Source organism: Nylanderia fulva, unplaced genomic scaffold, assembly GCF_048542155.1.
Source record: "Nylanderia fulva isolate GAGA-0341 unplaced genomic scaffold, ASM4854215v1 Scaffold218, whole genome shotgun sequence".
In the NCBI taxonomy this organism is placed as follows: Eukaryota; Metazoa; Arthropoda; class Insecta; order Hymenoptera; family Formicidae; genus Nylanderia; species Nylanderia fulva.
This window is the reverse complement of record NW_028190283.1, coordinates 1-52,083: the sequence shown is the minus strand read 5'-3', so window position 1 is coordinate 52,083 and position 52,083 is coordinate 1. Positions and strand designations below refer to the sequence as shown.

The 52,083-nt window shown below is 38.9% G+C and overlaps 3 protein-coding genes across 3 annotated transcripts; 1 reads left to right on the top strand and 2 right to left on the bottom strand.

The window, feature by feature from the left end:
- Positions 1 to 10,596: 10,596 nt before the first annotated feature.
- On the bottom strand, positions 10,597 to 13,029 carry LOC114935482 (uncharacterized). The gene has a single exon (XM_029308332.2). It carries the CDS (start codon positions 13,027 to 13,029, stop codon positions 10,597 to 10,599), a length of 2,433 nt encoding a protein of 810 aa, XP_029164165.2.
- Positions 13,030 to 36,383: 23,354 nt separating this feature from the next.
- LOC114944912 (uncharacterized) lies at positions 36,384 to 37,698 on the bottom strand. The gene is made up of 2 exons (XM_029320967.2): positions 37,112 to 37,698; positions 36,384 to 37,026 (listed from the first exon to the last, which is right to left on the bottom strand). The coding sequence occupies exons 1-2, from the start codon at positions 37,173 to 37,175 to the stop codon at positions 36,656 to 36,658; spliced, it is 435 nt and encodes a 144-aa protein (XP_029176800.1). The 5' UTR covers positions 37,176 to 37,698; the 3' UTR covers positions 36,384 to 36,655.
- A 363-nt stretch (positions 37,699 to 38,061) lies between these two features.
- Positions 38,062 to 38,808, top strand: LOC114944910 (uncharacterized). Its single transcript, XM_029320966.2, has one exon. The coding sequence runs from the start codon at positions 38,062 to 38,064 to the stop codon at positions 38,806 to 38,808; it is 747 nt and encodes a 248-aa protein (XP_029176799.2).
- Positions 38,809 to 52,083: the final 13,275 nt, after the last annotated feature.

Here is a 52,083-nt window from a genome sequence, read left to right as displayed (position 1 = left end):
GTAATGGAGAAGAAAAAGAAGCTAAGAGGTAGAAAAAAGAGGATCAATGCGGATCTAACGTGGAAATCATAAAACACATTATGAGTTGACAGTTTATTTGCAATTCGAAACGCCATACTAAGATATAAATAGATAAGAAAAACTGTAATTTCGTATTCATTTCTCGTTTTTCATATAAAATTGGAGTTTCTTGGGATCGTTGATATGTATTGCAATCTTGAAGAAAGATTTTTAATTTTGTCAAATTAATGCAACAAAAGACTAGAAATATGAAAATCGTAATTTTGTTACTAATATAGACAGTCGAGGGATCCTTTAATTTCGCACGATTAGTTAGTAACTCTTATTTTCATTGCTTTGAAGAGAACGTTTTTTTATCATGTCGGCGGATGCAGTTTTTAAATCGTAAGCTAAACCTAAATAAACAAAGAAGTCGATAAATGCTGTGGTAAAATTTAACCCATAATTTCCAAATTCCGCTGTTTTGTAATTCCAAGGGAAAATGTGATGATAATTGTGCCAGCCTTCGCCAAGAGCCATGATAGAAACTGCAATATTGTCGGTAGAGCTGATTGATCTATATAATATAATAATAACATTGTTACACAAAAAAACAAAAGTGGTATGTCCGAGAGACCCCCCTACTCCTTGGTTTGTTGGTGCTCTGAATCAAAATCCGAGGTCCGTTTAACTCCATCAGATCCCAATTTTTTATAACCTCAAAATATATGAAATTTCGGGGTAAATTCGACTTTATATGGAAAAATCATTCAACTCTCAGCTGAAATTTAATGGAAACGTTATGCCGATGATATATATTGGTGTATTGAACTATCATACCTATTTATACTGTAACGGCGTGGCCGTTACTAACGCCTCGCGGGCCGATCACCCGCCCGCCACTTGAGGCTATGGCGCCTAAGGCGCCCCTAAACACAAAAACATAAGCGATACACGGGTCACCCTACCCTAGGGGCGCCCCACTACAACCCCCAGAGGCGCCCCACTACGACGCCGGCGTTACCCCCACCACAGCCTCGATGTAGAGTGGGGGAACCGCCGGCAGGGTATATAAGCCGGCTCGACGGATGAGCCGGCACCAGTCCTGTTCCGGACCTCCTAGCCAGGCAACGGGCTTCTCGTTGTTACGCCGGGTTTCTCGGTTTCTGGCCTCCTACCTTTAGTATCGGGCAACGGGTTTCTCGTTGTTACGCCGGGTTTCCCGGTTTCCGGTCTCTTCCTGCTATACACCGGGTGACGGGTTTCTCGTCATTACGCCGGGTTTCCCGGTTTCCGGTCTCTTCCTGCTACACGCCGGGCAACGGGTTTCTCGTTGTTACGCCGGGTTTCCCGGTTTCCGGTCTCTTCCTGCTACACGCCGGGCAACGGGTTTCTCGTTGTTACGCCGGGTTTCCCGGTTTCCGGTCTCTTCCTGCTACACGCCGGGCAACGGGTTTCTCGTTGTTACGCCGGGTTTCCCGGTTTCCGGTCTCTTCCTGCTATACACCGGGTGACGGGTTTCTCGTCATTACGCCGGGTTTCCCGGTTTCTGGTTTCTTCCTGCTATAGGCTATACGCCTCCGTACACCGTATCTCTACGTTATACCGGGTAATTTGTAAATCTTTTCCGGACACCGCTACAGGCTATACGCCTCCGCATTTTTGTTTATACCGAGTAGTCAATAAGTTTCTCCATTTAAGGCTTTATGCCAACAAACATTTTTGTTTATACCGAGTAGTCAATAAGTTTCTCTATTTAGGCCTTATGCCAACAAATATTTTGTTTACTTGTTTCTTTTTGAATAAACAAAGCATTGTTAATAAGGAATAAGCGAGTCTGAATCTCCTCTTTCCTCCCGAATCCTGGAACCGGCATTCCGATCCGCGGCGTCGGGAAAGGTGAACCGTTACAATACTATGAGATACTTTGCATACCTTCTTGAAATACGAGATCACAGCAAGAAGGAAGCTATATTTACTGTAAATAGTGCACTCTTTATTTGGATGCGATGAATAAAAAATGGACCATCGATTGTCTTCGTGCCGTAAAAAACACAATGATCTTGTGTTTATGTTTACTTTTTTTCCAATCTATAAGAAGTTGAATACTTCTTGCATCCATTACATGATGAAGTCATGTTCGGATAGAAACTACCCAGGTAGCAAAATGACATCATTTTGACGTTTTTTTGGTGACATTAGTTTGCTACTTGGGTACTGAATCTGCTGACATGATGAACAGTACGGGCGATGACAACTGCTCTAAAAGAGAATAAAAATATGGCCAGAAAGGAACACAATGAAACCTGGATCCATGAAGATAATCAAGAAATCGTTGATTGACAAATCAAAAGTTTTACTTCCGCCTCTCCATATAAAACTTGGTTTAATGAAGCAATACGTAAATGCTTTAAACAAAGAAGGTGATTGTTTTCGCTACATAGGACAAACGTTTCCTAACATCTCTGACGCTAAATTGAAGAAAGGAATATTCAACGGCCCTCAGATTCATACATTGTTAAAAGATGGGATCTTTGCTACAAAAATGAATGATGTCAAAAAAAAGCATGGCTTAATTTCAAAAACGTTGTCGGAAATTTTTTAAGAAATCACAGAAATCCAGATTATAAGAACTTGGTGGGAAAAATGATTGAAAACTTTAAGGAATTAGGATGTCTGATGAATTTGAAGATACATTTCTTGGATTTGCATCTCGATTGGTTCTCAGAAAATCTCGGTGATTATAGTGAAGAGCAAGAAGAACGATTCCATCAAGATATCAGAAAAATGGAATGTCGATATCAAGGAAGGTGGAATGTAAATATGATGGCTGACTATTACTGGACAGTGAAAAGAGATATACTACAAAGAGCGAGAAAGCGAAAAAAACGAATGCCTTTACACAGAACGTTTGAGAGCAAGAGAGAGCGCTACTCACGGTAAATATAGCTTCCTTCTTGCTGTGATCTCGTATTTCTAAAAGGTATGCAAAATATCTTTAGTATAAATAGGCATGATAGTTCAGTACACCGACATACTATATATCATCGGTATAACGTTTCCATTAAATTTCAGCCAAGAGTTAAATGATTTCTTCATATAAAGTCGAATTTACCCCGAAATTTCATATTTTTTGAGATTATAAAAAACTGGGACTTGATGAAGTTAAACGGATTTAGATTCAGTGGACCAAAAAACCAAGGCGTAGGGAATCTAGTTTTTCGGACATACCACTTTTGTTTTTTTGTGTGCCTATGTAATTTTTAAGCACCGATATGATGTGAATTATTATAAATACTGTAACGGTTCACCTTTCCCGACGCCGCGGATCGGCTCGCCGGTTCCAGGATTCGGGAGGAAGGGGGAGATTCAGACTCGCTTATTCCTTATTAACAATGCTTTGGTTTATTCAAAAAGAAACAAGTAAACAAAATGATTGTTGGCATAAAGCCTAAATAGAGAAACTTATTGACTACTCGGTATAAACGAAATGTTTGTTGGCATAAAGCCCTAAATAGAAAAACTTATTGACTACTCGGTATAAACGAAATGTTTGTTGGCATAAAGCCCTAAATAGAGAAACTTATTGACTACTCGGTATAAACAAAATAAGGAGGCGTATAGCCTGTAGCGGTGTCCGGAAAAGATTTACAAATTACCCGGTATAACTTAGAGATACGGTGTACGGAGGCGTATAGCCTATAGCAGGAAGAAACCGGAAACCGGGAAACCCGGCGTAATGACGAGAAACCCGTCACCCGGTGTATAGCAGGAAGAGACCGGAAACCGGGAAACCCGGCGTAACAACGAGAAACCCGTTGCCCGGCGTGTAGCAGGAAGAGACCGGAAACCGGGAAACCCGGCGTAACAACGAGAAACCCGTTGCCCGGCGTGTAGCAGGAAGAGACCGGAAACCGGGAAACCCGGCGTAACAACGAGAAACCCGTTGCCCGGCGTATAGCAGGAAGAGACCGGAAACCGGGAAACCCGGCGTAACAACGAGAAACCCGTTGCCCGGCGTGTAGCAGGAAGAGACCGGAAACCGGGAAACCCGGCGTAACAACGAGAAACCCGTTGCCCGGCGTGTAGCAGGAAGAGACCGGAAACCGGGAAACCCGGCGTAACAACGAGAAACCCGTTGCCCGGCGTGTAGCAGGAAGAGACCGGAAACCGGGAAACCTGGCGTAACAACGAGAAACCCGTTGCCCGATACTAAAGGTAGGAGGCCAGAAACCGGGAAACCCGGCGTAACAACGAGAAGCCCGTTGCCTGGCTAGGAGGTCCGGAACAGGACTGGTGCCGGCTCATCCGTCGAGCCGGCTTATATACCCTGCCGGCGGTTCCCCCACTCTACATCGAGGCTGTGGTGGGGGTAACGCCGGCGTCGTAGTGGGGCGCCTCTGGGGGTTGTAGTGGGGCGCCCCTGGGGTAGGGTGACCCGTGTATCGCTTATGTTTTGTGTTTAGGGGCGCCTTAGGCGCTATAGCCTCAAGTGGCGGGCGGGTGATCGGCCCGCGAGGCGTTAGTAACGGCCACGCCGTTACACTACCCCCTCTCTAGACGGCGGATCGTACGTGGTCGGCCGAAACGGTCGAACCGTATTATCCACCGTCCAGTAGGGAAGGTGGCTCGGAACTTCCGAGTGGCGTGGGCGGTATGGCGCTGGAGGAATCACGGCGGCTGGCCCTGTCCTACGCCCCGATGGTTTCCTCGTCCTCTTCCTCGGATGCCGCCTTGAGGTCCTGCACATGGATTTGGCGGTGCCATCGTCCTCGGGCGTCCTTGAGGTCAACGATTACGGGGGATACGATCCTCCGGACAGTCATCGGTCCGCTGTACTTCGGGGCCAGCTTGGCGTTGAACGCGTTGGCCTTGCTGGACAGGGGGCGGTCGCGTTTCCAGACGCGTTCGCCCAGCTGCGGTCGCCAGTCTCGTCGCCGCAGGTTGTACGGCTTCTCTTGCTGCTGGAAGGCCCGGGCGAGGTGGATTCGGACCACCTTGTAGGCGTCCTCCAACTGGGTCTGGCGGGTGCTTGGTCCTGGTGCTGGTGCGGTTCCTGGTCGATCCTCTGGATGTGGGCGGGCGAGCTCTCGGCCGTGCAGGATGTAGGCCGGAGTGTATCCGGTGGCCTCATGTCGGGCGGTGTTGATGGCGAACTGTAAGGCGGGGATTCGCTCGTCCCAGTCTTTGTGCCGCCGGCCTACGTACTGGCTGATCATTGTTTTAACCGTACGGTTTGCTCGCTCTACCGGATTGCATTGCGGAGTGTACACGGGGGATGTCCGACGTTGTATCCCGTAGGAAGCTAGCAAGGCCTTAATGCGTTGCGCGACGAACTGAGTCCCGTTATCGGACACCAGGGCGACCGGACACCCGTGCCGGTATATCAGGCGGTCGGTGAGTGCTCGGGCTACGGCTACGGCGGTGGCTTTTCTAAGCGGGACCATCTCGATCCACTTACTGAACCGGTCTTGTATGGTTAATAGCCAGGTATGGCCGCTAGTGGATCGAGGCAGGGGACCGATCAGGTCTACGGCGGCTTGTTCCCATGGTGCGCGGACGGAGGTGGCCATCATCCGACCAGCCGGTCGTTGTTGACTGGCCTTGTGCCGCGCACAATTAGCGCACCCTCGGACGTACCGGGCAATTTCCCGAAACATGCCGGGCCAGTAATATAGCTGGGCTACCCGAGCCAATGTTTTGGAAATGCCTAGGTGCCCGGCGGCCGGGTCGTCGTGCATTCGCTGAAGCAGGGCGGGTCGTTGGTCTGTAGGCACGCACTGCTTCCATTGCTATTCGGCTGGTGTTTCCCGGAAATCCAGATCGTGGAGTATATGCCTGTACAATCGTTGATCCTGGATTTTATAGTCCGGGTGATCGGTCGGATGTCTCTGTACTTCGGCTAGTTTACGGTGGTACCACCGGCATTTCGGCCGGGTCACCGCCAAAGCTTCCGGGAGGCGGGAGAGGGCATCTGCCACCTGGTTAAGTGTCCCGCGCCGGTACTGGATGTCGAAATTATGTTGTTGTAATTCAAACATCCAGCGGGCTAGTCGTCCGGTAGGGGCCTCGATGTGTTGTAACCACTTTAAAGCTTGGTGGTTGGTCACGACGGTGAATCGGTAGCCCTCGAGGTAATCCCGCATCCGGCGTATACCCCACACGACAGCCAAGCACTCTAGTTCGGTAGCGCTATAATTCTTCTCGGCTGCGTTGAGGGTCCGGCTGGCGTACGCGATAACCCGCTCTCCTTCGCCAAGGTGTTGGGTTAATACGGCCCCTAACCCGTGGGCGCTGGCGTCGGTTTGTAGTAGAAATGGTCGCGCAAAATCTGGACAGGCGAGGACAGGTGCGGTGGTTAAGGCCTGTTTTAGTTTCCGGAACGCGGTTTCTTCTTCTTTTGCCCAGGTCCAGCGCGCTCTCTTTTTAGTGAGTCGAGTGAGAGGGGCGGCGATAGTGGAGAAGTCAGCGATGAATCGGCGGTACCATGACGCTACCCCCAGAAATTGCCGAACCCTGCGGAGGGTCGTGGGGGCAGGCCAATCGGTAATGGCTCGCACTTTCTCTGGGTCCGTCCGGATTCCGTGCCGATCAATAACGTGTCCGAGGTACCGAAGACTTGGCCGGCAGAAGTGACACTTTTCTGGGTTGAGGCGGAGTCGGGCGTCACGGAGGCGGCGAAAGACTTCGGCCAAGTGGCCTAGGTGCTTCTCAAAGTACGGGATGCGACAACTATGTCGTCCAAGTAGACGAGGACGTGTGGTTCTAACTCGGGTCCTAGCACGGTGTCGAGCAGCCGTTGGAAGGTGGCCGGTGCTGAATGCAGTCCAAATGGCATGACGCGGAACTGCATCAGCCCTCTCTCTGGCACCGTAAAGGCGGTTGCGGGGCGGCTCTCCGGAGTTAGTGGCACTTGCCAATACCCGCTGCGTAGGTCCAACGTGGACAAGTAGTGTGCGCCTCGTAGCTTATCCAAGGTGGCGGCAATGTGAGGCAGCGGGTATGCATCTTTCTCGGAGGTATTAATATATGAGAGTACTAATGTTATTGACCAATGATTCTTTTTTTCTCTACTTTTTTAATTATAAACAAATTTAATAGAAAAGTTCGATTATATAACTGTGCAATATTCCGTGATACGCGGAGTGTTTAGGTAGTGCGCGGACGCGCAGGGTCAAGTTTAGGACGGCACAGAAAAAAAAGAAAAAAAATAAAGAAAGTTTACGGCACACATATATTTTACAAATAATTCACACAGCGAAAAAGAAAACGCTCTAATGCAAGTGAACTGCAAGTAGAAGCGTGGCAGATTGCCGGAAGTGCAATCCAACGACAAATCGATCTCCGCGAGAAGTCGACGAAAATCGAGAAGAGCGAAAAGGTGCTGGTCTGTACGCGGCGAACGACGTACGGCAGATAGAACGTCGACAGAGAGAGCGTGGAACCAAAGTGATTGTTTCTACGACCTTCGAGAGAGTTTCGAGGAAGGAAACACCGTGTTGTGGTCCTTCCACATGGACGATAGAATCCTCTCGAATGTCGGAGGACAAAATCACTGTGTCGGCGGTTATATTATGACGAGACGGTTACCTGTCACCGTTCAAAACGACGGTATTGCGAGCGTTAAGACGCGCGCGTCTTGAGATATGGCGGGGCTCGTCGCTCGCATTGCGCACGGGATTTAGCGCTGAATCGTGCCAACATTCGAGCGGATATTTCAGCGCAGTTAGTGCGCTTGTCGCAAGGAGAAGGAATGCACTCGAGATGCATTTCCCCACACACCCACACACACACACTTTCTTCTCTCTCCTCTTTCTCTCTATCTGTCTCTCTCTCTCGCCAATTCGCAAATCCCGCCCCGCTTCGTCGGGAACACGCGACGAAACTATCTAGGGTTGATAGGGATAGTGTGTCGGACTGGTTTTTATCGTCGCGGCCGCGGATCGAGCGCGAACGCGAGTTTGCAGGCTAGGTTAGAGGCCCCAGTGCCACGTGCAGAGCGAGTGGAGCGCGACAGACGACTAAAATGCGAGGCAGGAAGTATGAGAAGAGTGTAACGCAGTCCCATGGACAATAGTGAACGAACGACTAATTGTATAACTATTTTACATTTCACGAATATTTGCCGAGCGCGAGGTTGCACGAGAAACGCGGGTTACGCGGGGTCCCGGAACTCCACGGAGGGCTACCGTCGGCAGTGAACCAGTTGACACTGGCCGGGTCAGTTCACGAGGTGGTCGGACGTCCACCACGCGCACTGGCATCATTCCCCCCCCGCCTGGGCTGTAAGCGCGTAAACTCGGGCGAGCGGCCACGGAACGGCGGGGTGCTCTCTCCTTTGATGAGGCACAGATGACCTTCGCAGAGTTTTCCCGGGAGGTCAAACACTGGGGCCGTGGTGGGAGTCCTGCAGGTATTCGCGGGTCCATCGGTGCCAGAGATGGTCCCGCATTCTGCGCAGAAGGGGGGGGGTTCGACACCGGTTCAGACGGTTGTAGTGGGCGTCAAGAGGGACGGCTGCGGGGCTGAGGGAGGCACTCCCCCAGGAAGTGCCACGGCGTCAGGGGTCAAGGGTCGTCTGGATATCAGACAAGGCCGAGGGGCTTTGAGTTTAGGCAGGCTTCGACCTACGCGAGGCAGCGTGGACAGCTCTCGAAGGTGAGCTTAGCCTTCCGATGGTGCGCCGCAGAGTGATGTTTGACGGCCTTGACAGCCCGCCTACCACAGGACCGCCGAAAATGGGGAGAGACGGTGGATGAAGACCCACCGAACTCCTCGTCTGCTAGGCGGCAACGAGGGAGTGGACTTCGCCGCTCGCCGCACATGAAGAGCTCTCTGAGTTGTCGATCTGCACCCACAACATTGGGCCAGCAGTCGCTATATAGGGCCGGGCCTCTCCCTCGACGCACACGAACCGGCGGAAAGGCAGAGAGGAAGGCTTCGGCGGAGTAGTCGCTGGTCACCGCCAGGTGACGGCGGGGTACTGAAAACATACGAAGATACCAGGAAGCCCTTGTAGTTTGTGTACCGCGGCCTCGTCGTCTCCTGACCAGGACCGGGCACAGCGAGGTTCCACGCCGGTGTGAAGGAAGGGTAGACTGGTGTGACCGCGTCATCGGCAGATCCACCCATCTTCGGTGCGGAAGTGGCCGCCCGCCATCGCCACGAAAAGAGGCAGCGATGTATGTGACTTCTACAGGTCTTTTTTTTTTTGGGGGGGGTGTGACGGGCGAGTGGATCCAAAGCGTTCCTGATGTTCCCAACGGTGCGACTGGGAACTCCTCCATGCAGGGCGTTGTGAGCGGCACGATCACCAGGTAGGGTGAGGCGTGATTCCGGTGGTAGGATGACGGATGTCGCTGGTCGGCATGCCAGACAGCGTGTTTACGCGCCCGCCAACCCGCAGGCCCCCTCATCGTCGAGCATGGGAGCCAAATTCCTAGGGCGCTTCTGGTCGCCAGCGTTTACATCCCCCCGGCCAGGGTCAGATGACCGCTGAGGTAGGTCGGCCCATGCCACCACAACGGATGGCGTAGCAGCTCCCTCGGCGACACCCCCCGGAAGGCGCAGTCAGCTGGATTGTCTCTGCCGGGTACGTGCCGCCATTTTGCGTCTTGGTTTTCTCGGATTTCGGCGACTCGGTGGCTACAAATGTTGTCCATCTTGCAGGGTGTCCTCGGATCCAGCCGAGCGTGACTGTGGAGTCCGTCCAAAGATGCACCGCCGATCCTTCTAGGCCCAAGGAGGACCGGACGTGTTCGGCCAGTTTAGCCAAGAGGGTGGCCCCGCAAAGCTCCAGGCGGGGGAGCGATACACGCTTGACCGGTGCGACCTTGGTCTTAGCGACTACCAGGGTTACGTCGGGCTGCCCGTCGATCACGCCCCTGAGGTAGATCACGGCAGCGTAGGCTCGTTCGGAGGCGTCGCAGAATCCGTGCATTTGTTGCGAGTTGTTTGCAGCGTCACCCTGGAACCAGCGTGGCACCCTGATCTCCTCAAGCAAGGGCAGCTCCTCTTCCAGGCGGGTCCACTCGGCGGCGTCGTCTCTTGTCAGCGGAGCGTCCCAGTCTAGCTGCTGTATCAGGCTGATTGGACGAGCAGCTTGGCACGTACTATGATCGGCGCCAACCAGCCTAGTGGGTCGAAGAGACGTGCTGTCTGCGAGAGCACCGATCTCTTCGTCGGTAGAACCGTTGAGGTTGGTCGTACGGAGAGGAAGAGAACATCCTCCCTTGGATTCCATCGGAGGCCCAGGACGGAGTGACTCTCAGACGGCAGTCGGGCACCTGTCATGACGTCCAAGCGATGTGCGAGCGGGATTTTACCAGGAGGCGATCGTCGTTGGCAGCCCACTTCGTAAGCGGGAAGCCACCCGCCGTACAGAGCGCGGCCACCTGGTCCAGGAGGTCGTTCGCTGCATCTAGGGTGGCGGCTCCGGTGAGTACATCGTCCATGTAGACATCCTGGCGCAGTACATCGGCGCCCAGCGGAAAGCGGCCAACCTCGTCGTTCGCGAGTTGATGGAGCACGCGGATGGCGAGGTACGATGCGCTCGCTAGGCCGTACGTCACGGTATTCAGCTGGAATTCCTTGACCTCATCTCCCTCTGTTCACAGGATCCGCTGCAAGTCCCGGTCGTCGCGGTGCAGCTGTATCTGACGATACATCATCTTGATGTCGGCGACAAAGACATAGCGGTGTCGCCGCCAGCGAGTCAAGGTGTCGGCTAGCGACGGGCAGCAAGTTACGTCCGGTGAGCAGCCAGTTGTTCAGTGACGACCCGCCGCCAGTACGCGCCGAGCCGTTGAACACCACCCGGATCTTGGAGGTCGTGCTTGAGCTCCGTAGCACCCCGTCGTGAGGCAGGAAGCAGATTCTGGAACCTGGCGAGAGCGACGCGGCGGAGACAGGCGACATGTGTCCGAGTGTCAGGTACTCGTTCATGAAGTCGCGATATAGTAGACCGAATTCGCGATCTTGAACGAACCGACGCCTCATGACGTCGAGGAGCCGTGACGCGGCGCGGCGCGTGGAGCTGAGATCCGGCAACCCCGGACGGAACGGGAGTCGCACCTGATAGCGACCGTCTTCAAGTCGCACGTGGGTGCGCACAAAATGGTCCTCGCACTCCCGTTCGTCAGCGGTCAGCGGCAAGGCGGCACGAGGATGCTCTTCGGTCTCCCAGAAGCGGCGCACGAGAGCTACCAGATCGTCCCCCGTGGAGCATTGTAGAGACGACACGGGAGCCGCGACGTGACCGGCTCCAACGACGCCCAGCAGCACCCAGCCAAAGCGAGTCAACAGGGCACCGGGCTCGCGAGGTCCTCCTCGGCGAAAGCCCTCCGGCAGAGCGAGGTCCAGATAGACATCGGCGCCAAGCAGCAACTCCACAGCATCCCGGCGGTGGAACTCCGGGTCTGCAAGCTCGAGACCGTCGAGGTGGGGCCAGGAACGGGCCTCGCCCTCCGAGGTTCCACCGTACACCGTGAGGCGTGGGAAGACAAGCGGCGAGACGGCGAGCGCAAAGTGTCCATCGCGAGAGGAGACGGTGGCGGTGATCCGTCCGTGAGTGACGCCCGTCTGGATGCCTCCCACTCCAAAGATGGCCACTGACGATGGGGTCCGCGGGAACCGAAGTCGCTGCGCCAAGGATTCCGCTATCAGCGAGGTTTCTGAGCCCGGGTCGATCAACGCGCGGACCGCATGCCAAGTACCCACGCGGTCGGCCACGAATACACGGGCAGTTGCCAGAAGCGCCGGTCCACACTCCCGCGGTGGTCGCCTCGCGACGTGGACTGTCGCCGTCGGAGATAAGGATGCAGTCGCAGGTAAGGCCACAGCCGCAAAGGCGTCGTGCAACGTCGTGTGATGCCGGCCTGAGCATGTAGCGCACGTCTTGTGCGACTTACAATCGGCTAGCAGATGACGACCCAGGCAGTTCCAGCACCGCTGGTGAGTGTTGATGGCTTCCCGCTTCTCGCTAACCGTCTTGTACTGCTCACAATAAGCAATAAAGTGATCCTTTTTGCAGAGCGGACAGCTGCGGTGCGGATCAGGCCCCCTGGTACCCACATGGCTGCTGCGAGAGGAGCGGCTGGACTTCTCCGTTGGCTTGGCAGGCGCTACGGTCTTCACTGACTGGAGGACCTCCCAGGTCATCAGTTGTTCCTGGAGGAACTCCCGGAGCTTGTCGTAGGACGGAGGCTCCGACGACCTTCCGAGGGAGCTCTCCCACTCACGTCGAGTTTCAGCGTCCAGTAGTTCGACGACCAGGTGGACGAATAGATCTGTGCAGTCGGAGATCGGGCGCCCAATGCTCTTCAGTGCACCGACTGTCGTGAGCACGCCGTGGAACAGTCGGCGTAGTCCATCGGCTGACGGGGCCTTCAATCGCGGCAGCGAAGTGAAGGCTGTCAGGTAGGATCTGACCAGTAAACGTTTATTTTCGAAATACGTAGTCAATAATTCCCACGCATCCTCCAAGTTTTCTTCAGTAGAAGGCAGGTTGCGAATCAGCTGTTCAGCATCACCCTTTACGCTGGTTTTCAGGTAATGCAGCTGTTCAATCTTTGTCAAGGACGCGTCTCCTAGGACCATGGAGCTGAACAGATCTTGGTAGGCTGGCCAGTCCTCGAACTTGCCGCTAAACTGCGGTAGGTTGATCCGCGGTAAAGTTCGGCGGGACGGAGCCGTCTCTCGGACCCGTTTGCCGAGGGCGGGCCCCACAGGCTCGATGAACTGCTCCTCCAGTCCGGCGAGTTCGGAGCGCTGCCCATAATACGCCGTCTCAACCTTGCTGAGGAGGTCCTCGGTGGTGTACTTCTCCCGCTTGATCTCCTTCCAGAAGTGGGCGCGGAGCTCTTCATGCTGTTCCGTGAATTTGGCCCATTTATCGTCCAGGACGCGGATTGCAGCCTGGACAGTGTGGGCGTTCAATTTGCTCGCCCCGATCTTCTTCAAGTTCTCCACGCTACGCAGTATGCGTAGGTAGAGCTCATGCTGAGCGTCGATTATTTGATCCATGTCCATTTTCTTTGTCACAGGTCACTGGACACTCACACGGTCACGGAGCATGCACTCACCCCGACGGCGAAGTTCAATAGGTGCCGGGCGCGACAAATAATGACCTGTCAATGATCCGGCTCGAAGGACCAGCAAATGTGCAATATTCCGTGCTACGCGGAGTGTTTAGTTAGTGCGCGGACGCGAGTGAAAAGTTGAGGACGGCAAAGAAAAAAAAAGAAAAAAATAAAGAAAGTTCACGGCACACAATATATTTTTACAAATAATTACACAGCGCAAAAGAAACGCTCTAATGCAAGTGAACTGCAATTAGAAGCGTGCAATGATTGCCGGAAGTGCAATCCAACGACAAAATCGATCTCCCGCGAGAAGTGCGACGAAAATCGAGAAGAGCGAAAAGGAATGCTGTCTGTACGCGCGAACGACCGTACGCCGATAGATCCGTTCGACAAGAGAGAGCGTGAACCAACGTGATTGTTTTCTACCGACCTTCGAGAGAGTTCCGAGGTAAGGAACACCGTGTTTGTGTTCCTTCCACATGACGATAGAATCCTCTCGAATGTCGGAGGACAAAATCACTTGTTGTCGTCGGTTATATTTATGACGAGACGGTTACCTGTCACCGTTCAAAACGACAGGTATTGCGAGCGTTAAAGACGCGCGCGGTCTTGCGATATGGCGGGGCGCGTTCGCTCGCGATTGGCGCACGGGGATTTAGCGCGAATCGTCGCCAAATTCGAGCGGCTATTTCAGCGCAGTTAGCTGCGCTTGTCGCAAGGCGAAGAATGCACTCCGAGATGCATTCCCACACACCCACACACACACACTTTCTCTCTCTCTCTTTCTCTCTCTCTCTCTCTCCAATCCGCAACAATAACAGGTATAATAAACCTTAAACCTGATTTATGGCTGTCAATACCTAAAGCCGTAAATTGTAAAAAATAAACTAATCATATAGTTAAATGTCAGAAGAAGAATAATCGAACATAATGGATTAAATTTAAGGCTTACAGCATAAATTATTGTATATGTAGAATATAAAATTATTGTATATGTAGAAATAATCACTTGCCAATGAAAACAATTTTTATTATTTTATTATAAAAATAAGAAGACTGTGAACCTATCAATAATAAAATGTTTAATTCAGAATTAATTAATTATTTTTTATCATAATAATAAGGTAATCACTAAAAATACCTTCTAAAAACCTTTTTAATGATGTAGATCTGTTTCGAGAATTTTTTTTTTATTTATTTGTCTCACACTATCGTAATCAGATTTTGTAAGTATATCTTGAGATTCTGGAGATTGCTCAAAAGTGGAAGCCTTTTCAGATAAATCAAAATTGTAAGAAGAATTTAGAGATCTCAAAGTTGATGACATTCATTGTCAGACAAGTTTTCTTTATTAGTAGATTTTGAAAAATAAAGGTACAAGAACATATAAGGATAGTCTACTACTATTAAATGCTGCAATAAAATTCCAGTAATTAGAAATACAAACCAGATTGTGTAGATTTTTCCTGCAATAATCGACGAACAAGAGTTGTATTTTTCTTTGATGATGTAGATGAAAGATTTGAATTAGCAAAATATTCATTCGTAGACTTAGCTGAATTCTTGGCTTTGCTACTCTCGAATAATTCCTTGAGCTTTGAAGATAGAATTGAACTAGGTTTTGGAATATTGTGTCTTTTCTTAAGTTTCTTTTTTTTTTAATCTTCAACATACTCAAAATCTGATGAAAATGTTAGATGTTCAGGCACCTTTATACCACATTAAACCTCTACCATTACGTTGTAATTCAACTTTGCGTGGAGTTTGCAGTAAAGTTTTGTGAGATTTTGGTAAAAAACTATGGAGGGATCGTAGTCCTACAAGAATTATATCAACTTTTCTATGTGCAACACCTCTCATTGCCCCTATTTCTTCACAAATTTTAATAGATATTTATCAAAATTCTGTGTTAATTGAATATCATTCTGATCCTGGAGATTAATTACAAATTCTTCCTTTGAATCAACATCAGTCTCCACATTTGGCTTAAAACTAACATTGTCTTCATCTAATTCATCATTATTATTGCAAAAGTTGTTTTGATTCTCTTCTGAATGAATTGATAAATTATCACATGAATGTTGATTATGACCTTCTAGTTCAAAAATTTCTAACGCATCATTAACTTGTGTCAAAGTCTGTCTTACTTCTTCGGTCTTAAGACGCTTTCTGACCTCTTTCACAGATGAAGCATGCAGCTTGCGTTTCATATTTTGCTTTACATACAATAAATAAATTTAAGAGAATATATTATATATACCTAAATGTGTATATGTGACAGCATAAAAGTCTGCAAATTTAATAAATAAGATAATATCGCAACAGTACTATATATAATATAAATATGACAGTACAACAAAACACAATATGAAAGTAAAAAAATTTAAAATAAATAGAAATATTATCACAACATGACAATACAACAATACATATACATATATAAAAAGAGAAATATTATTCAGATGAACATAAATATTCACTCCTCAGCTTTATTTTAACCTCTTTGTTGGATTTTTCTCATGTCAAACTATATGATCATTTTCTTCTATCTTTATAAAGAAAGTGCGTCAGCCGACACATATATATTATTCCAACGCAAGGAACTTTATTCCATCAACGATGTTAATATACACAAAAGTATGTAAGATCTAACAAATATTAGTTGTTTGTTAAGTGTCATCCTTAATAACTGTTAATAAGTAGCAAAATTGTCAAGAAGAACGATGATAGGTAAGCATACTACCAATTGTAGGGGATATATATGATAATTTGGACATACGTTGATCGGTAATTTTTTATTAATCGCAGCGCCTACGGTACGGGTTAATTTCTCGCATATTAACGATGAAATCATCCAAGATCTGAACAAAATCAGAGATCATATCGAGGCGAACATTGTTGGACAGGACGGATTGAAACACGCGTTAATTGCTCAAAAACTCTCGATTCTGAATAACTATAATTAAATTTCGATATCATATGAATTGTAAGAATTTATTTTTCAATAATTATACTGAAGAAGACCGCGTGCGGTCGAAACGTTTATAGAATGATTGTAATTTGCGTTAATTTGCGTTAGTTTTAATATAATATAATGACTGTAGTTTATAATTTATACATGTAATAAATGGTAGTTGACTGAACATCTCGAATATTCAGCTCGATAAGTTGGCCTTATATTTATCACGTTGTTTTCAATACACGAGCGACAATTTGTATTAATTTATTTTTAATATACGCTGGCCTTACAATGCGTCAATTTAACACAAAACGGACTGATTACTATTTTAATTTTAATTTTATTCATAGAGTTTTTGGAAGAATAACCGCAGATTATTTTAAACAATGGATTAATGCGAACTACTCGTTAATAAGAGCGAGAGCAAAATTGGAATTTTTAAGAAATTGTAAAAATAGCGATGTTTTTCCTACACATTTGGAAGGTTTTTGCCGCATTAAATTTAACGTTTTTCATCACAGATCAATCAGAAGACTAGATAGTATGTTGTACAAGTTCAAAACAAATGCGATGAGCATTGAAATTTTTGATTTGCATAGACAGGTAGAGTCATTACAAAATAGGATTTTTCATCTCACTAGCGAGTTATTTAATCGTTTGCCTGTACTCGCGTGGAATAGAATTTTCGAACATCATAACATTGCTTTTAAAAATTGCCACAACAGATTGGTTACTGCACACAAAAAGAAATTCAATTGGCTTAAGAGAAAACAATACTACAAGTATATCAACAGCATCAAACCTATAGATATACATTGTTCTTTACATTTTGAAACTTCACAACCGACGAAAATATCACAAAATTCTCTCAGGGCAATCACTAATGATGCCAAGGAGATCAATATACACATTGAAGCCAATAAATTTCTCAATGATACAATTAACCCTTTGGAAAATACTAATAAAAAATGGTTTGTTAATCTATCCAACACAGACATTCCGCCTAACGTATCTAATCTGTTGCAAATGGGTGATAAATTCTGTCTTCCGAATATTAGTAAAAAAACAGCGATACATGAATTTATCAAGGACATAGAGAGTAATAGCAAACGAAATAATATTAATAATCTCACAACGATCAGAAATATCGCGGTTCCAAAATTTGCACAACTTCTTAACACGAAGGATAAAAATGACGTAAGTCAACAAAAATTACTTGGTGCACACAGAGATTTAATAAAATTTTGTAAAGACAATCCGAATGTTCTATTCACACGCGCGGACAAAGGTAATGCTACGGTCGCGATGGATAGATCTTATTATATTAACAAAATGGAAAACGTTTTAAAAGATGTCAACACTTACACTATTGTTAAAAAAAATCCGTGCAAAAAAATTGAGAACGATTTGAATGGTTTGTTGAAGAGATGGCTTAAGGAAGATTATATTTCAAAAAACGAATATTATAAATTACGTTGTAGTGATTCTCTCCTTCCGAAAGCGTATGGATTACCTAAAATCCATAAGGAAAACTATCCGGTTAGAATCATAGTTTCATCGGTTGATACGGCTCTATACTCGCTGGCTTCGTTTTTACAAAACACCTTACGAACTAGCCTACCCAAAGCGAAAAGTCATATTAATAATAGTTTTGATTTGTACAGCATATTGTCTGGTAAAAAGATTGATGAGAATGATAGGATGTTTTCCTTGGATGTGGTGTCTTTGTTTACGAACGTTCCTCTGGATCTTGCGATTGACGGTATTAACGATAGATGGGATCACATTGGAATAAATACTAAAATACCGAAAAACGAATTTTTGGGGGGTATAAAATTCATACTGACTTCTACATATTTTACATTTGATGACATAATTTATAAACAGACGTTTGGGACCCCTATGGGGTCACCGTTATCACCAATTATTGCAGACCTGGTTATGCAAGATCTTGAGGATACAGTTCTCAAAGCGTTGAATTTGGAATGTTTGTTTTATTTTCGTTATGTGGATGACATAATAGTGGCCACCTCTATGACTAATATGACTCAGATTGTGAATAATTTTAACAACTATCATGAAAGACTTAAATTCACGGTCGAACAAGAGGTTAATCATAGCTTGAATTTCTTAGATTTATCACTTAAAATTATTAATAACAAAATATATATAGACTGGTATCAAAAAGAAACCTTCTCAGGAAGGACGTTATCATTTTATTCAAACCACCCATTATGCCACAAAATTGGAATAATATATAACCTTGTAGACAGATGTCTATTGCTATCACATCCACTATTTTTTAATAAAAATTTGGAGTTAATTATTAATATACTCAGAAGCAATGGTTACCCTCTTGATCTGATTTTTAACAAAATTAATCATCGGATAGAACACATCATATCTAAGGGGAGCATTTTAGAGAGACAGGCCAACATAGAAAGAACAAAAAGTATAAGAAATGACTCGGTTAATAAAAAATTCTTTGTCATTCCGTATATAGATAGGGTCTCAGAAATGATTGTTTCCTCGGTGAAAAATAAAAATTGTATGGTAGGGTATAGATGTCTCAACAAACTGGATAATATTATTAAAGCACAGAAAGATAAAACTAAACATCCATGCAATTCGAATGTGGTTTATAAGATCAGTTGCAATAATTGTAATGCATCTTATGTAGGCCAAACAAAGAGGCAATTGCAGACGCGAATAAAAGAACATAAAAATAATATTAGGTTGGACTCAACGAAACATTCAGTAATTTCTGAACACATAATAAATGAACATCATACTTTTAATTGGGACAATGTTAAGATCATGGACAACGAAAATAATTATTATAAAAGACTCATTTCTGAGATGCTACATATCAAGGAACAAAAAAATGGACTAAATTTAAACAAAGATACTGAGTTACTTAGCGAGTCGTATTTTGATATTTTGGATATATTGGCGAACAATAAATAATAATAGGACAAATAGGACATTAACGAGTAAAACATAGATATTAGATCATATATAAACACGCACGCTCACCGATCAAGTAGAGTTTAAAATGAGCTGTCTTTCTGTATTGTTGTTTGTTAAGTGTCATCCTTAATAACTGTTAATAAGTAGCAAAATTGTCAAGAAGAACGATGATAGGTAAGCATACTACCAATTGTAGGGGATATATATGATAATTTGGACATACGTTGATCGGTAATTTTTTATTAATCGCAGCGCCTACGGTACGGGTTAATTTCTCGCATATTAACGATGAAATCATCCAAGATCTGAACAAAATCAGAGATCATATCGAGGCGAACATTGTTGGACAGGACGGATTGAAACACGCGTTAATTGCTCAAAAACTCTCGATTCTGAATAACTATAATTAAATTTCGATATCATATGAATTGTAAGAATTTATTTTTCAATAATTATACTGAAGAAGACCGCGTGCGGTCGAAACGTTTATAGAATGATTGTAATTTGCGTTAATTTGCGTTAGTTTTAATATAATATAATGACTGTAGTTTATAATTTATACATGTAATAAATGGTAGTTGACTGAACATCTCGAATATTCAGCTCGATAAGTTGGCCTTATATTTATCACTTTGTTTTCAATACACGAGCGACAATTTGTATTAATTTATTTCTAACAAATATTATTTTAAAAATCTTAAAAAATAATAAATTTGTACTACACAATTCTCTAATATTTTGTAACGGTTCACCTTTCCCGACGCCGCGGATCGGCTCGCCGGTTCCAGGATTCGGGAGGAAGGGGGAGATTCAGACTCGCTTATTCCTTATTAACAATACTTTGGTTTATTCAAAAAGAAACATACTACTATTCAATGCTGCAAAACATTCCAGTAATTAGAAATACAAAACCAGATGTGTAGATTTTTCCTTGCAAGAATCGACGAAAAGAGTTGATAGTTTTCTTTGATGATGTGATGAAAGATTTGAATTAGAAAATATTCTATTCGTAGACTTAAGCTGAATTCTGGCTTTGTACTTCTCGAATAATTCCTTGAGCGTGAAGATTAGAATTTGAACTAGGTTTGGAATATTGTGTCTTTTCTTAAGTTCTTTTTTTTTAAACTCTTCAACATACTCCAAAAATCTGATGAAAATGTTAGATGTTAGGCACCTTTATACCACATTAAACCTCTACAATTACGTTGTATTCAACTTTGCGTGGAGTTTGCAGTTAAAGTTTTGTGAGATTTTGGTAAAAAAAACTATGGGAGGGATCGAGTTCCTTGACAAGAATTATATCAACTTCTTTCTATGATGCAACACCTTCATTGCCCCTAGTTCGTCACAAATTTAATAGATATTATCAAAAATTTGTGTTAATTGAATATCATTTCGGATCCTAGGAGATTAATTACAAAATTCTTCTTTGAACAAACATCAGTCTCCACAATTGGAATAAACTCACATTGTTTCATCTAATTAATCATTATTATTGCAAAGTTTGTTTTGATTCTCTTCGAATGAATTGATAAATATCAATGAAGTTGATTCATACCTTTTAGTTCAAAAATTTCTAACGCATCATTTAACTTGTGTCAAAGTCTGTCTTACTTCTTCGGTCTTCAGGACGGCTTTCTGACCTCTTTCACAGATGAAGCATGCAGATGGCGTTTCATATTTTGCTTACATACAATAAATAAATTTAGAGAATATATTATATATACCTAAATGTGTATATGTGACAGCATAAAAAGTCTGCAAATTTTTAATAAATAGATAATATCGAAACAGTACTATATATATATAATATGACAGTACAAACAAACACAATATGAAAGTAAAAAATTTAAAATAAATCGAAATATTATCACCACATGACAATACAAACAATACATATACTATATAAAAAGGAAATATTTTTCAGATGGACATAAAATTCAATCCTGCAAGCTTATTTTAAACCTCTTTTGTGGATTTTTCTCATGTCAAACTATATGATCATTGTCTTTCTATCTTATAAAGAAAGTGCCGAAGTCCACACATATGATTATTCCAAACGCAAGGAACTTTTCTTCCATCAACGATGTTAATATACCACAAAAGTATGTAAGATCTAACAAATATAGTTGTTTGTAAGTGTCATCCTTAATAACTGTTAATAAGTAGCAAAATTGTCAAGAAGAACGATGATAGGTAAGCATACTACCAATTGTAGGGGATATATATTATAATTTGGACATTACGTTGATCGGTAATTTTTATTAATCGCAGCGCCTACGGAACGGGTTAATTTCTCGCATATTAACGATGAAACTATCCGAGATCTGAACAAAAATCAGGGATCATATCGAGGCGAACATTGTTGGACAGGACGGATTGAAACACGCGTTAATTGCTCAAAAACTCTTGATTCTGAATAACTATAATTAAATTTCGATATTATGTGAATTGTAAGAATTTATATTTCAATAATTATACTGAAGAAGACCGCGTGCGGTCGAAACGTTTATAGAATTTGTAATTTGCGTTAATTTGCGTTAGTTTTAATATAATATAATGACGTAGTTTTATAATTTATACATGTAATAAATGGTAGTGACTGAACATCTCGAATATTCAGCTCGATAAGTTGGCCTTATATTTATCACTTTGTTTTCAATACACGAGCGACAATACAATGTGATTAATTATTTTTAATCCTCTGGCCTTACAATGCGTCAATTAAACACAAACGGAACTGTTATATTTTAATTTTATTTTAATTCATAGAGTTTTGGAAAGAATAACCGCAGATATTTAAACAATGGATTAATGCGAACTACTGTTAATAAGAGCGAGAGCAAAAATTGGAATTTTTAAGAAATGTAAAATAGCGATGTTTTTCCCTACACATTTGGAAGGTTTTTGCCGCATTAATTTAACGTTTTTCATCACCGATCAATCAGAAGACTAGATAGTATGTTGTACAATTCAAAACAAATGCGATGAGCATGAAATCTTTTGATTTGCATAGAAGGTAGAGTCATTCATTACAAATAGGATTTTTTTCATCTCACTAGCGGGTTATTAAGCGTTTGCATGTACCGAGTGGATAGAATTTCGAACATCAAACATTTGCTTTAAAAATTGCACAAGATTGGACTGACACCACGAAAAGGAAATTCAATTGGCTTAAGAGAAGAAAAACAATTACTACAGTATATCAACAGCATTCAAACCTATAGATATACATTGTTCTTTACATTTGAAAACTTCAACCGACGAATATACAAAATTCCTCAGGGCAATCACTAATTGATTTGCCAAGGAGATCAATTATAACCATTGAAGCCAAAAAATTTATCAATGATACAATTAACCCTTTGGAAAATACAATAAAAATGGTTGTAATCTATCCCAAACACAGACATTCCGGCCGAAAAAGTATTCTAATCTGTGCAAATGGGTGATAAATTCTGTCTTCCGAAATATTAGTAAAAAAAAACAGCGATACATGAAATTTATCAAGGACATAGACGAGTAATAGGCACACGCAAATAATATAAATTCTCACAACGATCGAAATATCGCGGTTCCAAAATTTGCACAACTTCTTACCACGAAGATAAAAATGACGTAAGTCAACAAATAAATTACTTGGTGCCACACAGAGATTTAATAAAAGTTTTGTAAAGACAATCCGAATGTTTCATTCACACGCGCGGACAAAGGTAATGCTACGGTCGCGTGGATAGTCTATTATATAACAAATTGGAACACGTTTTAAAAGATGTCAACACTTACACTATTGTTACAAAAAGCCGTGACAAAAAAAATGTGAGAAAACGATTTGAATGGGTGTTGAAGAGATGGCCTTAAGGAAGGATATTTTCAAAAACGAAATATTATTAAATTACGGTGTAGTGATTCTTCCCTTCCGAAAGCGTATGGAAATCCTAAAATCCATAAGGAAAACTACCGGTTAGAAATATAGTTTCATCGGTTTGATTACGGCTCTATACTCGCTGGGCTTCGTTTTTACAAAACACACTACGAAACTAGCCTACCCAAAGCGAAAAGTCAATATTATATAGTTTTATTTTGTTACAGCAATATTGTTGGTATTTAAAAAGATTGATGAGGAATGACGGAGGTTTTTCCCTGGGATGTGGTGTCTTTGTTTACGAACGTTCCTTGGATCTTGCGATTGACGTATTAACGAAGATGGGATCACATGGAAAAATACTAAAATAACGAAAACGAATTTTTGGAGGGGGTAGAAATTCATACGACTCGCAATTTTACATTTATGACATAATTTATAAAACCGACGTTTGGGACCCTATGGGTCACCGTTACACCAATTATTTGCAGGACCTGGTTATGCAAGATCCTTGAGGATACAGTCTCAAAGCGTTGAATTGGGATGGTTTTTTATTTTCGTTATGTGGAGACAGAATAGTGGCCACCTCTAGATAATGTTATGACTCAGATTGTGAGATTAATTTTAACAACTTATTGTTTTTTTCCCCCCATTTTTGGGGGGGAAACAGACTTAAATTCACGCGGCGAACAAGAGGTTACTCATAGCTTGAATTTCTTAGATTATCACGTTAAAATTATAATAACAAATATATATAGACTGGTATCAAAAAGAAACCTTCTCAGGAGGACGTTATCATTTTATTCAAACCACCCATTATGCCACAAAATTGGAATAATATATAACCTTGTAGACAGATGTCTATTGCTATCACATCCACTATTTTTTAATAAAAATTTGGAGTTAATTATTAATATACTCAGAAGCCATGGTTACCCTCTTGATCTGATTTTTAACAAAATTAATCATCGGATAGAACACATCATATCTAAGGGGAGCATTATAGAGAGACAGGCCACATAGAAAGAACAAAAAGTATAAGAAATGACTCGGTCAATAAAAAATTCTTTGTCATTCCGTATATAGAATGGATCTCAGAAATGATTGTTTCCTCGGTAAAAAATAAAAATTGTATGGTTAGGGTATATAGATGTCTCAACAAACATAATATTATTAAAGCGCAGAAAGATAAAACTAACATCCATGCAATTCGAATGTGGTTTATAAGATCAGTTGCAATTAATTGTAATGCATCTTATGTAGGCCAAAACAAAGAGGCAATTGCAGACGCGAATAAAAGAACATAAAATAATATTAGGTTGGACTCAACGAAACATTCAGTAATTTCTGAACACATAATAAATGAACATCATACTTTTAATTGGGACAATGTTAAGATCATGGACAACGAAAATAATTATTATAAAAGACTCATTTCTGAGATGCTACATATCAAGGAACAAAAAAATGGACTAAATTTAAACAAAGATACTGAGTTACTTAGCGAGTCGTATTTTGATATTTTGGATATATTAGGCGAACAAGAAATAATAATAGGACAAATAGGACATTAACGAGTAAAACATAGATATTAGATCATATATAAACACGCACGCTCTCCGATCAAGTAGAGTTTAAATGAGCTGTCTTTCTGTATTGTTGGTTGGTTGTAGTTATCCTAATAAACTGCTTACTAAGTAGCAAAATTGTCAAGAAGAACGATGATAGGTAAGACATACTACCAATTGTAGGGGATACATATTATAATTTGGACATACGTTGATCGGTAATTTTTTTATTAATCGCAGGCCTACGGACGGGTTAATTTCTCGCATATTAACGATGAAACTATCCGAGATCTGAACAAAATCAGGGATCATATCGAGGCGACATTGTTGGACAGGACGGATTTGAAACACCGCGTTAATTGCTCAAAACTCTTGATTCTGAATAACTATAATTAAATTTCGATATTATGTGAATTGTAAGAATTTATATTTCAATAATTATACTGAAGAAGCCCGCGTGCGGTCGAAACGTTTATAGAATGATTGTAATTTGCGTTTAGTTTTAATATAATGACTGTAGTTTTATAATTTATTACATGTAATAAATGGTAGTTGACTGAACATCTCGAATATTCAGCCTCCTAATTGGCCTCTATATTTATCACTTTGTTCAATACACGAGCGACAATTTGTATTACTTTATTTCTAACAAATATTATTTTAAAAATCTTAAAAAAGAAAAATTTGTATACACAATTCTCTAAATATTTTGTAACGGTCATTTCCGACGCCGAGGATCGGCTCGCAGGTTCAGGATTCGGGGGGGAGGAAGGAGGGATTCAGACTCGCTATTCCTTATAACAATTTACTTTGGTTATTCAAAAAGAAACAAACTACTATTAAATGCTGCAATAAAATTCCAGTAATTAGAAATACAAACCAGATTGTGTAGATTTTTCCTGCAATAATCGACAAACAAGAGTTGTATTTTTCTTTGATGATGTAGATGAAAGATTTGAATTAGCAAAATATTCATTCGTAGACTTAGCTGAATTCTTGGCTTTGCTACTCTCAAATAATTCCTTGAGCTTTGAAGATAGAATTGAACTAGGTTTTGGAATATTGTGTCTTTTCTTAAGTTTCTTTTTTTTTTAATCTTCAACATACTCAGAATCTGATGAAAATGTTAGATGTTCAGGCACCTTTATACCACATTAAACCTCTACCATTACGTTGTAATTCAACTTTGCGTGGAGTTTGCAGTAAAGTTTTGTGAGATTTTGGTAAAAAACTATGGAGGGATCGTAGTCCTACAAGAATTATATCAACTTTTCTATGTGCAACACCTCTCATTGCCCCTATTTCTTCACAAATTTTAATAGATATTTATCAAAATTCTGTGTTAATTGAATATCATTCTGATCCTGGAGATTAATTACAAATTCTTCCTTTGAATCAACATCAGTCTCCACATTTGGCTTAAAACTAACATTGTCTTCATCTAATTCATCATTATTATTGCAAAAGTTGTTTTGATTTTCTTCTGAATGAATTGATAAATTATCACATGAATGTTGATTATGACCTTCTAGTTCAAAAATTTCTAACGCATCATTAACTTGTGTCAAAGTCTGTCTTACTTCTTCGGTCTTAAGACGCTTTCTGACCTCTTTCACAGATGAAGCATGCAGCTTGCGTTTCATATTTTGCTTTACATACAATAAATAAATTTAAGAGAATATATTATATATACCTAAATGTGTATATGTGACAGCATAAAAGTCTGCAAATTTAATAAATAAGATAATATCGCAACAGTACTATATATAATATAAATATGACAGTACAACAAAACACAATATGAAAGTAAAAAAATTTAAAATAAATAGAAATATTATCACAACATGACAATACAACAATACATATACATATATAAAAAGAGAAATATTATTCAGATGAACATAAATATTCACTCCTCAGCTTTATTTTAACCTCTTTGTTGGATTTTTCTCATGTCAAACTATATGATCATTTTCTTCTATCTTTATAAAGAAAGTGCGTCAGCCGACACATATATATTATTCCAACGCAAGGAACTTTATTCCATCAACGATGTTAATATACACAAAAGTATGTAAGATCTAACAAATATTATTTTAAAAATCTTAAAAAATAATAAATTTGTACTACACAATTCTCTAATATTTTAACTATAAAACTTTAAAAATCAAGAGGTTAATATTAATTAGCAATTATAAATACCTTTAATGAATTCATTTCCTTCGTGTTTCCAGGCACAATTAAACCGCCAAACAATCACACCACTAATGAAAATAGACCATTCGTCCTCTTCTGGATTTGTTCACGCTTGCTTTGTGCGTAGTACACGTGCACACGTGTCAAAATAAATATAACAATTGTATGGCGTCACTTTCGATTTCTAAAGTTTTTAGCGCCCTCTATATCCATGCAGGCCACAATGACGTCATTTTAACGTCATCGCAAAAAGGCTTGATATAAATTTGACATTTTAAAGTCAAAATGACATCATTTTGACACTATCGTGACTTTTTGTTCTACTTGGGAAGTCAATAATTGAACGGTTTACGAGATATTTTACATAATCTAACATATTTTGATATAAAAAATAAAAAATATTTTGTAAATAAAATATTTAGTGTTTGATAATACTTTTATGTATAAAATAATTATAGACAAATAAAAAAAGATACACAGTAAAAAAAATATACAATTTGCTACATGCAGCTATATATATTTTTTTGTAAAAACAACATTTTTGTTGTTTATACCAATTGTTTCGTCTAATTATTCTATACATGCAGGAGCGCAGGAGCGTACATAAAAGCAAGACTATTGAAAACTAAATATTTTACGAGATATTTTGTATTTTATATTAAAAATATATCAGATTATGTGAAATATCTCGGAAACTGTTCAATTCTTGGCTACATTTTCTTATATTTTTATACAGAATATTACAAAAAATCTATTTACATAAACACTTAGAATAATTATATATAAAATAATTAAATTAACTGAATAAATAAGCTTAAAAATTGTTTCTTACAAACATTTCTATGACATCAACTATGCCTCCCTTGAGATATTAAAACTTTTATTTGAAACATTTTTTTCTACAAACATTTTTAGCGATAAAAATTTGTAACGCTCATTGAAAAACCCGGTACATATTTATTACATCTCTATTCTTCCTATATATATATATATATATATATATATATATATATAATGTTAGATTATGTAAAATATCTCGTAAACCGTTCAAGTATTGATTTTTACCCTGTATGCAGAATATGTTACAAGGAATCAATTTACATCAATACTTATTATTAGACTAATCAATATCAAATAATCAAGTTGACTAATGATATTGAAAATTGCCTTCTACAAACATTTCTGTAACATCAAAGTATGTATATCTCTGTTGAAATACTGGAACTTTTATTTGCAGCATTATTTTCTAAAAATTATACTTTTAGAAATAAAAAATTGTAACGTATTATTTAGAACACTCAGTAAATATATTTATACACACACATGTGAATGCTCAGTAAATATATTCATACACACACATGTAAATGTTAAGTAATTATATTCATACATACACATGTGAATGATATATATATTATATATATATATAAGAATTGCATGTAAATATATAAGCAAAAATATATATATATATATATATATAATATTATTGTGTTCAAACTATGTGATAAAGATAGACACAATTATGTATGTATGTTTTACTGTCATTGACACGCTTAGATAAAAACGCGTGTGCGAGATGATTCAACAGTAAAAATATATTATGTTGTCTAAAAAAATATAATATGTTAAACACTATAAAATTGTTTTTTTTTACATCCATGTAAATTTTTAATATATGGAAACTGCCGATAATAGCAAAATTAAAATTGTCGGTAATTATCGACAATTTTAGTTCCGTTTAGATGAGGGCGCTAACCCGTCGGAGTTCGGCCAACGCTCCGGCATCGGCCGCGTGGTTTAACAGCGTAATGCCGACGTTTCGCAAACGTTGCAGTTTGCATCTCTAGGGCTGAGAGCTCCGATATTGAGCTTTCTTGGGTTGTGATCCTTATATATATTGAATATGGATTGTTAGTTTCATCTCTCTATAATGATAAAGATTAAAAAGAAGAGAAAAAGAATTAAAAAGATATTAACAAACCATCTTTTTGATAGTGATAGTTTATTAGTTTCATCTTTCTATAATGATAAAGATTAAAAAGAAGGGAAAAAGAATTAAAAAGATATTAACAAACATTCTTTTTGATAGTGATAGTTTGTTAATATCTTTTTAATTCTTTTTCCCCAAACATTCTTTTTGATAGTGATAGTTTGTTAATATCTTTTTAATTCTTTTTCCCTCCTTTTTAATTTTTATCATTATATAGAGAGATAAAACTAACAATCCATATTCAATATATATAAGGATCACAACCCAAGAAAGTTCAATATCGGAGCTCTCAGCCCTGAAGATGCAAACTGCAACGTTTGCGAAATGTTGGCATTACGCTGTTAAACCACACGGCATCCATTCGAAAACCTTCTGCATTGATGATTCCAATAGCCGCGAAAGTCTCAAAACTAGAATTTAAGTCTTATATTCGTCATATTATGCCGTCAATAAGACATCAAAATGATGTCAAAAGACGTCAAAATGACATCAATAAGTCGTCAGAAAATGACGTCTCATGAATGTGACATTTCGACATCATTTTCGGGTCTCATAGGACCTAACTAAGACGTCTCATTGATCGTTTCGTGACCAAAATTGGCCGTTAGTATGACGTCATTTTGTTACTTGGGTATATTTACAATTATATATATTTATGAAAGAAATAGTAGGATAGTAGTGTAATACAAAAAAATATTAATTTATACATAGTATATACATACATATATAATAATTATTTTCTTGTAACGCTACTATCTTATTATTTCTTTCATAAGTATATAATAAATACAAAAATGACATAATCTTTAAAAACTGATCTTTAAAAAAGGTAAAGAAGGCGCCTAGTATGGGTTCACCAGTAGTCAAAATTTATCCATTGTAAACCCATGGAGAATTGTACTTACGTAGAATCGTACTACAATAGTTATTTGTGTTACAAGTACGAAAAGTTGGCTATTAGTCACGAGTGGACAATAGCCAACTTCCGTACGTGACACACATACTATTTTGTATTACAAGTATATTCAAAGTGGCACTTGAGTACCTGATTTCTGTACCTGATTTACGCAGTAGACTGATATATGAATAGCAGATAGGGTTAGGTGCGTGTTGGGAGGGCGCTGAGTGGCGATAGTTTTGCCAGTTGTTTTGTATGTGCGCTGCAAGATGACGTTGATATTCTTGAACAAGGCTTGATACTCGTAGGCAATAAGTTATTGCCCACGGTTTTCCCGTGAGATAAGACTTTAAATATGACGTATGGAATATTTTGTAGGTAGATGTTGGCAAATCGTTATTTTGCGTACAGAAATCGCTTATGAAAAGTGCTACTTTGCATGCACGTGTAATATAAAATACAATGTGTTGCACGTACGGAAGTTGGCTATTGTCTACTCGTGCTGGTAAACGCGCACTCGTGACCAATAGCCCACTTTCCGTACTTGTAACACAATATACTATAGCAGCACGCCAAATTTTTTAACTAACACTTTTTTATTTTTTATTGATTCTTTATACGACTCTATATAGGTTTGCAATTTTAATTTTCCACTAATACAAGTTTCTACTTTTACTTGTAATTTTTATTATTTTTATTTTTTGATATCATTATTTTTGTAGTACGATTCTACATGGATTTGCAATGGTTAATTTTTCATAGAATTCTACATGAATTTACAATGGATAAATTTTGACTACTGGTGAGCCTATACTAGGCACTTTTTTACCTTTTTTTTAAAGATCAGTTTTTAAAGATTATTTTTTAACGCGAAGCGAGGTTCCACATGGTTTTGCAAGTTTAACTACGATTTTTAAAATTGATAGCGCACCTCGTGCAAAAAGAAACGCGTCTTTCCTCGTTAGCACACGTCCTGGTAGCGCACCTCGTGTGCTATTGAGAAAAGAAACGCGTCTCTTCTCGTTAGCACACGTCTCGGTAGCACATCTCGTGCGCTATCGGAAAAAGAAACGCGTCTTTTTTTGACAACACACGTTCCGGTAGTGCTCCTCGTGCGGAAAAAAAAACGCGATTGGCGTATTATCGAAAAAAATAAAATATATAATGTGCGCTATCGGGACTATGTTTAATTTTCTTGTGTGTTATCGGGATGCGTATTAAAGGGATGTGGGCTATCGGGAATTATTTTTAATTTGACGTGTGCTATCAGGCTGTGCGCTATCGCACTCTGTGCTAACGAATCCCGCGCAACATAATGACATACAAATACAATTATATTACTTATATTACTTATTTTGACTTATATTACTTATATGTGACATACATGGTGCGTTCACAAAGTTTTGAGACTGATTTTTTCCTGAGTAGGGGAAGGCGCGCAGACCGGTTCCACCGACAGGATAAAGTAGTTGGGGGTGTCAGCTAACCGACCGTTCAGCGGCAATTGCCTCCGAGACGCTGGAGTAAGCAGATCGCTAGTGGCGTAAGTGCGTGTTAGTGACCCCTGTCGAAAACTCGGAGAGTCGAAAATGCAGCGTCATTTGGAGCAGCGTTATTTGATAAAGTTCTGTGCGAAACTGAACAAAACCGCTACAGAGACTTTTGGTATAATTCAAGAAGCCTATAAAAAAGAAGCCATGTCACGTGCAATGGTTTTCATGTGGCACAAGAGGCTCAAAGATGGCCGCGAGGACGTTGACGACGATGACCGCGCTGGGAGACTTTCAACAAGCCGAACCCATGAACACTTGGTGAAAGTGCGTGAAAAATGACGGTCAGTATTTAAAATCAATCCTTATTATTTATATACCGCCCTGGTTTATTTTTTGGCCAATGTTCAGAAATTTGTGGCATAAATCATAGATTTATACCTATTGTTATCGAATCAACTAATTTTTTAAATTTCAAATCTTGACTAAAATCATTTATATAAAATAAATTAAACTTAAATTAATATTTTTAAATTTTTATTTCATTAAATGACTGAATTACATAAGTATTGATCTTTTAAATCAAATATAATAGATCTCTAATCTATTTTTAATGGCAAATAAAGAATTAGTTTATTAATTAAAACATTAAATTGTCAATTTAAAAATATTTTAAAGTTACATATAAAAGATATTCTTTAATCCCTCATATAATACCAATACTTTGAATATTAATAATATTATTTACTTTAATAATCTTATTTTTAATTATTTCAATAATTTATTTTATATACACCCCTATTCAACACATTGATTTTAGTTATACATTAAATAAATATAATTGAAACTGAAAATGATAATAAATTTATTTTCAATTTTTGATCCATCAACTAATATATCTTTATCACTAAATTGATTAAGAATATTAATTATTTTTTTTATTTTTCCTTATCATTTTTGAATTATTCCTTCTCGATTTTTTATAACATGAAATCTACTATTAAATTTTCTTTTTAAAGAATTTAAAATTCTTATTAATTATTCTTTTTCCAATTTAATTATATTTATTAGATTATTTATAATCATTATTATTAATAATTTTCTTGGATTATTCCCTTATATTTTTACTGCTTCTAGACATTTAAGATTTTGTTTATCTCTTTCTTTAACTATATGAATTTCAATAATTTTATTTAGAATTATTAATTATATTAATGATTTCTTTTCCCATTTAACCCCCCAAGGAACTCCAGTAATTTTAATACCTTTCATAGTTATTATTGAATCAATTAGATTAATTATTCGACCTTTTACTTTAGCTATTCGATTAACAGCCAATATAATTGCCGGTCATTTACTGCTATCTTTATTGGGATCTTCAGGTCAACAAATTATAAATCCTTTTATTTTTACCTTAATAATATTTTCTCAATTAATATTATATATTTTAGAAATTTCTGTTTCTATAATTCAAGCTTATGTATTTTCAATCTTATCAACATTATATAGAAGAGAAATTTAAATTTAGATTATTTTTTATAATATACATCATTAAAATTATAAACCTATGATAAAAATTAATCAAAATCATCCCTTTCATTTAGTTTCATTAAGCCCTTGGCCAATTATCATTTCTTTTAGATTATTTAATAATTTAATTTCTATAGTTAATTGATTTCATAAAATAAATTATATTATTCTATTATCAATTCCATGCACATTAATATGTATATATCAATGATGACGAGATGTAACTCGTGAATCAACATTTCAAGGTTGACATACTCATACTGTTTATTTAGGACTTCGATTAGGAATAATTCTATTTATCATTTCAGAAATTTTTTTCTTTATTTCATTTTTTTGGGCATATTTTCATTCATCACTAGCCCCATCTATAGAAATTGGTCAATTATGACCTCCATTAGGAATTAAGCCTTTTAATCCTTTTGATATCCCTCTCATAAATACAATTATTTTAATCTCCTCTGGAATAACAGTAACTTGATGCCACCACTCAATTTTAAATAAAAATTACTCTGAGAGATTCAAAAGTCTTCTAATTACTATCATTCTTGGAATTTATTTTACCCTCTTACAATTAATTGAATATATTGAATCTCCTTTTACTATTTCAGACTCTGTTTATGGATCAACATTTTTTATTGCTACAGGTTTTCATGGATTACATGTAATTATTGGAACTTTATTCCTCTCTATTTGTTTCTATCGTATAAATCTTCTCCATTTTTCAAAAATTCATCATTTTGGATTTGAAGCCGCAGCTTGATATTGACATTTTGTAGATGTTGTATGATTATTTTTATACATTTCAATTTACTGATGAAGATATTAAAAATTACTTCTTATAAATTTATATATACATTCTATAAATTAATTAATCTACTACTTATAAATAAAATTAATTTTCATTAGTTTATTTTATTTATATAGTATAAATCTATTACCATTAATTTCCAATTAAAAAATTTAATTTAAAATTAATATAAATAATTTGAACTTTTTTTTTAATCTTTTTTACATTTTTTATTTTATCAATATTAATTATACTATTGAATCTTCTAATCTCAATTAAATCTCTTAAAAATCGAGAAAAAGTATCCCCCTTTGAATGTGGATTTGATCCTTTATCAAATTCCCGAATTCCTTTTAGAATTCAATTTTTTATTATCAGATTAATTTTTTTAATTTTTGATATTGAAATTACTATATTAATTCCACTAATTTATATATTTTTTTATATAAAAAAACCAATAATTTTTTCTTCATTCTTATTCTTATTTATTTTAATTTTTGGTTTAATAATTGAATATTTAGAGCAATCCTTAGATTGAAAAATTTAATATTATATTATTATATATTATATATTAATTAAGGATTTTAGTTAATAAAACATAACATTTAAATTGCATTTAAAAATTATAAATATTTTTATAAATCTTATTTCTTTTAAAGTAAAAAAATTACACTTAATTTCGACTTAAAAATTTGATTAATTTTAATCTAAAAGATTAAATTCCTAGAATTAATGATTAGTTGAAACCAAAATAGAGGTTAATTATTGTTAATAATTTAAATGAGACTATAGCAACTCCAACTAATACATAAATAAAAAAAATTGAAGTAACTATAATTTGAACTTCTAATTCAAAATTTTATGAACATCATTTCATCTTACTTCATTTTCTATTATTGTTAAAAAATAAATTTAGTAAATAAATTTATATAGTTTAAGTTATTAAAACATTATATTTTCATTATAAAAATAATTTTATATAAAATATTTATAAATTAAAAATTATATTTATATATTTAAAAATAATTATTTAAATTTATATATCTAAAAATAATTATTTTATTATCTTAATATCTTCAATATTAAACTTTTTCTTTAGCTATTTAAATTCTATATTTTTTATAAAATTATTTTTATAACTAAATTATAAATATAAAATTTATATAAATATAAACTAATAAAAATAAAAACATAAAAATCTTTAAAGGTTTAAAACTTAAATTTATATCAATTATATCATTAATAACATTTAATAAAAACTTTTTTCTATAAAATTCAATCCACTTTTTATCTATTTTAAATATTTCTTCACCAAAATTAAAAAATGGTTTATAAATAATTAAAAATATATAATTTATAAATCATATTGAACTAAAAAAAAATCTATAAAAATATATAATTATTAAATTTTTTATATAAAATCATACTCCTAAAATTAGCCCAATTATTAATATATTTAAAGTTACTAATTTAATTCTTAATATTATATAAGTAATAGAATAATCAAAAAAAAACATTCAATTTAATAATGATCCATATCTAACTCTTAACAATAATAAAATTATTATAGACATATTTATTAACTTATCCTCCTTATAAAAAAAAAACCTTCTATTTATTTCACTAAAATAAATATAATAAAATAAACGAACAGAATAAGAAACTGTAAAAGACAAAGATATAATAATAAATCATAAGATAAAAAAATTTAATTTAGTTATATAAATAACCTCTATAATTAAATCTTTTGAATAAAATCCAGCTAAAAAGGGAAATCCTATCAAAGCTAACCTCGAGATATAAAATCTAATTATTGTAAATGGAATAAATTCATTTAACTTCCCTCTTAGCCGAATATCCTGATTATTATTTATTAAATGAATTATTACCCCCGCACATATAAATAATAAAGATTTAAAAACAGCATGAGTTAATAAATGATAAAAAGCTAATAATTTTAGCCCTATACTCAAAATTATTATTATTAAACCTAGTTGTCTTAATGTAGATAAAGCAATAATCTTTTTCAAATCAATCTCAAAATTAGCTATTAATCCTGATATAAATATTGTAAAAATTGAAAGATAAAATAAAATTTTATCCACTCCTCTAAGTATAAAAACTTTATTAAATCGAATTAATAAATATACCCCTGCAGTCACTAAAGTTGACGAGTGGACTAATGCTGAAACTGGGGTCGGAGCGGCTATGGCTAGAGGTAACCAAACTGAAAAAGGAATTTGAGCTCTTTTAGTAATTCCAGCTAAAAAAATCATAAATAAAATTAAAATTTTTATATTTATATCTATAATATAGATTCTTCACCTTCCGTATATAAACATTATCCTAATAGATATTAATAAGCCAATATCTCCTATACGATTACATAATACTGTAACTATCCCAGAATTAAATGAAATATAATTTTGATAAAAAATTACAAGACAATATGAAATCAACCCTAATCCATCTCATCCAAATAAAATTCTAATTAAATTTGGTCTAATTACCATTAAAACTATTGACAAAACAAATAAAATTACTAATTTAATAAATCGATCTAAGAAAATTTCCTCACCTATATAAACTATTGAATATAATATAATTATCCTTGAAATTAATATAACTACTCTGATAAACAATAAAGAAACCCAATCTATCAAAATATAAATTTCTATGTTAATAGAATTAAAATTAAATATTATTCATTCTAATATTAATCTTAAATTTATAAATCTTATTATAAATCTTAATAATAAACTAATCAAAAATAACTTAAATATAATAAATGAAGTTAATAAATGAGTACGCTCATAATATAAATTTACCATATAAAATAATCCAGAAGAACATAGACCATGAGAAATTATTATAATATATGCTCTAATAAATCCCAATTTTATTAATGTTAATATAGAACATATTAACATATTTATATGAACAACAGATGAATAAGCAACTAACCTTTTTATATCAATCTGAACTAAACAAGTTAAAGAATACTGGCTGGATACTGTTACTTACGGTCTATCCTGTGCTCCTTATCTGGCAATCCGTACTTTACGTCAACTGGCCGAGGACGAAGAACATCGTTACCCGAAAGGAGTCATTATTCTGCTGAGCGACGTCTACATGGACGACATCCTGACCGGTGCGGAGACCATGAAGGAAGCCGAAGTCATGCTACAACAGCTGATTGATATCTGCAAGGCGGGCGGCTTCTCGCTTAAGAAGTGGTCGGCAAACCACACGCTACTGCTGAACCAAGTGGGGCCCGACGACCGCCTTCAACGAAAGGCCAGATGGTGGCTGCCCGGCGAGAGTCACTCCACTCTTGGGTTACGCTGGCTACCCCGGAACGATCGCTTCGCCTTCGCCACCAAACGGATCAATCTATCGACCATCACCAAAAGGTCGGTACTTTCACTGACAGCAAAGATGTTAGACCCTCTCGGCTGGCTGTCCCCAACAACAGTACTAGCTAAGATCTTCATCCAGTCCACCTGGTTGCTAGGCCTCGATTGGGACGCTCCGCTGCCAATCGACGAAGAGAGGAGATGGCTACAATTCCAGAGCGAGCTGCCTGCTCTGGAAAACTTGCTCGTACCTCGATGGCTAGGAAGCTTGGCTGACTCACAGCGAAAGATCCACGTTCGCCGATGCCTCAGAGCGTGCCTACTCAGCTGTGCTATACCTGAAGACCAAAACAAAGGATATTACTAAGGTGGCTCTCTTAGCTGCGAAAACCAAGGTCGCGCTCTTGAAGCAAGTCTCCTTACCTCGGCTGGAGCTGTCTGCCGCCACTCTTCTGGCTTGTCTAGCCGCCCACACCGTACCGATCATTGGAGCAGACAAGACACCTCTTCATATGTGGTCTAATTTCACCGTCACGCTCGGCTGGATCCGTGGGCATCCCTCGACGTGGGCCATCTATGTGGCCAACCGGGTCAGCAAAATACAAACACTGATCCTGGACCCACTGGCATCACGTACCAGGTCGGAAAAACCCAGCGGACTGTGTTTCCCGGGGGCTCTATTCTAGCGAGCTGGTTGACCACCCGCTCTGGTGGCAAGGTCCCGTATGGCTAGCAGCGGAGAGCAGTCCTTGGACGACCAACAGCGAGGAGATGTCAGCAGAGGACCTCCCAGAGAGACGAGTCCGTGCTCACGTCGCCGCCGTTGCCGAGCTGAAGCCCGAATCGGAATTGCTGCTTCGCTACTCTTCGCTGAAACGACTGCTGCGGATCACTGCATGGTGCCGTCGCTGGTTGCTGATCCATCGCCAGCTCCGCCATGCGCAAAGCCAGTCTAGCGTGATCAGCGTCGACGAACTGACGGAAGCCCGCATCTCCTGGGTGAGGTTGATCCAGGCTAGAACATTTAAAAACGAGATTAGAAGGCTGCGCAATGGAACGCCTCTGCCGTCGCGAAGCTCCCTGCACAAACTAAATCCATTCCTAGACTGCGAGAGACTTCTACGCGTCGGCGCCTCAGAAACGCTCACCTGCAGTACAATGCCACTCATCCGCCAATACTGCCCAGCGAGTCGACATACACTCACCTCGTCATCGACGACCACCACCAGCGGACGTTACACAGCGGGACTCAGCTGACCTTGTGCTCCCTGCGCCAGGAGTATTGGGTCCCTCGAGGTCGCTCGCTGGTGAAGAGACACATCAGCCGATGCAGTAGGTGCACAAGATGGCGAGCCGCCATCCCACAGCTTCTCATGGGCGATCTCCTGGTGCCAAGGGTCACGCCAAGCAGGCCGTTTCTCCACACCGGCGTCGACTACGCCGGACCTGTTTGGCAGAGAACGTCGAAGGGCCGCGAACATAAAGCAACTAAAGGGTTCATTGTAGTCTTTGTCTGTTTAGCTTCCATTGCCGTTCACCTCGACGCAGCCTCGGACTACTCCGCCGACGCCTTCATAGCCGCCTTGCGCCGACTCATCTCCAGGCGAGGTGTCTGCGCCTCCTTGTATAGTGACTGCGGTACCAATTTCGTGGGTGCTGACAGGCAGCTTGGCGCTCTCTTCTCCGCCGCCAGTGCCGACGGACACCGCATCGCCGCATTTGCCGCACAGGAGAAAATCCGGTGGCACTTCAATCCACCGACGGCACCGAACTTCGGCGGCTTGTGGGAAGCCGCCGTCAAATCTATGAAGCACCACCTGCGACGAATCATATGTAATGCAACCCTCACCTATGAGGAGCTGGCGACGCTGCTCTCTCAGATAGAAGCTTGCCTCAATTCTCGACCTCTGCAGCCCTTGTCCGACGACCCGGAGGACGTAGCAGCTCTTACCCCAGGTCACTTCCTGATCGATTCCGCTCTCTCCGCCGTACCTGAACCATCGCTCAAACGAGAGCCGTCCCGGCTTTCACGCTGGCAGCTTCTGCAACAGATGAGGGACCATTTCTGGTCCCGGTGGGCCAGCGAATACTTACACACGCTGGCCCATCGGCCAAAATAGTCCCGAGTCAACCAGGAGGCTCGCGTCGGTCGGCTGTGTTTGCTCCGCAGCGAACACACTTCACCAACGCGGTGGCTGCTTGCGCAAATCACTCGATTGCACCCCGGATCCAACGGCCACGTGCGCGTAGTCGAAATCCGTACCGCGAGTACGAATTTAACGCGCCCCGTCAGCAAACTGATTTTTCTGGGCGACGGCAACGAAACTGCACAATAATTCAGCGTCATAAGTCTCACTCTTTTCTCATCGCAGCACAAAAATCATCTCTTCTTTGTCACTGCTCTATTCATTCCTCTTCATCGCCACTTCACTTACATCACACCGACCTACTGTTATCTCCTTTATCACTGCACTATCCTCATTATTACACTATTCGTATCATTATAATTCACGAGAGATCCGAATACCGAAATTGTCACGGTCTTCGCGACGCGTTAACCAATATGCGTCTATACCGTCACGTTCAAAATAAACAGTTGATCGATTCAGCATTCCTTTCGCGACATTAGTCGGAGCACGTGAGCTACACGTGTCTGTCATTTGCGAGCGCGTGAATAAGCGCGCGCCCTCATTCTCGCTCTATAAAGTCGATTGCAGGTATACTGCAAGACGGGCGGAATGTTCGAAAATCGAACGTCTAAAAAAGCTGAAAGAAAAAACCATTAAAACATTGCATGCAAATTCATGCCGTACTCTCATTTCACACGCAGCATGCGTATAATTTATATTATAATACAGTCTATCAATTTCTATCTTAACATGCTGACGTTTCATATTATAAATAGCGCTCGGCCGCAAAGATATAAGTATACCCCGCGCCTACGAAAAATAAGCGCTTACATTAAAACACATTAAATTGTAAACACCGCGGTCGCGCGAGAGAAGATACAATTTAGTTCCCAATAATAACAAAACTACGATTTGGTGGAAAGTAAATAATTACAGTAAACGCTCTTTCGCCTTCAACCGAACGATAAAATAAGAAAAATATTCGCGAATATTCTAGAAATACAGGCCTATATAAACCTCCTCTCTCGTGACCGCAGCGCTCTTTTCCGATTGCTTGTCGCGTCAAGAGTGTGCTTCTACTTTACGAAAAAGATTGCTTGTCTTTTTCACGTTTAATTACCGTTGCTTGCGGATACTCAGTACTTTATTTTCAACACGGCTTTTCTCTCGGTTATTGTATTTTCTAATACGTGCGACTCGGCTATCTTTTGGTACATTCTGTGCGGTTTAAATAATTGTATTTTTGTGTTAATAGTTTAAATATATTTTGTTAACGATACGCGTGTTTCAAGTGCAGTACTTCTCTGTCTTCTCGCTTTCGACCTCCTTATCCTGCTTTCCGTTGCGCACACCTTGTATATTTGAGATATTAAAATAAAAATAAAATAAAATATTAATCAAAAAAACAAAAAAAAATAAAATTAATCATTTGGAAAAAATAAATTTTACATTTGTAACAAAAGAACTTAAAATTGAAAATAAAAAAAAGTTATTTTAACACAAATTGCTATCGACATTGCACATCAGTTTGTACCATATTGCTAAAACAGAGTTATTAACGCAGAGTTATATAACGCAAAAAACCAGCAATTATTAGCCAAAAATCATTAAACTATCTATTGGAACATTACCAGAAAAGTTGTGTGCGGAAGACTAATAATTATTGTATTAAATATATAAATATGTATATAAAGACAAACATTAAATATTTATCGGTATTTGCTTTTGTAGGCTGTTGTGTGCCTCGGGTGAGACACAAGGTCGCGCCAAATTAGGATGAGGATCCGGGGCGTTGGGACTTATTTCGGGTTGTTGAAATAAACGCACTCCACTTTTTATTATTAAAACTTTTATTCAAGTAAACCGCTTGACTTTTATTTGTTTCACCACTGTTACACTTGTGCGTGTATTGGTTTAACGACACTGTTTAACTATAACTTCGCGTATCGCGCGCAACTGCGAAGGGATGTTATATATCGCACGCGGCTAGCGAGGTCGTTTAACTAACGACGCGGGAGCGTCTTGAGAGCGACTTATTGCGACTGCGACTGAGCGATTCGGCGCGTTTCTGCTTCCTTTTTATAATATCGCTTTTGGGGATTTCCTTGATCGGAAGGGGTGCCTAGCAACGGGCCTCTTCGGTCAAGGACCTAGGTGCAAGCGAAGCAGATTCAAAGTCCTTCTGCTTTGTTTGCACGTTGAGCAATTTCGGTTCCGCGCATATCTCGCAGCGTATGCGTTTTTACGCGGTCAGTGTCTGTCGTCAAGCGGATGTAACACGAGTAGCTATTTCTTAATAGTTATATCTTTGAGGGATATAACAAAGCGTTCGCGTGTGCTAACCATATTTTTATGGGATTAGAAATTTGATCGTCTGTAGCATTTTTGTGTACTTTTCTTATTACACCTAAAAAAACATTTTAAAAAATAATTTTTTATTAATAACATTGAAGAGAAATATATTTTAGATTTAATTTGTTAGAATAATTAAAATATAAAACTTTAAAAAAATTTTTTTAAATGTTCAACTTTTATATATTTCTTTTGCTTCATTAAATAAAATAAATAATATTAAATATTATTAAAATGATATTTGTATGTGAATAATATTATCTTTATTCAACTTATAAAATAATTTTAATTAATTTAACAGTAATACAAAAAATACAAGTAATATAAATTTATATTCATAAATACTTTTTATTATTTATTACTTACACATGATTATTTTGCAGATATTTAGCTGCGAAAAAATTTCTTTTTTTTTGCTCCATACCAACTGTATTGCACTGCTAATTCATTAGAAAACAATTTCTTCATTATCCGTAAAGAAGAAGTTTTTACATCTTAACTTGTCACATGAGTCAATTGTTTGATCTAAAATTATGAAAAGTTGCATTATAAAAATTTTACAAAAGATTATATTTGTATAACAATGTATTAATGTGGAATATATTTGTAAAATATTTTTTAAAGTATTTTATATAAAATTACTTTGTACATTAATATAAAATTTATTCTAAGTAATTATTTGTTAAAATATGTAAAAAACGAGACAATACAGAGACTATACGCGGTTGGTAGTGCGTGAGTTTCGTTGAAATTTAAGATTTTTACGAAACTTAATTTTATGTGCACACAAGGCACCGGTGTTTCTTAAATATACAAAAACTAAACGCAATTCGCGATCTCAATTTGAGATTCTAATGAGCAAACGAAACTCGTTAGGTTTCGTTCGTTCGTTAGAATCTCGAATCGAGATCGCAAATAGCGTTTAGTTTTGGTATATCCAAGAAACTCCGGTGCTCTGTGTACTTAAATTTTTTAACCTTATATACTAATTGTTTTATTTCATCTATTTTTTTTCATCAATTGCACTACTTGAAAGCTGCTCATTCTCTTGATTAACATTTTTTCGTAATCATTGAAATCTGACAAAACATCTGGTAATGGTTTTATCGCAAGATTATTCAAAATGCAAGTAGAAGGCAACACACCTTTTTGAAATTTACCCAAACAAAGCTTACAAACGAATTCAGTATTATTACTGTGTTCTGTTACGTTTGCTATCAGATCTTTCCAAAAAGGTCCGTCTATTGTTTTCCTCAGCTTCTCGAGCTTAGAAACGTCTCTTCTCAAGCATAATTTTTCGCAAGAAATGCAAGGGATACGTGGTAAATCCAACAATCGCTTTTTCATGACTTTAAATGCTTCGTAATTTTGCGAGAAAATCTTTTCCTCGTCCAAACAAACATCAGTTACATTTTTTGGATAAAATCTTGCTTTATTCTTAAAATCATTGGAAATTTCAACTAATTTATCCATATTGAGGAATCTCAAAGATGAAAACAGTTGACAAAACTTATTATAATTGTCGATCAATTTGTAAACATTTCTTCGAATATTCCTCACGAAAGGAAAATGAGGTGATAAAGTGTTTATCATTGCAATGTATGACTTGCAAAGATTCGGATTTGTATAGCATTCCGGAGGATGTCCTAATCTGCTACTCGTACGTGAAACGGAACAATTTTTTAGCTGCGCCATGAATTTAACATTCATTATCTTTTTCAAAGTACCTTCTTCAAACAGTTCCAAAAATTTTACAAACTTTTCCATGGAAGTATCATTTATGTGGCATTTGTTCTCATCACAATGCCACATTTTTAACTTTTTACCATTGTTATCTATTAACGGCAAAACATTTATTACTCCGTGAGGAGAGGATTGTCTCATTATAAGTGGTTGCTCAAACTTTTTCCTTTGCTCGTAAGCAGTTTCATAAAAGTACGCTTCGGAAGGTGAAGTAGGTTTGGATAAGCCACAAAGAGCTCTAAGTTGATCGCTTTTTGGATATTTCAAAGTCTTACATTCATTGAATCGCAATAACGCAGCTTCAGCAACGTTTTTCAAATATGAAAACACTTTTCTTGCTGCATTGAGGTACGATTTTTTTGCTATTACACACCACTTAAATATCTGTTCGGCTTCCAATCGAGCACATACTGTTGATTTATTAATTTTTCTCGACATCTGTTGAATAAAACTCTGAATATTTTGGAAACTTAAAACACTTTTGCCAAGATCGAACGGTATAAAATTTTTCCTTCATTCTCTTGAACATTTTCCATCTTTGTACGATAGATTTCTCGGCACATTTTGCGTAATACATTTTGTTGTACAATTTTTTTGAGTCGGGATATTTTTGTCTGAATTTTCGTTGGCGGTTTCTTTCACGGGCAGCATTTTTTAAATAATTTTTTCTTTTGACGTACCGTTTATTTTCTACATCTTTTTGGTATTCGCCCCGATTTCTTTTACGTAATCCCTCAAGATCTTTTTTATATGTATCACGCATTTTTTGACGTTTTGTTTCAGGATCCTTATGGTACTGATCACGCACCATCTGAAGTTTTGTTTCAGGATCCTTATGGTACTGATCACGCACCATCTGACGTTTTGTTTCAGGATCCTTATGGTACTGATCACGCACCATCTGACGTTTTGTTTCAGGATCATTATGGTACTGATCACGCACCACCTGACGTTTTGTTTCAGGATCCTTATGGTACTGATCACGCACCATCTGACGTTTTGTTTCAGGATCATTATGGTACTGATCACGCACCACCTGACGTTTTGTTTCAGGATCCTTATGGTACTGATCACGCACCATCTGACGTTTTGTTTCAGGATCCTTATGGTACTGATCACGCACCATCTGACGTTTTGTTTCAGGATCCTTATGGTACTGATCACGCACCATCTGACGTTTTGTTTCAGGATCCTTATGGTACTGATCACGCACCATCTGACGTTTTGTTTCAGGATCCTTATGGTACTGATCACGCATTATCTGACGTTTTGTTGCAGGATTTATAAAATATTTTTCTTTGTGAGAAAAAGCATCTTTTTCGATTCGTTTCGAACGTTGTTCCTCAGTTTCCTTACTACGTGCAAGTCTTTTTCTCAGTGCATCCTTCTCTCGTCTTTTCAATGTCTCCAACGGCAGTAGCGTTAATGGAGCAATTGAATCATAGAGGTACGGAAAATGAGTTATTGTTTGTTTTTCAAACATTGCGGACAAATGAGGTCTTAGCAACGATTGATTATACGTCACGATGCAAGGATTTACGCCAAACAGAATAGATGTAACAATCGCAATTGCCATAGGACCACAATTATAACCGTCACCTTGCGACTGAACTTTAGGAAAAACTATTGGATTGTTTTGACAATCATGAAAGGGAAATAATCTGTCCACAAAAATTCGAATTTCTCCATTCAAATTTTGTATATTTGCATTACGACTACCTTCATGAGAATCATATATAATAATAGATTTTGCATCGTAATGGCAAGCAACCCAATGTCCACCACCAAAATCACTGTGCAGTATTTGCAAATGCTTCTTCTTTGAATTATTCAGTGGAACAATCTGATCGGGAAATATTGTCAACCATACAGGTCGAGGTGCATAATCAGAATTGCTTCCGAGTAGCGCATGGAAACTGTCTATCATCGTTTCCGTCAACCATTCTTTGGAAGCCAAAATATTCTTTTCCTTATTGCCATAATGGAACTTGTGACACTGATGATCCATTTTCAGTTGTTTGGGACAATTTTAGTTATAGATATACGGAGTTTGGGGCAGCCTTCTAGTGATGCAAGTATCAAATAAGATTTTTCTAATTAGACGCCTAGGGCAGGCGAAAGGTCTAAGATATTGCAGACTAAAATGCTACAAAAGCGAATACTGTTAATTTGGATGTGTAATAGACCCAAAACAAAAATACTTTTTCTAATTGTATAGGCGCCACGGGCAAGCCAAAAATCTGCGCTATTACAGACGAAAACGCTATAATAGCGAATAATTTTAGTTTGGATACGTAATAGGCCGAACAAAATTAATTTTTGTAATTGGATGCAGGCGTCTAGGGCAAGCCAAAATTCAGCGCTATTAGCAGCCGATGTTCTAATTCAGCGCTTATGGCAGCTTTTATACAGCGCCTTTTTTTTTTTTTTTTTTTTTAAGTCAGGAAATTTGCCTAAACCAAACTTCGCCGTCCTGACCCCTGAGGGAGGGCCAGGAGGCTTCGTGGTGGATTCCCGCCCGTAGTATCCCGAGGGACTATCGGGCGGGGGACCGACCTAAAACCTGACTGAAGCCCCTGGTCATATGGGTATTGTCCACCGCGGAACCGCGTAAGCATTACTTCACGGTGGACACCCGACCGGCGTCCTTTAGGAAGGACACATCCCCCGAGAGGATACTACAGGTATCCCCCCGGAGAGGACATCCCTTGCCCCGAAAGGGCATCGAGGGGAGCCGGGCCACTAGCTCCCCCCGGACTTCCCAGGGTCGACGTGCAATGAGAGCGGGGCCCCCACCCCTCTTCTCTGCCAACCCGGTAAGTGAGGTGACCGCAGTCACCCACCCACACACAAAACGTCACAGGACGATTACAGTACATAACGTGCACGAAACATGTACACAAACCACATTAATACATAGTAAGGGCCACAGGCCCAGCCCCCAAGGGGGCCCACAACAAGGCGCTATGGCCAACCACAATAAAGGTGGTAGGGTTGTTACTTCCCACCTATGACAAAAGACAATAAAACTATAAACAACATAAACTTGGCGTGGGTGAAGAGGCCGCGGAGTCACCTCTCGGCAACCTCCCCGGCACTCCATCACCCATCGCCACAACCTACAACATAAACTTGGCGGGGCAGAGAGACCACAGAGTCACCTTTCGGCAACCTCCCCAGAACTCCCCGCACCCACCGCTACACACTACGACAACAAAGGACAAAACCGACACTAAACATCGGGGGCAGAGCTGCAGCCCGGCACGGGTGAGCCACCTCTCCGTGACCTCCCCCGCCCCCGACTGCAGTCCACCTCCGTCCACTCAGGACTATCAGGCGTCTCCCCAACAGGGGGCCCCAGAGCCCGCGCGCGCGCCGAGGCAGCCTCGGTCTCCATAGGCCGTCCCCCATCAGGACGACACGGAGCCTGGCGCCTATCCATCGCCCCGGTATTGCGTTGCCCGGGCGGAGGGGGAGGCGAAACGCACCCCCGCCCACCCAGGACATGGTCAGCCGACCTCCCGCCGTCCGCACAAGTCGGACAGTGAGGGGTGGCGACACACCCCGCCGCCTGGTGTCCTTCGACACCACAGCGGTAACACATCCGCGAGCGATCCACCCGAGACGAGCAGTTCACCCGCGCATGCCCCGACTCGAGGCACCTGAAACACCTCAAGGGGCGGGCGCTAAGCAGCTCCACCCCCAGGGTGTTCCATCCTACCTCCAAACTGCCCGCCATCAAGGCCTTACGGCCAACTACCGCCGGGCAGCGCACCCATAGGGTGCTCCAGGGGGACCGCGGCAGAGGCCGGATCGACCCAATCCGGAAATCCCCCGCACTGCATCCCCCCAGAGACACCAACGCCTCCAAAACTTCTTCCCGTGTGGTGATTCCCTCCCCCATAGTCCCACGGAGCCTGAGCTCCATGGTTTTCCGGGGAAGGGAGACCACCACGTCCTCCTCCGAGAAGACCTCCCGCAGCCTATCTGCGAGCAGGTTTGCCTTCGCCTCCGTGCCTTTTCCAGGGACCTGCAAAAGCAGGCCCCCAGTCGCACCGAACCGCATTGACATGGGGCCAATGCCCAGCTCCTTAGGGTCAACGCGGGTCTTGGCCTCTCTAAGGATATCCGCGTAAGATTTTCCCCCCGCAGATAAGAGTCGGACTGCCGAGGAACTCGGGACACGTGCAGCCCGCGCCACACGGCCCCGCCGAGCACCCGACCCAGAACCAACAGGGCCCATCGCACCCTCGCGGCCCCCCCAGGACCCGAGCCCCCACCCCCCCCGGTAGCCAAAACGGCCACCGACGGGGACAAAGACCCGAGCCCCGGGAAGGAAACCTTCCTTTTTGCACCGCGACCCCGTCTCCCACGCACAGGTGCCGAAAGGACGGGGAGAACCTCCTTGACCGGGGGGGAAGATCCTGTCCCCCTCCCCCGGGAATCCAAAGAGGACCTGAGAGACTCTACAGTCCTCCTCAGGCCCTCAAGCGCCCCAGATACGCGCCTCTCGATGAGGAGATCCACCCGCGCTAGAAGCTGCTGGTGTGGATCCCCCCCCAAAGCCGCATCAGAGGACTCAAACAGAGTCCTCCGTGTCACAGAGGTGGTCTCCTTGCCAGAAGGTTCCAGCTCAGAGACCACCTCCCTGTCCCGTCTCCGCCTCGATCTCTTCTTCGTGGGAGGCGCCTCTTTCTCCCCAGAAGAGGGAGGAAGGGGAACCAGCATACTGCGAACAACCTCCAACTCCTTGCGGAGTTTTTGATTGCTCGCCTCCAGCTCCCCAACGCGTCCCTTGAGCCTCTCGATCTCCTCCAAGTGAGCCCGGCAGTTATCCGACAGGGCTTGCTCCCCGTCATGGACTTCCACCGGACTATGAAGAATACTGGGCTCCAACACATCAAGCGCGCCACCAGGCCCTCCAAGGGGGGCAGAGGCAGCGCCCAATGCGCCGTCACCCAGTCCACTCACCTTAGGAGGCACATCCCGCGGTGAGTCCCCACGGATCACCTCCATCTCCTTGTCCCGGAGATCAGGCTCCTCCTCTATAATATTTTTTAAGGCACACTTCTCCGAATAATTTCGAAGGTGCGCCTTAAGGTGCCCGTATACTCCTAACCAACGAAAGGCACGAACGTTCTCGTCCTGGAGGGCGTGTCGGATTTTGATCACGAGATCGCTCGGATCGTCATCCTCACCCAGCTCCTCCCAGGCGATATCCAACTGGATGAGTTGATCCTCCACCTCATCCTCTGTCCTGCTCCTCGGCACTGTCGTATTCCAGTCCACGGACCCAGCCGGCAAATCCGTGGACGACCTGTCGTCTGTTGACGACATGGAGGGAGCCAGGCCTGCACCCCCCCCCCCCCCACGCCGGTTCCTGGTATCCGAACCCAGGACGTTCGCTTTCTTCTCGGAACTGCTCATATCTGAAAAGAAAAATTGGTTTTTTCTGTCGGGGGTTTTCCTTCCCCTTAGGAGGTTGCCTTACTCAGCTAACGGGGCCTCCCCCCCGGGTGTTATCTTCGGTGTTTTCCTTCACCTAGTGCAGTGGACAAGTCCTTTTTAGGGCCTGCACGCCCATCACGCCCCATTCATCCTTCGCACGCACTCCAGCTCGGGTACCTCGGGATTGCGACACCCGTACACTACAGGGATGAGTCTGTAGTGCTCCTGAGGGGTTTATACAGCGCCTATTTTATACAGAGCAGCCGATTAATTTTTTTTTATTTTTCCGGATCTGTAAAATAAAAAAGTTTCTTTTGTATAGTACTTGTAATTCACGTAATCACATTGACACGTCAAAATAGTATTTATTTATTATTATTGTAAATAAATCATCAATGCAGTAGACCTAAAATTTCTTAAAATTAAAAATCATAATCGAAAATTTGAAGTAAATCTAATTTTTTTATAAATAGAAACATTTTATTTTTTTTTTAATATATCGATTCTTCACAATATTTGATTCAATAATCTTACCTCAAGATTTTTATGCACAAAATGATGAATACCAATCGAAGTTAAATGCCTATCTTTGTTTTCCCTTTAAACTAAACAACTTTTGTCTGAAATTTTCCTATATACTTTCGAGATATTTAATAAGTACAAAATATACTTATGAAATAGGTATTTCTGTACAAACAAGATTTATAAATACAGGATTTACTTACAGATTAAACAAGAATTTTTAAGAGGCATTGATGATTTATTGATAATAAAACTTCCTACGACATTTAAATAAACTTGTTAAATATGCAAGACGAAAAAATGTTTCAAACAAACACCATAGGATGTGAAGAAAGGCAGATGATGCTGATATTCATTCGACCTTGCAGAGATCTTGAAAATTCCTGTTAACGTTAACCCACTAAACATGAAATATACATGCAATGTTTCAAATTGTTTCATTTAGATTTCAAATGATACATTTTCGTATTTGTTTTTGATATAAATCATAAATGTTACAATTGAAATATTTCATCATAGTATATATTAAAAATATTTCAAATGAAATATCTCAATTGATATATATTTAAAACATTCCAAAGTTATCGTTTTAGGTATATTTACAAAATAATATGAAAATAAATATTTCAAATGAAATATCTCAATTGGTGTGTATATGCAATATTCCGAAAGTAACGTTTTAAGTATATTTACAAAATAATAGTAAAATAAATATTTGAAATTAAATATTTCAATTAATATGTATTTGAAATATTCCGAAGTTATGTTTTGTGCATATGTACAAAATAATAATAAAATAAATATTTCAAATTAAATATCTCAATTGATATATATTTGAAATATTTGAAAAATTTTATGTACACGATTAGATAATCGCTTACATAATTTGGAAAATGGCAATCACGTATTACATTCAAATTGTGTTTAATTATTATAAATAAATTATTAGAGAGAAATATTGGAAAATATTGAATAACATAATTAGAATACGTTGTATATAAATATTTATATAAATGGTCTTGTTTTAAAATTGTATTATTATTTAAATGCTTAGAATGTATATATTTTGTTATTATGTATTTATTTATATATTTATATTTGTTTTATATTGAAAAGATTCATTTTTCTTTTTCCTTTTTTTAAATTAATAAATTTTATTAAATATTTGTTTGCCAATTAAACAAAAATGTAATCGTACACCAGCAATTACTTTTCAAAATATTATTTTTCTTGTGTGTGAATAGTTTTATATAATATCTGGATTGCAAATATATATTGTTAATAATAATAGTTTTGTTGCATATCTATTATGCATATAATTTGGAAATAATATAATTTAATAATTAAAAATTGCAAACAGAATAATATATTCACATATTTATATTTATTATATTATATCTGCACATATTCATATTGATGAGATAATTGTTTATTATATAAAATCATGTGCGTGATAATTAAATATCTTCTATGCAATCAAATTAATAAGGAATATAGTGATTTAACATGATTATATTCTAAATCTGTTGGTCAAAACGTTACGTGTAACAAATATATACAATTTAAGTTATTAAAATTTTATTTTTGTAAAATATCAATCAATCTCTAATTCATTAATATTTTCTATGGACCATCGGAAAAATGTTTCGTACAGCGGATGACTATAATCTCGTATTATTTTTATGAGAGGACAATGCTTTTTCAAATCCCAATTATGCAAGTAACGTAGATCATCATCTGTTTGTGATTCTGCAATTTCCCTCATAAAATTAATAAAACTTGGGCGATGTAATTGGCTAAATTCACAAAAAATTTAAAATATGTAGAAAAACATTACAAATACGTGAAAATTGTTTGTGTAATATTTATGTTATAAAACATTTTAATAAATACTAAGAAACAAAATATAAAATTGCATTTTTCTTTATAAATTTATATATCTATTTATATATCTTATATTTATATTATGATAATAAAGAATATAACATAATTTTAAATGCAATTAAATAATATATTATTTAATTTTTCATTAAAGCACTAAAACAAATTATATTTGAACAAAGTATTGGGAGAGTTATAAAATGATTTTGAACAATAACAAAACAAATTAAAAGAAAATAAAGACAAAACAAAAAATCAGAAAAATAAGTAGGTAGATCTACGAGAGAAGAATAATGAAAAATGGAGAAGGTAATGGAAAAGAGATGTTAGATATTTAATAACCTGTTAAAAAAGATTAGAAAACAAATAAAAAATAGCAATAGATGCAATTAAAAGAAAAGAAATTATAAGAATTATGGACAATATACATATATATAAATAAGGGAAATAATAAAAAGAATAAAAATAATTTTAAAAATTATTTTCAAAAAATAACAAATTATGAAACAAAAATAAACAAAACAACAATGAAGCTGCATATGAAAGAGAGACAACGATAAATCAACAACTTCTTTCTACAAAAGCGGTTTTCATAGTAAAAATAATGAAATTAAAAATAAATTTAGTAGAAAAACAAGAAAAATAGCGGAATTGTAAAACTAAAAAACACCATTATGAAATAATGTCAGAAGAAGCAAGAAAATTAAGGGACATTTTATAAAACTTCTATTATTATACATTATTTAAGTTATGTAATTTTATTTTTGTTATATTATATTCTATATTACTCACTTGCTGTTTGTATATAAACGAACGATTTTCCAAAATATTTGTTCGGTTAAGGCGTGTTGCATCATGCGCAGTATAAAGGGAGCTACGATTTAAATCAAAATTATATATATTAGATGTATTTTAAATATATAAATATATATATTTATTATAATAGTTGCTTGTAAACATTGATTTTATTGATTTTATAAAGAAATATTATATATATATATATATATATGTATACAGGGTAATAATTCGAAAACAAATAAAAATAGCAAAAGATGCAATTAAAAAAAAGAAATTATAAGAATTATAGACGATATACACATATAGAAATAAGGGGAATAATAAAAAGAATAAAAATATCGCGTAAAAGTGAAATATAATTATTAAAACAATAAGTTGTAAGAATAAGATAATCACAAAGAGAATATTTAACAGGGTATTTTACATCTTTAACACATTATTTTGCATGAACGTAAGTATCTCATAAAATATTAATTTTTCGTCGATCTTGTTTCAAAAATTTTGTATATAAAATATTGAGAA

What these genes read in the sequence shown, in the direction of transcription:
- LOC114935482 (XM_029308332.2), bottom strand. Translation starts at nt 13,029, where the DNA reads ATGGACATGGATCAAATAATCGACGCTCAGCATGAGCTCTACCTACGC.
- LOC114944912 (XM_029320967.2), bottom strand. Translation starts at nt 37,175, where the DNA reads ATGATCGGTACGGTGTGGGCGGCTAGACAAGCCAGAAGAGTGGCGGCA. An exon ending in GGCAGACAGCTCCAGCCGAG is followed by an intron (nt 37,027 to 37,111) that starts GTAAGGAGACTT and finishes TTTGGTCTTCAG; the next exon opens with GTATAGCACAGCTGAGTAGG.
- LOC114944910 (XM_029320966.2), top strand. Translation starts at nt 38,062, where the DNA reads ATGGGCGATCTCCTGGTGCCAAGGGTCACGCCAAGCAGGCCGTTTCTC.